Source organism: Sphaerodactylus townsendi, linkage group LG05 (genome assembly GCF_021028975.2).
Source record: "Sphaerodactylus townsendi isolate TG3544 linkage group LG05, MPM_Stown_v2.3, whole genome shotgun sequence".
In the NCBI taxonomy this organism is placed as follows: Eukaryota; Metazoa; Chordata; class Lepidosauria; order Squamata; family Sphaerodactylidae; genus Sphaerodactylus; species Sphaerodactylus townsendi.
The window spans coordinates 8335376-8387719 of record NC_059429.1 but is presented as its reverse complement, the minus strand read 5'-3'; the positions used below and the strand labels follow the sequence as shown (position 1 = coordinate 8387719).

Genomic DNA, 52344 nt, shown 5'->3' with positions numbered 1-52344 from the left:
CTAATAGCGTTCTCCTTGATCTATCTATTAGCCTTTATCTTGGGTGTATATCTACCCTTCATTATTCTTTTTCCAAAATATTAATAAATTGACTTCTTCACCTAAAGTCAGTCAAAAAATTTGACATGAAAAGAAAAAAAAGATTACATACTGATAAATGAGCTAACGTTATAGTTAATACATTTTAGTCTTGTTTACGTTTAGGTGGCTAATACAAGTATTCTTCCAGAGTTCCAAAATATTAATGGAAATGTGGGTCATTAATTTGGAATAGCGTTGCTACATTAATTACACCAGTTCTCATGCTTTTAATTGATATAGTTGCAAATTTTACATTAACAAGCTTCCCCGTTGTTTTCTTCTTACTGTTTATTTCTGAAAGCATCAGATTACTTATTTGAGACAGCGATGAGTGATTTCCATACTATCCTTAAGTGATAATGCAATCCCTGGCGCATTGTAGATATCCAAATTCTTGGTTATTGTTTCAGCCAACAGAACTGCTTCCGAGATCAAGATGAGGTCTGCCTGCTGCCCTCTACGTGCCTTCCCTTTGGAATTTCATGAGCCCCGAGACTTCCGGTGCTGTGCAAAGACCGGCGACATCTTCTCTCCTGAGTGCGAGAGGAAGATTCCGGTTTCATCCGCTCGCATCTGGAATCAGAGTTGTTTTTCAGACCCATACCCCCCTATTAACGGGTGGAGAAGCTAAGAAGCTCTATTTGGGCTGTTTGCTGCCAGAAGAGGAAACAAACAAGAAGGTATAGCAGCATCACCGTGCGGTGGATTGAGAGAAGCAAGTGCTGCCCAGTGCGCAAAATCGCAGCACATTAAATTACTCAAGGCAAAGCCCCAATTGGGCTTGAACAAGAAACACATTATTGGCAAGAGACAGCCCTAAGTGCAAGAGATAGACCAGCTCATGGCGTTTTGGAGGCACGAAAGACGAGCGAATGACGAGCAACCAATGGTGGCTGAAACGGGAGAAGCAAAACTGCAGAACAACTAGTTGATGGCGACAGCTGCATTTTTACCATGAGCGAATATGAGCAGTTACACTGATGCTATTCAAGTTCTTTTTGAAAATCTGGTAGCGATATTCTGACAAATGAAAAACGATAGTAGAGAGAGACACGATGGCCCAGCAGGTTTCCGCTGGGCGAGCTGGAGAACGGGATTGGAGTGACGGTGACCTGGAAGTGACATCAGCAGAAAATCAGGAAGTAACAGTAACAGAGCTGGTTGGGAAGGACGGTCCAACCCAGAAAGCTAGAAAACCACAACAACAAAATTAAAAAGGGGGAGAGTCATTTCGCTTTGATAACGGGAATGAAATGGTGCCCTAGAAAAATATAACGAGCAGGAGAAGAGAGGTAGACTTTTGGCATTAACGTATCATCTAGCCTACAAATAACCATTTGGAAAATGGCAGCAAAATGTACTAACAACAGGACCAGACTGATAAATGGGGAGATGAAAACACCTGGGGGGAAAAACAGTGCAGACCAAAATGATAAATTAGAGCAAATGCTGGAAAAAAATCACAGCTAATCAAGAAGAAACAAAGGAAAGACTGAGCAAAATAGAAGTTGAAATAGTGGTAAGAGAGGAGGACTTGCAAATGAAGAAGCTGGAAGAAACCAGATGAATTCTGAGCTGAAAGAAACTAAAGAACAAATTGAAGAACTGAAAGCAGAATCATCACGATGCTCGAAACAAATGGATGTGCTGGAACATAGAATGGCGCTTCTTGACCTTAAGGAAAAAGAAAAGACCTTAAGAGTGAGAGGTCTGAAAGAACTAGAGAGGTAAGAGCAAAACTGGTCCTGGCTTTGGCCAACTTCATAAGAATGGAGGCAGAAGACCTCTCAGCAGAACTAGACGGCCTGTTCAGGGTAAATACAAGATTTGCCGCTGAAAGAAGAGCACCCAAAGAAACATTGATTGAATTTACCAAAAAATAAATTAGGGATGAAATTTTATCCAAACAGGCAAATCAAAGGTTTCTATTAGAAGGCCATGCACTGGCTATTCTAAAAGAAATCCCTATTTCCATCCTAAGAAAAAGAAGGGACTACGCTTTAATAACGGACATGCTAAAAAAAAGGCATAAGGTTCAAGTGGAATAAAATTTAAGGTATTTTTTTCAACTTTAAAGGGAAAGGAGTCAATATAGACCCTCCATCCAAAAGGAATGATTTTTTGAAAAAGTATAAAAGAGATTTGGGACTGGTCTAGGACCATATACTACACCTAATCGAGAATGGTAAAATTACTTGACTGACTTCTGGTTTGGTCTGAACTCCATTGAGACGTCAAATTCCTTCTCTAGAAGAAGTATCCCCAAACATCCACTTAGTCCTATATTTTAGGATTAAGATTTCGACCCCATATTAGGGGGGAGAATGTACAAAGGAGGCAGAATAAGTTTGTTGTCAGTACAGCCGCTGCAATGCAAGAGCAGCTGGAAAACAGGAGAACCATTCTGCTGACCGCAACCAAGGGGTGCAGAAGACGGGAGAAAAGAACCAAGCCACGGTGATTTACGAATGACAAAACGACACAGATTTTGTTACAGATTCAATCACCACTACGAAAGGAGTAAGTGATAGGTGGTGAAAAAGAACAGCTTACCCGGAATTGTGCAACCACCCATGAAAACGGAATTGGGGAAGACGAAGCAGCTTCCAGAATGCAGAGAGTGACTTTGAACAGACAAAAGTTACAGGGTTGGAATCCGGATAGCTGGAATGACGGTGAGCTTCAACTGTTGACTGAAGTAATGGCGAAAAACTGTGAGTTAGAAATAAAGAATGGACGGAAGAGGGAAAAGGGGACTCGTTAACTTTAAGAGTGGGGAGAGAGACGAGCTGGAAAGACGCGACAGCAACTAAACACAGGAACTGACCTAGGAAACAGAAGAGGGCAGTCATACGGTCACGCTCCTGAAAGATCACGAGTAAGAGACGAGGACGAAAGCGAGTGAAGGAAACTACTCCAGTGATCTACTGTGGCTGTTAGTAAAGAGGAAAACAATAATTTAAACACTTTGATTGGTCTCTCCTTTTCCTTTCTCATTATTTGCCCACTCACTTAAGTCTTGGATTATATGGTACTGCACCCTTCTGACAGCTGGTGATATTACATAGCAAGCTGAAATAACTATTGTACAACAAAGCTAAATTAATAAGTGACACCATGAATCCTGCAGTAACAAGAAGCAAAACCAGTTCAATTTCCTTATTGAAATCAGCTGGGAATGCGGATAATAAGACACCACAGAAGTCAGTAGACTTAAATCAAAGACTGGACCAGTTATTTGAGTTGACAAAAGAAAATTTTTACAAAATGGAGGCTGATATCTTGGAAGTAAAGAAAGATACTAGTCAAATAAAAAAATGGAGCCATCTATAAAATTACCCACAGAGAAACTAAAAGAAAATACACAAAGATTAACTGCGGTGGAAGATGAAATGGAGAATCTTGAAAGGAGAAATGAGGACTATATTGACCAGCTGGCAGAGTTAAAACATAAAGAAACAACTCTAAGACTGCGAGGGTTAAAAGAACAAACCAAGGAGAATCTATTAGAAAGACTGACACCAATGTTAGCAGAAGTATGAGAGCTGCCGGAAGAAGACGTATGTAAAGAACTGGACCAACTCTACAGAGTGAACTCACGCTATGCAAGAGAAAATAAGGTCCCCAGAGATGTGATTATGAACCGTGTACGCAAGAGTATGAAGGATTGGATCCTAAAAATACATTCTGCTCAGAAAATCTCTATTGACGGTGTCCCATTGAAAATAACATATTCTTCGGAAAAGAAAAACATACAGCAAAATCACCAAAGTGTTGAGAGACAATGAGATTGCATTCAAATGGGCAGACCTGGAAGGCATTATATTTGAATGTAATTCTAGAAGACACTTTATTGACTCGCTAGCGAAAGCGCAGGAATGCCTCAACAAGAATAAGGTCTTACTGAAAGAAGATGACTAGGTATCCTTCAGTTCATTTAATCCGTATTTTGTAAGAGTTATCTCTCCACCTTATTCACTTTAATTATCCGCTCCATTTGAATTATAGTTCATTAGTTTAAATGGTATTTAAAATCACATCTTGCAATATTAATGGTTTAAATAATCAGAGGAAATGGAGAAACGTATTATAACATTTTATTCAGGAAAATAATGACATTCTTTGTCTACAAGAAACCCACTTAAAAACTGGTGAAGAGAAATTTATGGAAAATGCTAAATTAGGGAAAATATACCATACTAACATTCCCCCCAAAAAAGAGGGGGGTGGCAATATATGTAAAGCATTATATAGACTCAAAACTGATCCTTAGTGATTCAGAAGCAAGATATATAGCAGATGAGATACAATGGGACAATAGAACAATACTGATAGAGATCTATGCCCCCAACGACAATAAAGCAGCATATTATACTAAATTAACCAACAATATATTGGAACTATCATATGGTAATTGGATTATACTTGGCAATTTCAATGGCATAGTTAATCAAGAATTAGATAGGAAGTGGGCTGCAACCCAAAAAGGAAATACTCATAACAGAAAAACTAATATTATTAAAGGGAAACTACCACAAACATTCTTCAATATGATGGAAGTTTTGAGACTATATGATGTTTGGAGGGAAAAGGAGGGAACTGGTAAAGGTTATACTTACTTCTTGGACCGCTACAGGTGTCATACTAGGATAGATATGATCTGGATGTCTAGTATCATCTGCAATAAAATTAAAGACATGATTATGGTTCGAATTCTTTCGGACCATAACCCGGTAAGTATGACACTGATAGAAGAAATAGGTAAAAGATCTTGGAAGTACAAACACTGGTTAATGAAAGATATGACAGTTAAAAAGAAAATAACGCAGGTGTTAGACGACTATTGGGAATTAAATCTGCCATCTATGGAAGATAAAAATTTATTATGGGATGCACATAAAGTGGTTATTACAGGGGCATTAATATCGCAAGAAATAATTTAAAAAAACAAGGGAAAAATATATTAGAAACAGAATTACAAAAACAAGAAACACTTTTACAGGAAAACCCCAAAAATACAAAAAATATCTTAAGCAAAATACAAATAATTAAAAGTCAAATGGAAAAAATTAGGATGGAAGCTATAATTAATAAAATAACATACTTAAGACAAAAATATTTTTAACGCTAACAAACCAGGGAGATGGATTACAGCAAAAATTAGAGAAACAAAAGAAAGGAATGTAATAACTAAAATTAAACACGAAGGTAAAATTATATATAATATGAAACAGAGAAAATTATTTCCAATTATTAACAGAATCTATATAAAAAAGAGAAACAGAATAAAATAGATATTTTGAAATATTTAGGTGAAAGTGACATCAGGAAAATCTCCCCAGAAATGAATCAAGAGATTAATCAAAGAATAACATTAGAGGAAATTAAAGAAAGTATACAAAAAGCAAAAGGAAATAAAACACCAGGACTACACGGATTTTCAGCATCCTATTATAAGATGTTTGAGCTACAATTAAGTCCATATCTTTTAGTAATATTTAATAATGTAATGGAAGGTAAATCTATACAAAAAACCTGGGAGGAGGCAAACATAACCTTAATACCGAAAAACACTGAAACAATCTCCTGAGGAATTTAGGCTGATATCCCTCCTCAGTACGGACTATAAAAATTTTACTTCAATACTGGCAAATAGGCTAAAGAAAATTCTGTATAAATTTATAGATAAAGATCAAACGGGCTTTTTATCTAAGAGAAATACGAAACAGAATGTCATGACAGTTCTGAATATTATAGAGTATCTGGATCATAGACCAGACATCCCAGTGGCACTATTATTTTTAGACGCCTATAAAGCATTTGATCAAGTTCTTTGGGAATTTATGAAAGAAACTCTATGTGCAATTGGGGTACAAGGAAAATTTAACAATGCGATTTTGGCAATATATACCACAAAAACAGCCAAAATTATATGAAACAACAGAACAACACAATCAATTAAAATCCAGCCGGGAACACGTCAAGGGTGCCCTCTATCACCACTACTATTTATATTGACCGCAGAAATTTTATTAAACAACATCAGAGAGGATGGGGAAATTAAAGGAATAGAATACAAGAAAAGGAAATATAAGACTAGAGCGTATGCGGATGATATGGGGTTTTTTTGTTACAGAACCTCTGCAAAACATGCAAATTTTACTGGATAAGATAAACAAATTTAGAAACCTGGCAGGGTTTAAAATAAATAAAAATAAAAATAAACTACTAACAAAAAATTTAACAGAAAGATGTAATAAGAAATTGGAAAAGATAACAGAATTTAAAGTTGAAAAAAATCAAATACTTTGGAATACAAATAACAGTTAACAATTATCAACTCTTTCATAATGATTACACTATTCTAAGGCACAGAATCAGATCAGACCTAACAAATTGGAACAAAATTAACCTATCGATATTCGGGAGAATAGCACTAGTCAAATTGAGAATTCTCCCCAAAATGATATATTTATTTCAAAATATACCCCTTATAGAAACAGACAAACCATTAAAGGACTGGAATTCAGAAATTAGAAAGTTTATATAGAAGGGGAAGAAAGCAAGGATAAAGTATATAAAGATGATTGAGGGAAAAAATAAAGGAGGATTGGCAGTCCCTGACTTGATCCTGTACCATGATGCCAATGCACTGATATGGTTGAGTGAATGGATAAAACTAAAAGACAAAAATCTATTGAACATAGAAAGCTACGGGTCACCCTCAAGGTGGCACAGCCAACTATGGCCAGAAAAAAAGAAAATTAAATTTTGCAGAACTACAGTAATTAAAAATAATTTTATTAGAGAAGTACTGTTAAAAACCTGGACTAGATACTAGAGGATTTTTTTTTACAGTAAATTACCCTTATGGGTTTCCCGGACAGAATCTGTCCAACTAAATGACAAAAATGTTGGAGAAAAATGGCCAACATATAAAGACACACTCACAATCCTAGATGGTAACATACAACTAAAAGAAAGAGAACGAATCTGTGGAAACGGAAATGTGCGTAATTGGCATACATATGATCAACTCAGCAATTTTTTTCAAAGCAGATAATAAAAATTGGGGATTTATGTTAAAAGATACAGAACTGGATAGAGCCCTGATAAAAAAAGGAAGCCAAACAAATCAGTAAAATATGTAAAATCTTATTGGAATACAAAACAGAGCAAGAAACAATTGAACCAGTGATGATAAAATGGGCTACAAACCTAGGAAGAAATATACAATTAGACATATGGGAAAAATATTGGAAAACACTTACTCATTTACCCCTTGTGTAGTCTTAAGGGGAAATGATATCAAGATGTTTTACAGATGGTATTACACACTTCAGAAACTAGCAAAAATGATTAAAGGATACTCACCAGAATGTTGGAAGTGTGGGAAAGAAATTGGTTCATATATACATCTCTGGTGGTCCTGCAGAAAAATAAAATGTTTTTGGAAAAGATTGCATAAAGAAATCCAAAAAATTGTGAAAACACAATTCAGAATGTCTAAAGAAACATACCTGTTAAATCCAATATTTGCCGATCTACATTTTACAAAGCAAGAACGACATCTTTTTCTTTACCTGTCTTCAATCGCAAGACTACTTCTGGCTGCAAATTGGAAAAAGCCAACCACTCCATCAATAGACAAATGGATCCATAAAGTTGAAAAATATCATACTATGGACAGAATTTCACAGCTGTTGAATATGACAACAGAGAAGAAAAATTCAAGACGATAGAAACTTAATGAGATGGAATTTATGTTCAAACTATATTAACCGAAGATATAATCTTGGAAAATGTGTTTTTATATATACACCTTTCAAAGATAAATGACACAAACACAAACTTCAATGGCATTATTATCTTGATATAATTAAAAGTACGAGATATAATATATTTTAGTTATACATAAAGACATTAGGGTAAACGGAATTAATACTACTTACTTGACTAGATATGAACTTTTTAAACTTAATAGATTTGGTGAGGGGGAGTTATTTTTACACAGTCTGGGGGGAGTTAAGGGTCTCTATTTAACTTTATATAAGAGTTTAGGTACAACAGGTAAGGCTATTATTTTCTTTTTTTGTTAAACGACTTAATTTACTAATGTAAACTGTATTTTCAGTATATTATATTATGTTTTATCCTCTTTACTTCACTTTTCAAACCCTTTAAGTTCTTCTGTATATGTAAACTTAAATAAACATTTAACTTTTCTTCACTTTTTGTTAATGTTGGTGTTTACTGTTTAAGTCTTACTGAACAAGTTAAGACAGAGTAGTGCATATGAAGGAATAAGATCAAGGAAAATTAGCATCAAATTAAATGTGGTATTGTTTGTAGATAATCCTACAAAAACCTTGAACTCTATTCTACAAATAGTGCAAGATTTTGGAGCACAGGCAGGATGTATGTTAAACAAGACCCAAATCAAAATGTTCCTCTACAATTTAACAAAAGAAAAAGAAAAATGATTAAAAGAGCAATCGGGTATACAGTCTACAACAAAGGTTAAATATTTATTTATTTATTTATTTATTTTATTGTTTACATTTTTATACCGCCCCATCCCCTAGGGGCTCTTTGAAAATATTTAGATAAATTAATTTAGAGAAAAGAAATAAGAATTTATTCAGAAATAATTATGAAAAAATATGGAAAGAAATTAAAGGACAATTTTAAAAATGGGAAAATTTAACCATTTCACTAACCCTAATTAAGATGATAGTTCTTCCCAAACTCCTATATCTTTTTCAAAATATGTCAATAGTAACATCACCATAAGTCTTTTTAACTTGAAGGCAAGTAATCTCCAAATTTATATGGAGAGGAAAAAAGCCTAGAATTAAATATTCATCACTCGTTGAATGCGAAAGAAAAGGGAGGCCGGGCTCTTCCAGATTTAAGACTCTATCATAATGCGTGCGCTTTTATGTGGCTCAGAGAGAATTGATACTCCTGGAAGACAAACAAATCCTTGGCCTAAGGGTCTGCAACCTGCGGCTCTCCAGATGTTCGTGGACTACAAATCACATCAGCCCCTGCCAACCTAGCCAATTGGCCAAGCTGGCAGGGGCTGATGGGAATTGTAGTCCATGAACATCTGGAGAGCCGCAGGTTGCAGACCCCTGACAGACGGACAAGATAATAGCATTAGATATAACAAACCTATTAAATTGAGGAATTGAACTATATAAGTTGTTTTCTAAGCCAGTAATACCAAAATGTAATGAGATAAGAGAATTGCTTTCTACATGTAACTCAAAAACATTTATTTGTTGACATGTATGTTTTTTATATTAATAAAATTGTTTTTTTAAAAATAAAATAAAGAGATCCACTGGATGTAGCATATCTCCAAGGCCAGCTCCATCAGCACGTGGGGGGTTGGGTGGGTAGTGGAAGCTGACTAAAGTTGGCTCCACCCCATGGCTTGCCCTTGGAAGTCCCAGCCCCAGCCTTCTGCCCCAGCAGACCCAGGGAAGGAAGGTGGCTTCTGGATCGGGCACTGCGGACAGGCATGGTGTCTACCCGTCCAGATAAGTCACACCTCACCAGTGCATTTGCCCTTTGCACCCACTCCAAGCCCCTTTAAAAGCTATCCAGGTTAGCGGCCATCACCACCACCTGTGGCAGCATATTCCAAACACCAAACACGCGTTGCGTGAAGAAACTATAAACTCAGTCTTCTAATTTACCCCATTAAGGCTGCAATGTACCATCATCAGGTAGCAGAGGGAGGGGGAGGGGAGGGAGGGGTGGCATGCAAGGGAAAGGAGGGAGGAGTGTCATGCAAAGAAGGGGAGGGGAGAGGGCCCGGCATCTGGACATGGCCCACCCACCCTAGCGGGGGGAGGGAGAGGGGAGGGAGGGATGGCATGCAAAGGAGGGGAGTGAGGGGTGGCATGCAAGGGAGGGAAGGGGAGTGGGGGTGGCATGCAAGGGAGGGAAGGGGAGGAAGTGAGGGGTGGCATGCAAGGGAGGGGATGGAAGTGTTACCGCTGTTTGCCAGGTAACAATAAGTGATTTCAGCTCAGCAACGTAATGAGGCGCAGGAAGCAGACGTTCTTCGAAGCAAAAGGATTTATTGCAGGTGGTGGTCGCAGCTCGGTCAGGAGGGAATCGCGCCTTGCAACGCAGTGCCAGAACATTTATTCCCAAACTTCAAAGGGGCAGTGAAGTGGGAGGTGAGGGGGCAAGTCCCTCACCTAAACACTAATCAAAACAAACAACACAAAAACAGGATACATTTACAACTTCTGAAAGAGATTACAAATCTCGCTGTCATGCGTCTTCCCGCAAGATCTCACAATGGTGCTGAAACGGAAAGCAGATAACGTCCATTCATAAAATTCCAGGTGGGCTCGCTGCCCCACCCAGCTATCTTCTCCAGTAAAACCCCGAGGCTCCCGCCTCGCCTCGATGCAACAAAAAAAAGTTCAAACTGTCCAATGGTGGTCCCTGCACGGCTTCCAACGGCTGGGGACCTTTGGGTGCTGGCAACAGATCCAATTTGCAAGTCCAAAGAGGGTCTTTGTCCTTGTCAAAGAGTTGGCTGGGCGTTGGTCTAAGCTGCATTCCAGAGCCAACTTTCTTGTCCCTTAATATCAGACCTTTACAGGCTATTGCTTTTACTATCAGACACAAATTTCAAAAATAACATTTCTAAACTTAAACATTAGGGAAACCTTAGGGATAACTACATATACTTATAGGCAAGACTTTCCTAAACCTAACAATAATAAAACCTTAAACTAACTGGGGGAACCTAGTCAGACTAAAATCCTAAACAGTAAGAAAATCATATATTCAACTAAAAGGGGGGCTTTTGTTACATCCTAGAATGGCACAAACAAGGAGAAGACCATATATCACTGGCACAAACATACATATACGTTCTCTGTGAACCTTATGGAGGTTTCTGAACCACACAAGTCTCCGCGTCCGGGCATGGAGCCAGTGTAGCCAGGCAACCTGACTCAGGAAAATATTTGTTTATTTTCCTGGGGCAGTAACAGAAGGGGGGGGGAGTTGAATGTTCCAGATTGGGAAATTCCTAGAGATTTGAGGATGTATTGTAGGGAGGATGGAGTTTTGGGAGGGGAGGGTCCTCAGCCAGATATAATGCTGTAGAGTCTACCCCCCCCCAAAAAAAGCTATTTTCTTTCTAGGGGAGCTGAATGCTGTAGTCTGGATACCAGTTTTAACTCTGGGTGGTCTCGCAGCATCTGGAGAATGGAACTCTATCCCTGAATTCCTATTTCCCGTTGAAAGGCCATCATATCCCCTGGGAGCGAATTCCACACTTTAAAAAAAATCACTGATTGCAGAAGGACTTCCTTTAGTCTGCCCTGGTTTTATTTGAAATAAACAAGAATTGAGTAAAAATCAAGGAAAGGGAAGAATCCCTCCGTCAGCCTTCGGAACATTTTTCGCAGCTTCTATCGTTTGTTGTTCCCTGAGGTGCTCTGTTGAGGACATGAGAGGGAGAGAACAGAAAGCAGAGCCAAGCTTAGATTGCCCCTCTGTAGGAACATAAGAACATAAGAACATAAGAACAAGCCAGCTGGATCAGACCAGAGTCCATCTAGTCCTGGAAATTCCCCCGTTGTTCTGGGAAAAGGCTTCCTGTCGCTTCCAGAACAGGCTGCGCAAATTGTGAAGAAACCAAGGCATCCTCAGACTAGGGGAGTCCAGCACAGTTCCCCAAACTTCCTTCTCCTTTGCTGGGAACGACCAGCTCCTGCGTCTGGTGAGTGATGCTCTTCAGCTTTCGGGCTTGTTCTCTAAATGGGATTAAATAACTATAAGAAATGTGCAGCATTATCAGTAGGCGAAGATCTTTGCCGAGTGACATAATCCAAAATGCTTCGGAACACTTCCAGATTGGGTGAGGTGGGGGAGCTGCAGGAAAGAGGCCAGAATAACAAATGCCGAACAGCCAAATAATATCAAGGGTTTGTTTTGGTTTCGTGGGGCCGGAAGCTGATCCCCTTCTTTTGAACAGCTGGCGCGGCAGATTTGGGGAGCAGGGGAGACAGCGTTGGAGATGGCAGAATCGAGACATTTTTTGTGCTGAGTTCCAGGGATTAGTTTCACATACCTTATCTTGCCTCTGTAGGTTTTCTGCTGTCAACGTATCAAATACTTAGGTAAGGATATAGCTGGAATAACCAGAAATGTTGGAATTCAAGAACAGTTCGATTCTAGACTGGGTAATTTAGCAGAGTGCTTGAGAGCCCCAACTAATCTCTGCGTGTGCCAGGAGCGAAAAATAACTAGGATCCTTTTGTCTATTCATACTGCATTTACTGTGGAAACTCTACTTCTGAATAGGACAGTGTAAATATTGTTTCAAAGGAATAGCGGCAGAGCAGTGGAGAAAGAATGCTAAGCGCCTTGACCCCTCTCTGTCTCTGACTCTCTTGTCAAGTCCCCTTTTGAGGTTAAGAGACAGCACAAAATTAAGAACATAAGAACATAAGAACTAGCCTGCTGGATCAGACCAGAGTCCATCTAGTCCAGCACTCTGCTACTCGCAGTGGCCCACCAGGTGCTTTCGGGAGCTCACGTGCAGGAGGTGAAATCAACGTCCTTCTGCTGCTGCTGCTGCTCCCGAGCACCTGGTCTGCTCAGGCATTTGCAATCTGAGATCAAGGAGGATCAAGATTGGTAGCCAGAGATCGACTTCTCCATAAATCTGTCCAAGCCCCTCTTAAAGCTATCCAGGTAAGTGGCCATCACCACCTCCTGTGGCAGCATATTCCAAATACCAATCACACGTTGCATGAAGAAGTGTTTCCTTTTATTAGTCCTAATTCTTCCCCCAAGCATTTTCAATGAATGCCCCCTGGTTCTAGTATTATGAGAAAGAGAGAAAAAGTTCTCTCTGTCAACATTTTCTACCCCATGCATAATTTTATAGACTTCAATCATATCCCCCCTCAGACGTCTCCTCTCCAAACTAAAATTCTGCTTTCTGCAAGGAATACCTGGTGCCCACATGAAGGCCGAGGCACCAGGTCTTTTCTAACTGAAAGATGCTTATGAGGATCCCATCGGGGATAGGGTGGTATAAAAATCTAATAAATGAATGAATGAATGAATGAATGAATGAATGAATGAATGAATGAATGAATGTAAGTGATGGGCAATACTTCCAAATGGCCCAGGGAAGGAGAAAATATTTATTCAGAAGGGGTTTACGGAGAGAACAGAAGAGAACATGGAATTAGAAGACATGCAAATGTTAAAGAACAAAAGCAAAGTGCTCAAGGCGCTGCCTCAGAAGTATCCATTTTTCTGCCTTTCTCTGTATGTTTCCGGGTCGTGACTGAATTCTGTTTGGCTCATTCTGCACATGCAGAATAATGCACTTTCAAACTGCTTTCAGTGCTCTTTGAAGCTGTGCGGAATGGCAAAGTCCACTTGCAAACAGTTGTGAGAGTGGTTTGAAAACGCATTATTTTGCGTGCGCGGAAGGGGCCTTTGAAAACGCAGCCAAGAATTATTGCACGGGTTTGGGCTGAAGGATTCTTTCAGTTGGGGTTCTGATCTATGAAAATCTCTCCCCCTAGTGTTAGATATGCACTGGATCCTGATGCTTACTCTTCTCTTGTCAACTTGTTCCGCTTCAGACGAAGATCCCACTTGGCTCAAGAAAGAGGAAGGTATGAGGGTGGAAAAGTAGATCCGCTTCATTTCTGAGCGGCGGAGGCGGAAGACTGGCATTTTCGTGGCTATGGGGTTTTTTTTACTTCACGACTGCAAAGTTTTGCCAAAATATGCTAATGCACCATGAAATCAAATATCTTGCTGCCTAGGGCACATTGGAGCAAATTGTGTCACATTCTCCTGTGTATCCCTTAGTCCTTGCTGTCGAAGAGAAGAAGAGTTTGGATTTATATCCCCCCTTTCTCTCCTGCAGGAGACTCAAAGGGGCTTACAATCTCCTTGCCCTTCCCCCCTCACAACAAACTCCCTGTGAGGTAGGTGGGGCTGAGAGAGCTCCGAGAAGCTGTGACTCGCCCAAGGTCACCCAGCTGGCATGAGTGGGAGTGCACAGGCTAATCTGAATTCCCCAGATAAGCCTCCACAGCTCAAGCGGCAGAGCTGGGAATCAAACCCGGTCCCTCCAGATTAGATACACAAGCTCTTAACCTCCTACGCCACTGCTGCTCCTCCGAAACTGTGCGAATCTCAAGAACACCAATTCTAGTCATTTTCAGTGCTCCAGGATGTAAAACTGTTAATGCCAGAGTTGGTGCTGACTTGGGACTGCAACAGCAGGGGGTGTAGGGGGAGAAAATGGCGCCCAGGGCAAAATGGCGCCCGCGCCGCGCGGCCCACCCGCACTTCCCTTTTTCTGATGGCTGAAAACAGCTTTCTGCCAGCTGAAAATGGGCCAGGCTGGTGAGGCAGAGCCAGGCCTGGTGAGGTGGGGGCAGGGGATGATCACGTACCCGGTGCACCTCCTGTTCCCTTATAGCTCCGCCACTGTGCAGTAGGTCCATTATTGCTATGCATATGTCTTTCAGTGCACCATGGTGCTATTCCAGGGGTGTCAAACTCGCGGCCCTCCAGATGCTCATGAACTACAATAACCATCAGTCCCTCCCAACATGAGCATTGGCTATACTGGCAAGGGCTGATGGGAATTGTAGTTCATGAACATCTGGAGGGCCACGAGTTTGACACCTGTGTGCTATTCAATTTACTGTAGCGCACACAGAACACACCCCTACAAACTAGTCAGTCTCCAATGTTTGTTCAGAATGAATTAGTTGATTGACTAATGCCATTGTGAATCGAAACACATGCATGTTTTCAACGCCGGGCCAGGCTGATAGTTCTCCCATTGGGCCTGCTAATACAGCAGAGGGTCAACACATTTTTTCATTGGTGATGTAATAGGGATACATCGATAGACTCTTATATTAATACTAGCAGTAAAGCCCACTGTAGGATAATACAGTGGGCCTGGGGTGGGGGGCAGTGGTGGGATCCAAAAATTTTAGTAACAGGTTCCCATGGTGGGATTCAAACAGTGGCGTAGCGCCAATGGGGCTGGGCGGGGCATGACGGGGGCGTGGCCGGGCATTCCGGGGCAGGGCATTCCTGGGCGGGGCTGTGGCAAGGACGCAGCCGCTGCGCTGGTCCTTGGGTGGGAAACGAATGCACGCAGGCGCAGGCTGCCACGCACGCCGGTGCACCTCCTGCTAGACTGCTCCAAGTTCTGCGCGCTACTGCTGAGAGGAGGGGAGTAACTAAGGCGAAAATCACGTGGCAAAATCACCCATTAGTAACCCCCTCTCGGCACACACAAATCATTAGTAACCTACTCTCGGGAACCTGTGAGAACCTGCTGGGTCCCACATCTGGTGGGGGGTGGGGGCAGGTAGTGGTTGCTGGAGGGGAAGGCATGGAGGGCTTGCTGGAGGTGGGGGAGGGTCACAAGGGGTGGGGTGGAGCGAGGGTGACAAGGTAAGGCTTGGAAAGGAGAGGGAGGGGAGGGGTGGGGTGGGTGGGCCAGCAAGGTGCTCCGCAGGCCCAGGCTGGGTCTTGGGGTGGGAGAGGCAGGCGGGGAGGAGTGGGCAGGGCCCACGAAGGGCTGCTGGGGTGGGGAGGGAGGGCTTGTTCACTTGGCACTTGAGTCGCCTTATAGGAGAGAAAGGCAAGGTATAAATCTAAAACTCTTCTTCTCCTCTTCACTCGCTAGCCTTAGCCACCCAAACCAGGGGAGTTAACAATATGGCAGAAAGATCCTTTTGGGCACAATCCAGATCCATTATTATTATTATTATTATTATTATTATTATTATTATTATTATTATTGTTGTTGTTGTTGTTGTTGTTGTTGTTGTTGTTGTTGTTGTGGTTGTGGTTGTGGTTGTGGTTGTGGTTGTGGTTGTGGTTGTGGTTGTGGTTGTAGTAGTAGTAGTAGTAATAGTAATTGATTGATTGATTGATTGATTGATTGATTAATTAAATTTATAGGCCGCCTCATCCCCAAAGGGCTCGAGGCGGCTCACAACGTGACTGTTCCCAGAACAGTAAATCAATATAACATAAAATCTAACTCATTAAAATTCAGCAGCAATTAAAACAATAGATACAAATTAAACAACAAAGGTTGTGTAAAAACACACACACAGGCGCCCGGTCTAAAGGCCAAAGGAGAAGGGAGGAGAGGCAGGGCCCAGGATGGAATCAGGGCCCTACCAAGATGGAAAAGGCAGCTTAATTCCGGTTTCAATGGGGGGCAATAGAACCGCGGCCAGCCCCTCCAAAAGCCCAGTGGAACAGCTCCGTCTTACAGGCCCTGCGGAACTCACCAAGGTCCCGCAGGGCCCGGACAGCTGGAGGTAGAGCATTCCACCAGGCAGGGGCCAGAGCCGTAAAGGTCCTGGCCCGGGTCGAGGCCAGCCACATCGTCGCAGGGCCAGGGATCACCATGGGTCATATACTAACTGTTTGCCTCCTGGGTTTTGTTATTTTGGGGTGTGTGGGGGGGCAATAGGTCTCGTGGTCCAGCAATATGCGAACCTAGGGCTGGCCGAAGTTCTCCTGCGCTGCCCCGTCCCTGAAGGTGCACCCACGGTGGAATGGCGAGTGAACGGCACAGCGGGGCCCATTTGGAAAGCATCCGTGCGGGAGGATTCCAGCCTCACCTTGTGGAACACCAGTCTGGCTCAGGAAGCAGAATACAGCTGCCACGACCCCACGACAGGACGGGTGCTGCACAGAGTATATTTGAAGCTGGGCTGTGAGTGGATAAACAGTGCTACCCTTTAAGCCTACATTTCAGATCACGTCTCTGTCTCTTGTATTTCTGGTGCTTTACCAACCTTGCCCTTTCTGTACGGATCTCAAGGGGGCTTGCATGGCTGAGAGAGCTGGCGTGGCGCCGTGGTTAAGAGCAGGTGCACTCTAATCCGGAGAACCAGGTTTGATTCCCCGCTCTGATACTTGAGCTGTGGAGGCTTATCTGGTGAACCAGATTAGCTTGTGCACTCCAGCACATGCCCGCTGGGTGACCTTGGGCTGGTCACAGTTCTTCGGAGCTCTCTCAGCCCCACCTACCTCACAGGGTGTTTGTGGTGGGGGTGGGAAGGGAAAGGAGTTTGTAAGCCCCTTTGAGTTTCCTTATGTAACCTCAGCTTGCGGGTTCTGTGGGGCAGAACTTGGAATGAGTTTGCGACAACAATTTTAAAAAACAAAATGGTTTGCTTTCTTAACATATAACATCAAACATCAACATTTAACATCACACTTCAAGGTCCTGTTCAGGTTGCATTTTCAAGTCCTTAGATTTACAGTCTACTGATACTGCCAAGTCCAATTCTTCTTTGCAAGTGGGTTGGCTCCTGAAGACTCCAAGGGCTTGATGAACAGGATTCAACATGATTTATTTATTTATTTATTTATTTTTGAGGCTTTTATACCGCCCCATCCCCGAAGGGCTCTGGGCGGTGTACAACAAATAAAAGCAACATATTTAAAATTAAAACCTTAAAAAGCAGCAACAATTAGACAATAATCATCAAGAAAATGAGAATATGAATGGGGTCCAGCATCTTAATTTTAAAATTCCCTCCCCACCCCCCTAAGGGAGGCATGGTGGCCCCGTCGGATGACAAATGACCTAGATGTCAGGGTCAGACGAGGGCCAAACAGGGAGGGGAAGGGGGCACCACATCAGCGGCCAGTTCCTCCAAAGGCCCGGCGGAACAGCTCCGTCTTACAGGCCCTGCAGAACTCACCAAGGTCCCGCAGGGCCCGGACAGCTGGAGGGAGAGCGTTCCACCAGGCCGGGGCCAGAGCTGTAAAGGCCCTGGCCCGCGTGGAGGTTTCCAGGAGAACTCTCACCCATTACAAACACAAAAACCCTTAACAAGGTGTTAAGGGCTTATACCAGGGGTCTTCAAACTATGGCCCTCCAGATGTTCATAGACTACAATTCCCATGAGCCCTACCACTTGGCCATGCTGGCAGGTGCTGATGGGAATTGTAGTCCATGAACATCTGGAGTGCCATAGTTTGAAGACCCCTGGCTTATACAAATCAAGGTCCAAGTCTGGTAGCCTTGCCTCCTCCAAACTACATGAGCTCTGCAGCCTTCTGCTGCTTTGAGTCTCCACCCCTTTCTGGGTCAACCCATTCTGAGCATGGGGGCTACACTTACAGGAGAGAAAGGGGGGATTTAAATCCAAACTCTCCTCCTCCTCCTCCTCCTCCTCCTCCTCCTCCTCCTCCTCCTCCTCCGGCTTTCCAGGTCCCATGTGGCAGTGAGTGCGTCTGCTGGCTCCCCAATTCCCTCATCCATCTCACAGGAAGAATTTGATGTCATGGATGTGGCCGTACCACTTCTGGCTGCTGCGTCCCTGACACTCTAGGATTTCCCCTTCTTTCTATTGTGTTTATCATAAAGACTGGGGAGCGCCTAGAACAGTGAAAGGCGGTGGCGATGTCACTTCTCTGTGATTGTGTCAGCTACAGTCCGCTGCCTCACGCTCCGCCCTCCCGAAACTCCCGCAGATTTCTAAGGCGGGACTGGCAAGCAACCACATGGTTCTTCTGTCTCCATTTTTATCCTTGCCACAACCTTGTAGCGTAGTTGAGGCTGCCAAAGAGACACACGTCCAGTGGCGTATCTGACCCACAGGGACAAAGGGTACCCACTTGTCTGAGGTGCTCTTCCCTCTTCTAGTCACGTGGTATAAAATCCAGCCCCTACGTGACCAGGAAGTCCTGCTGTCTTGTCATTTTCGTGTGCCTCGACCCCATCCGAGGGGGAGTCTGGGGGGAAGGTGGGCAAGGGGAGTCTGGGGGGGGGGAGGTGGGCACCCTAGACCTTGCCCATGTCCATGGGTGGGGTCAAGGGCAGCGGGGGGCAGAGCCTGGGGGGCATCCTGGAGACAATTTGTCTCCAGGCGCCATTTACTCCAGGTATGCCTCTGCACACGTCACTAGACTAGTGAGCTTCACAGCTGGGTGAGGATCTGTAGGAAGGTCTAAGAGGCCATGGATAACTAAAGGGTGGAGATGCAAAGTTCAGGGCAGCAGCCAGGTGAGATGGGTTGAGTCTCGTGCCTTCGGGGGGGGGGGGCAGAAAATGTACATAAGCCGTGGGACCTAACTGCTGGGAAATGGGGAAATGCAACAAACCTGAAAGTATCCTTAAGAACATAAGAACATAAGAACAAGCCAGCTGGACCAGACCAGAGTCCATCTAGTCCAGCTCTCTGCTACTCGCAGTGGCCCACCAGGTGCCTTTGGGAGCTCACCTGCAGGATGTGAAAGCAATGGCCTTCTGCGGCTGTTGCTCCCGAGCACCTGGTCTGCTAAGGCATTTGCAATCTCAGATCAAAGAGGATCAAGATTGGTAACCATAAATCGACTTCTCCTCCATAAATCTGTCCAAGCCCCCTTTTGAATCTTCAAAAGACTCATTATACTAAATGAATGCGTAGGTTAACATTCTTTAAGACTTCCACCATTCACAACTTCAAACAGCTGGTGACGACCTACTTTTCAATTCCAGGACAGGCCAGCTGGAGAAAAGCCCAAACAGTTAACACTTTAAAACATGACACAAAACTTTACAGGAAGAATCATGCTGGTGCAGCTACAATTAAACCCAGATAAATTCTTTCTCCACAGGGGATCTGCAACCTGTGGCTCTCCAGATGTTCATGGACTACAATGCCCATCAGCCAATTGGCCATGCTGGCAGGGGCTGATGGGAATTGTGGTCCATGAACATCTGGAGAGCCACAGGTTGCAGACCCCTGAGATAGAGGATCAATCCCTATCTGGAAATCGTATGGTGAGTGGGTAGAGGTCTGCAGAAATCAGTCTTCTATAAATAAATGGTCAACAGAGGGTCAAGACAGTGGTGAGATTTAAATAATTTAACAACTAGTTCTGTTTGAGAGGGGGGAGGCAGTTGGCGGCCCCGCGACCTACTGTACCCCCCCCCCCCGGCTCAAGTGGGCCATAGGAGACTGGGGGGCGCAGTGGTGGGATTACAACCAGTTCACCTAACTAGACAAAAAATTAGCCACCGGTTCTACTGAACTGGTGTGAACCGGCTGAATCCCATCACTGGTCAAGACAGAGGCCAAAATGCCCCTCCCATGTGACCTCTCCGTTTTTCTTTCTTTTTTGGCAGACCCCCCCAAGAAACCTTCCATCCAATGTTCCACCACCAGCTACGGCAGTCCTGTCAATTGCACGTGGAAGCTGGAAAAAGAGACGCACCTGGACACTTCGTTCATTACCACGTATAGGTATGAAAAGGGCCCCTCCCTCATTGCCCTTGGTCTTCCAGCCCAGCCCCTCATCTGTTTCACTGCTCTTATTTGTCGGTCGGTCAAGTACATTTTGATCTTGCCCCTCCTTCAAGGTACGCAGGGGGGACTGACCAGTGGTGGGATCCAAAAATTTTAGTATTCTAGAAATCAAAAGAAGGATACTTTCCTTAAACAAGGAACTTTAACATGTTTCTAAAACCATGGACAGAAGAGTGGATTCTCTAATGGGCGGCTGCCATGTTGTGCCAGTAATGGGTGGGGGGATTCTTGGGTGACGGTGAATTCTTGGGTGGGGGGATTCTCAGGTGCGTGCAAACCATGCTGCCTCCTGCCGACGGGATCCCAGCTATTCCGACTAGCCCCTGCCCTCGCTGTGCAAATGGTGGTATAGTCAACACGGGTTCATTTGACTCATCAGTGTTGCCTGTCCAGAATCAGCCCGTGTGAGGTTGCGGAATAGCAAAATCCACTTGCAAACAGTTGTGAAAGTGGTTTGAAAACGCATTATTTTGCGTGTGCGGAAGAGGCCCTGGATAGCCCTGAGTTACTTTAGGTCAGTCTCCAACTGAAAGCTGAAATGGGAAGGGAACAATGGTGGATTCTGCGCAGCATAAATATAATGTCTTTAGGATAAGATCCGTTCTGGGGTTTTGTGTTTGCAAAAATACCAACACTTCCTTATACAAAATACATTCGAAACATAACTTCTCAAACTAGATAGCAAAATCTAGACCGTTCATTCTGTCAACATATCTTTAAAACATTTCCTTTGAAACATTTAAAACATTTCAACCTTCTACTTATAAAGCTATACCTATTCAAAAACATAAAGAAGAAGAAGAAGAGGAGGAGGAGGAGGAGGAGGAGGAGGAGTTTGGATTTATATCCCCCCTTTCTCTCCTGCAGGAGACTCAAAGGGGCTTACAATCTCCTTGCCCTTCCCCCCCTCACAACAAACACCCTGTGAGGTAGGTGGGGCTGAGAGAGCTCCGAGAAGCTGTGACTAGCCCAAGGTCACCCAGCTGGCGTGTGTGGGAGTGTACAGGCTAATCTGAATTCCCCAGATAAGCCTCCACAGCTCAGGCGGCAGAGCTGGGAATCAAACCCAGTTCCTCCAGATTAGATACACGAGCTCTTAACCTCTTACGCCATTTCAACCTTCTACTTATAAAGCTATATCAATTCAAAAAAGCCCTTAATATGCTTTTTCTCTGAATTGCTATATCAAAAGCTCATGCAGTGATGCGGCAGGCAGCCTCCTCAGCTAAGTCTGCTTCGTGTGTGCATCACTCATCTGCTCTTGAACAGATGTTGAGCTGTTGTCTTTCTTTGCACGTTATCAGGGACGGCATGGACAGAGAGGTGCGTGACTGTGTGCAGTCAAGTACCGGAGCCGACAGCTGCTCCATCGCTGATGTGCAGCTGTTCTCCATCATCCCTTATGTGTTGAATGTGACAGCGGTGAATCCTCTGGGAACTCGGACCAACATTTTTCCTTTCCTCCTGAACCAGATCAGTAAGTTTTTTTAGAAACACAGCCTCTACGTTCCCTTCTTGCAATAGTCAAGACCGGCCTTTCCCCCTAGATTAGAAGAATAGTTGCTTTCACAAACTGAAAAGATGACTGAAATACTTTATATTGACATCTGCCCATTGAATATCAGGGTATCAATGTATCAATTAAACAGGATACTTCCCTTCTCACAGGGATCCCCAGATTTTTTGAGACTGCGCCACCTTTGGAATTCTGACAGAGGCCCATTATGCACGGAGCGCTTCCCGCGCTGCTCCTCGCCCTACAGTGCCACAGGGGTCTCCTTGCGTTTCCTTGTTTACACACAAGGAGGTGCTCTACTTCTCACTGTGCGGCTTCCATGGTTTCCCTACCCCTACTTCCGGGTTGCCCCCCTGTTCAAACAAGAATGAAGATTGCTGTTTTTTGGGGGGGAGGGGTTAGCCCTTTAAATGTACCGTATATACTCATGTATAAGTCGAATTTTTCAGCACATTTTTAATGCTGAAAAAGCTCCCCTCGACTAATATGTGGGTCATTAAATTTTTGTGTGTGTTTTTACTTTGCCTGCCAGCAGGGGGTGCAGTTTTTATGCTAGGGTACTCCCCTGATGATACCAGCCAAGTTTGGTAAAGTTTGGTTCAGGGGGTCCAAAGTTAAGGACCCCCTAAGGAGGTGCCCCCATTCCCCATTGTTTTCAATGGGAGCTATTAGTAGATGGGGCTACCCTTTTGAGGGTCCATAACTTTGGACCCTCTGAACCAAACTTCACCAAACCTGGCTGGTCTCATCAGGAGAGTCTCTTTATGATACCAGCCAGGTCTGGTGAAGTTTGGGTCAGGGGATCCAAAGTTATTGACCCCCAAAGGGGATGCCCCATCCCCCATTGTTTACAATGGAAGCTAATAGTACATTTTCCAATTCTGATAATATCCCTCTTAAAATCTAAGTTGGTTTACATTTGGACATACAGATGATGATGAGGAATCCAGTTTTGAAGGATTTTAACTCTTGTGTTTTAGCTTGGTTGCTGGTTGAGCTAAGGTTTTTGTACTTTTAAAGTTATTGTTGATACCATATTGTTCTTGTTGACCCTCTTTTCCACTTACAGAGCCAGTTTACTGTTTTTCTTTGAAATAAATATTCAAAAACATTTAATCTACTGAGAACTCTCTATCCAATAGTTGACCTTTTAATTTTCTATAAGCTTCTGAATAGGACAAAGGGCAAAGTGAATCAACTGACAGTCCAATAGAGGCCATTTTTCTTCAATTATGGAAAACCAGGGGTTGGAACAGGTGTCAGAGAGCAGACGGTGGGCCAGGGAGGCAGAGCAGTGGTGTACAATCAGCCACAGTGTGGTGGGCACAGCCCTAAAATGGCCGCCACACAATGGGTGCTGCAGGAGATGGAGCCAGCTACAAAATGGCTGCCGCAGCTTACCTTCATATCTTCATGGTCACACAGTGAAGATCATTGTGCTATTAAGGTGCCTAAACAACATGTTTTAAAATTTGCACAGCTAATCGAATCCGCAACAGCCAATCAGAAGGCTTGGTAAGGGCTTCTTATATCTTACGTTTGTGTTTGATGGCTCTTTCCAATTTGACTTTTTAACAGTCAAGCCAGATCCCCCAGAAGACTTGAAGGTCTCTGCAATCGCGGGAATGAGTTGGAAGCTGCGTTTGGAATGGAAGCCCCCCAGCTCCTGGCTGTTTCCGGAGTACTTCCCCCTCAAGTATGTGATCCGTTACTCGAGGAACGGGACCGACAGCCACAAAACGGTGAGAGGGGTCAGCTAGCCATCCTCCACAAATAGAAGCTGTCATGCTCTTCTTAACACTTACATTAACTACTGATGAAAAAAATCACCCAACCTTTATTTATTCATTCAATTTAATATGCGCCTCCCCTTGTGGGCCTGGCACAGCTTACAACATATAAACATTAAAAACAGTTAAGCATCAATGAAACATATTCCTAAATCTATGTGGCAGTGAAGTAATTCATACAATTTAACAAATAACAGCACCCATAGCTCTGAAAGAATCAGAGATTAGAGACTAAGGCAGTGGTGGGATCCAAACATTTTAGTAACAGGTTCCCATGGTGGTGGGATTCAAACTGTGGCGTAGCGCCAATGGGGCTGGGCGGGGCACAACGAGGGCGTGGCTGGGCATTCTGGGGGCGGGGCATTCCTGGGCGGGGCTGTGGCAAGGATGCAGCCGCTGTGCCAGTCCTTGGGCGGAAAACGAATGCACGCAGGTGCAGGCTGCCATGCACACCGGTGCACCTCCTGCTAGACTGCTTCAAGTTCTGCGCGCTACTGCAGAGAGGAGGGGCGTAACTAAGGCAAAAATCACGTGGCAAAATCACCAATTAGTAACCCCCTCTCGGCACGCACAAATAATTAGTAACCTACTCTCGGGAACCTGTGAGAATCTGCTGGATCCCACCTCCTAGCCCTGACAAGTATCCAAGACCAGTTCTCTGGCCAAGCAACTGATTGGGACACCACAATGATGAAAGGGTGCTGAGGTGTCCCTGGAGCTCAGCTATCTCACAGCTGGGGGTGGTTCTAACGATGACAATGGGGGTGGCTTGTGCCCATCATTGCCTTTCAGGCAGAGGCGTAGCAAGGGGGGGAAGCGTCCGATACACTGGTGCGTCCTCCACCCCTGTTCTGCCATGAAACACCCCTGGAACACCCCAGAACGCCCCTGCCACACCCCCGGAACACCCTCGCCACGCCCCCACAGGGGTGCACGCCCGGTGCGTTGCACACCCCTATTCCCTTGGAGCTATGCCTCTGCTTTCAGGCGCACGATGCTGTCAGGCAGGTTTAAGGCAAGCCCCTGAGATGCCCCTCTGCTGATGCTGCAAAGGGTTTCATAAATGTGGTAAGGGGAAGACCCCCTCGGGGTGCCCTCCAATAAGAAGCAGGAACAGTGAATAAAAGGATGGTACTCAGTCAGGGATGTAGCCAGAGTTATAGCTGACAGGTCACAGAGCACATGCAACAGAAGCAGTGGCGTAGGAGGTTAAGTGGCTCATGTATCTAATCTGGAGGAACCAGGTTTGATTCTCCGCTCTGCCGCCTTAGCTGTGGAGGCTTATCTGGGGAATTCAGATTAGCCTGGGCACTCCCACACACGCCAGCTGGGTGACCTTGGGCTAGTCACAGCTCTTCGGAGCTCTCTCAGCCCCGCCTACCTCGCAGGGTGTTTGTTGTGAGGGGGGAAGGGCAAGGAGATTGTAAGCCCCATTGAGTCTCCTGCAGGAGAGAAAGGGGGGATATAAATCCAAACTCCTCCTCCTCCTCCTCCTCCTCTTCTTCTTCTTCTTCTTCTTCTTCTTCTTCTTCTTCTTCTTCTTCATGCCTCGTTGAAACCCCCCCCCTCCTGCTTTCCCATGAATTTGTGGGAAAACAGTCTTTGGAGCCGAGACAGCCCCACGGTTGGCAGCAAATAGCACGAGAAAGCCACCTGGCTTCCTGCCCCTATGAGATAACGGGCGTAATTATTTTCTCATGGGACAGAGGTGCCAAGGGAAGCCATAAAGATCAAGAAAAGAATGCACAGATGGCAGTGGTTATATACAGCAGACTGGTTACATCTGTCTCAAAGCATCATTGGTTTGTGATTTCAATTGGTTACCTAGGATTAGGAATGCACCGTAATCACCCAGATATCATCCCCCTGGCAATAAGGCAGCTTCACGCATTCAGCACTAAGGCTAACAGATAACACGTGTGTCCCTCTTTCTTTTACCGCGCTGCCTGGGTAACTTTTATTCTCCCAGATCCGCCAGCTCTCAGCAGCGCAGAGGAACAGAAACAGGACCCAACACAGCGAGAATAGTGAAAATAAAAATGAGTTTATTGAGATGCTGACCTACGTGTCAGCACCTCCACACCACGGCAACTGCAGCTGCCTAGCAGCTTTACAACAACTTTTATACCCAGTCTCCCGCCCGGGAATCCGGGAGAGTACAGGACAACCTACAATCATTCATTCACAAATACATAGGAACCAATGAGAGTCCAGAGGGCAGTCCCTTCTTGAATTTCGCGGCAGAAGCAGGGCGAGGCGATGATGTAAGCACAGGCGGGAAAAACACAAAAGAGTCCCTTGGGTGCTTGGGGCCAGGAAACAAAACCTAACCACGACGGAACCCTTATCTGCCTGCTGGTGGGATTAAGGCAGATGGAGGTGCTTCTTCCGGGGTCCCTTTTGTCAAACGTCCATTCGTGGTTTTTGCAAATGAAAGGGACATGCCCAGGTGGAGCAGGGGTGGATTCCTGCCTTGAGCAAAGGAGGTTCCGTACAGATACAAATACAAAATGCAACTGTAATTCCTACATCCTACCTAATACAACTTGTTCCTCTCTAACTTATAAAGAAATAAAACATAATTTCACCTTTATTAAACAGCAAGATCAGAAATGGAATAATTCATTTCTGACTCCGCTATCATTTCTGCTTTCAGACCAGGCCTTTGGAGCAAACCTCTTTCGTCTTGACTGGGGTCCGTCCCGGAGCCACCTATCATATCCAGGTGGCTGCTAAAGACTGCCTCGATAATGGCGAATACAGCGCGTGGAGTTCCCCAGCATCTGGAACAGCCTGGAGGCCAGCGTGATGGGTGTAGAGAACAGCTGACATCTTCCGTGTCTGTCCATTCCCCCTGCATAGGCGTGGCCAGGACTGTTCTGTGATTTTTGTCTGCGTGGGATCCACACAAAGTTTTACCTGAGAAAACCCAAGTCGGATTTTCATAAAGAAAACTCTTCTTTCTTTCCTTATCTCTGGCGGATTCCGTACAGTACAGTTATAACACGTCACAGTCATTATAAAATGAACCTGTTGTCCTTTTGTCCATTTGCATGTATGCTGTTTACATGTCCAGGAATCAAGTTGAGCCCCTGGCAGAGGTGGGATCCAGCAGGTTCTCACCAGTTCCTGAGAGTGGGTTACTAATTATTTGTGTGTGCCGAGAGGGGGTTACTAATTGGGTCCGCTTTTCCGTTAGAAATTCTATTAGGTCCAAAAATCACAAAGTCCTGTTGTTTCCTATGTGGCTGGTTAGCGAAGGTAGAAAACGGGATAGTTCTCCCTGTTGGGCTGTTTTCAAAACATGTTTTAGTGATATGGCAAAGTTCCTTGTTTAAGGAAAGTATCCTTCTTTTGATTTCTAGAAACAAAATCAAGTATTTGAAAGTATTAAGTATTTGACAGGCAGTCAATTAGAGGAGAAGTAGTTGTTTCTGTTGGCAGTAGACGATAGGACTTGCTATGATGAGTTTAAATTATGGACAGAAAGATACCAGCTGGAAATTAGGAACTTTTTTTTACAGTAAGAGTTTTTTACAGTAACAGAGAAATTATTAATGCCCCGCCCCCGGAATGCCCGGCCACGCCCCCGTTGTGCCCCGCCCAGTCCCATTGGTGCTACGCCACTGTTTGAATCCCACCACCATGGGAACCTGTTACTAAAATTTTTGGAACCGACCACTGGCCCGGGAGAGTCTTCACATGAAAAAGTTTCTCTTTTTTAAAATGTCTCTGTACAATTCTTGCATCTGCTGCCCGTTGTGTTCGTGCAGGAGCGCCTTCAACCCAGGCTTTTGCAGAAAGATCACTAGTTTAGCAATGTTTGTAAAGTTCGTGTTGACCGAAATATGACAAGTCTGAGTTGTTTTGGGAAAGGGACCTGTGTGAAATTCTTCTCAGAAACTCTCTATATAACATCCTGAAGATGCTGTATTTGTGCCACGCAGAATTCACCTCTGTCTAACAAGATTCTAGATCCCATAGTCCCAGAGCTAAATGTTTAAAAAATGGACAATTGGTGTTCAGGCAAAACTGCCACATGTGGAACTAATCAGTACAGCAGGATCCACTATTATACTTTATTTTTAAAAAAGCAATAAAATTATTTTAGCAGCTTTGAATCAAATGACCTGGTCTTTCATTTCGCTTTTGTCAAACCTGAGCTGAACATTAGCAGAGCTTTTTATGAACATTTTTGTCAAACCTGAGCTGAACATTAGCAGAGCTTTCTGCTGCTTGTCCTTTCTCCATCTGCAGAGAAACACTAACTATGTCTCTGAATACTTAACAATGCCAAACCTTGGCAAATGTGTCTCAAATGTACATCTGCAAAGGGAACACTGTTACCGTGCTGCCTGGGTAACTTTATTTCCCCAGAACCGCCAGCTCTCAGCAGCGCAGAGGAACAGAAACAGGACCCAACACAGCGAGAATGTTAAGAAATAAAGATGAGTTTATTGAGATGCTGACCTATGTGTCAGCACCTCTACACCACGGCAACTGCGCTGCCTAGCAGCTTTACAGCATCTTAAATACACTTTCTCCCGCCGGGAGTCCGGGAGAATACAGGACAGCCTACAACCATTCATTCACAAAATACATGACAACCAATCATACACCTACAAGTACATGGGAACCAATTAGAGTCCATTGGGCAGTCCCTTCTTGAATTTCGCGCCGAAGGCAGGGTGAGGCAATGATGTAGGCACTGGCGGGAAGAGCACAAAAGAGTCCTTTGGGTGCTTACGGTCAGGAAAAGAAACTTAACGATGATGGCACCCTTATCTGCCTGCTGGTGGGATTAGGCAGATGGAGGCGCTTCTTCCGGGGTCCCTTTTGTCAGTGTCCATCCAGGGTTTTACAAATGAAAGGGACATGCCCAGGTGGAACAGGGGTGGATTCCTGCCTTGAGCAAAGGAGGTTCCATGCAGACACAAATTCAAAAGATAGCTATAATTCCTACTTTCTACCTAATACAGTGTGTTCCTACCTAATTTACACAGAAATAAAACATCATCCCATCTTTATTTAAAAGCAAGATCAGAAATGGAATAAAATCACTTCTGACTCCACTATCAACATGATCACACATGATCACATGTTGGGAGGAGCTCTGGACAAAGAGTATCAGTGGCAACAGAATGATCATTTCCTAGCTTTGCAGGGTGGGTGGGAGGAATGATTAATCTTAATTTTAAACACCCTCTGCAGTATTTATTTATGTATTAATATATTTATGATTCTGCCTACCCCAGTGGCTCAAGGCAGTTTGGATCTGCATGTTGCAGTTAAAAAATTACAATTAAAAACCATAAAACTCCCAATGCCTCTCAATCCCCCAAAAGATGACTGCAGTTTATATTGTGAGAAATGGCAAAATGTTGCTTTTACACAAAGAAGGTATTATTAAGTGTTTTCCTAAAATGTAAGACTATAGTAAGTATTTTCACAGATAAACATAGTTTAGTGCACAAATATAGGCATTATTTAGAAGTCACAAAGAATATAGCCTTCACAGAAAATACAAAGGTTGTTGAACACTGATTATAATTTAGCTTTATAAAAGTTTATGTAGAGTTCATATAAAGTTCCTTTAAAGATGTTAGAAGTCCAGTTGACTCCAAGGTTATTATGTCTCCTCTTTTGAAGTCCGTCAGGAAGGGAGCATAGTGACCTTGACAGCAGATAGAAGTCTTAAAGTTTGTTGGCTAATTGGGATAAAGCACACCTGCTCTGAGATCATATCCCACCTGAACGATACTAATTGGAACAGAAGGAGAGATTAATAGCTTGACTGTCATATCTCCTCCTTTGAAGTCCGTTAGTAGAAAAAGGGAGTGTAATGATAACGTGTGCTTGTCTGTATACTTGCTCTAATGAGCTGGCAGGAAAAAGGGTTTAAGAGTTTAGTAGGGGAAAGTTCATAATACATTTTTACGTTTAAAATGCTTCTATATTGTAACTAAGTAATGGAACTTAAAGAATATATGTATTTTGAGTGTGCCTTATGAGAATCTTTGTATAATTCCTTAATATGGCCAAAGGAAATGTCTTTTTCTCAGTTCATAAGGCAGTTTGCTTCTTTAGAGAGGGTCCTAGATGCTAGCTGGCCCGCAGAAACTCTATTGAGAAATCCGATGGAGCCTTTTAGACCAATAGCTACCAGTTTGTCCAATATTTTGACTTAAATCTTATAAAGAAACATTTTAAGATGCTTTTGAGGCCTGGATTCAATAGTTATAGGAAGGTGGGACAGGATCCAGGTTCCAATTAGCAGGCCTAGGTCCTTGTGTCAAGAGAGGCACCTGCTGATAAGCAACCCTTGGATGAACCTATGATGTCCTAACAGAAAGAAAATATATCATGAAGATACTAACAGGGTTGACACTAATTGCAGGAATTGACCATATAAAGAAATATTAATTGGAGGAGATGCCACCTGGTATATGACATAATATGTCCAGATGAATTGTAATAGGCTAAGCCCTCTTATCTCCTGCCAATGGAGATGAGAGGGAGGGATTGGGTGGTCCTAAAATGGAAATATAAGCTGCTGCACAGCCAGGGAACTGTGTGTCTTTCTCTGAGAGGGCACCCGGGCTTGCAAGACCGAGAACCAATAAAAGCTTTGTTACCTGCTTCACCAACTTTGTCCAGATTGTTTCTTACAATATCCCACTAAAAGTCCTGGTGACTAAACAGACCCTGAATATCCTCTTGAAGATTTCTATTTGTGGATCTTCCCTCCCCTCCTCCGGGAACCCATTCCACAGAGCAGGAGCTACAAAGGAACAGGAAGGTGCTCTAGCTGATGCCAGGCAGGTCATCTTAAGAGGGAGGTTAGAAAGCAGGGGAGTGCTTCAGCATGTCTTGGGCCATTTCTGCATGGCACAATTATACCGGGTTACAACCGGTATCTTACAACCCGGGTCTATTGTATCCCAGTTTCTCCCTTCACATGGCAGCCCGTTTCTGTGAAGGAATCGAGTGAAGACTGGGAGGAAATTCTCCAGTTTGTTTCGAACAATCTGGGGGCTTTTGTATTTACTCTGTAACCGTATCCACGCATGCGTGAACATCCCCATTGTCCCGCAGTTGTTTTGGGCCAGCAGCTTGAATGAATGTCTCCGCCCTGCCTTTTGAATTTGAACTGCTGCTGCCCACCTTTACACCTGCTCTCAGGTTCTCGGTAGGAGCTGGGACATTTGAACTTATTGAGCATGGATCCAAATCCAGAGGTAGCACAGCTGCTGGGTGTGTTTGTGGTACTGGTGATACACCTCCTCAGTATCATGCATGGTGCCCTTGCTGCATGTGCCCACGATCAGGACGAGATAGCCTGGGCATCTCTTTAGTCTGCTGCGCTGAGGGGACGTCACAGGTGGGCATTGTTTGCCCTGGCGACCGCCCTCCAGCATCCTCGGGTTATTTCTCACTGGGGTCAAAAGGAATTCTATACATGCACAGTGGATTTTCACCCTCATCTTTTTTTAAAAAAAAGAATCATCTTAGAAGAGAAAGGAACTCTTTTCATGCTCAGAGACATTACAAAGTGAGATTTGATTCTGAAACCAATATTTCATATCTGGGGAGAAAAGAGCTGTGTGGATGATCTAAGGCATGTTGATGTTACAACAGGGTAACGGGTTCAAAATATTTAAGCCAAAAAGCTTAAGCTGACAAAGGAATAAAATCTGAATACACCCCAAAGTTCATCATCATCAATCAATCATAAAGAAAGGTGGAGATTTTCCCTTTCCCCAAAACATTTGGAGTTGTCCAAGACCCTTATTGGAAGATGTCAGCACCTGGTTCTTTGACGCAAGATGAACTAGAGCCCTGTTTCTTTCTAATCTATATTGTCTTTTGTTGCCCTTCTCCTTAGACAAAGAGCCTAAACATTTTCATGTTTCTCTCTTCTGTCACTAGAAGAAGGGCAAATCCAAGGTATCTGTCTGGGAGCAGTAAGACCTTAAAAACAGTTGAATTTGCACATTCTGTATAACTCTGAACAAGGGGCATTCTGCTGGGCTATCAAGCTTGCCTAGTAACAGAAAAAGGATAGATTTTCAAGCTTGCATTTTTCTTTGTTCAGCTGCATCATGGTTGCCAACTACCCATTACAGAAAGAAAGTAATGGGGGGGGCAAAAAAGAAAACCTTTGCTTTTTCAGAGTATATTCCTCTTATGCCTTCTGCGCCTACATTAGTCTTAGATTTTTTACAACAAATTGGAGGAGGAGACACTTAAAGATCCTCAGTAGTTGTTTGGGAGGAGAAGAAATTTAAATATGCTCAGAAGCTATTTTAAATGCATCTGTTCAGAGCCACCCAGCCAGCCCTGAACGAGATTCTTGTCTACCAAACATAGCAACTTCTAATCATTCCTGCTCTGAGCCCCGGGTACCAATTTAACCAGTCCAGTCATCAGCACAATTTCAATCTCTCAAAGCGGAACCTTCCTTCATGGGGATCTGCTGCGCCATCGGACCGCTTTCAGGAGAGGACGCACGTACATGTCGCACACTCGGGAAGATTATGGGGCGGGGCTTAGCTTTTGACAGACGGCCACGAAAACCGATAAAGGAGCAGATTACAACGCGGCAGCCAATAAGAGTTTGAGGGGCGGGGACATCCCAGAATCGCGGAAGTGCTGAGAGGGCGAGGAAGGGAGAGTCCGAGCTGGTGTGAAGCGGCAAGATGTCGGAGAGAAAAGTGTTAAATGTTAGTAAATGGGGAAGGAATGGCGGGCTGGCAATAGGGTGGGGAGCATGGGGTGGTGCAGCCTGATGGGGTTACCAACCTCCAGGTACGTCCTGGAAACCTCCCGGAATCCCCACTGATCGCTAGCCCACAGAGCTCAGTGACCCTGGAGAAGATGGCTGCTTTGGACTCTCTGGGTCCACATTTCTGCTGCGCTCCCTCCCTTCGCCAGCCCCCCACCGCAGAATCCATCCCCAAATCTCCAGGAATTTCCCAACCTGGAGTTGGCAACCACAGTCATATTGAAAAGCGCAGTGAGAAATTTAAATGGTTGCTGTGAGGCCACGATGGGCCTGGTATTTGGAAAGGCCCGATAAAGTGAGTGCAGGGGGCGAGAGAGGATAGTTGGGGGTTCTTAATCATGGGAAAATTGCTGGTGGGGGTTAATTGGAGATTGTGAATGAATGAGTCACATGTGCCCTTTAAGAGCTTGTAACAATGGGACCGAAAGAAAAACCTGACGCACGTATGCTGCTCAGTGGCTTCTGTGTATTATACAACCTAATTAATTATACAAACATCCAAAAACTACAATTCTAAAAAACATGTTTTCACATTTACATTACAGGTACCCCCGTCGGGAGAGTGACAATAATATCAGTTCATTCCGTTTATATTATTGTCACTTTCCCGACAGGGGTACCTGTAATATAAATGTGAAAACCTGTTTTTTGGAATTGTAGTTTTTGGATGTTTGTATAATTAATTAGGTTGTATAACCTCTTCTGAAACTCCTGAGCAGCCTATCGACCATCAATTTTCTTTCGATCAATATTCTAACAAGGTTAATTGGAGATCCCAGCTTTAGTTGGGAAGGGCGGGGTATTAAATTGAATAAAATAAATAATTAAAATTGTGGGACAGGCAGCAAACTCTGCAAAGAAGAAGAGTTTGGACTTATACCCCGCCTTTCTCTCCTGTGAGGAGTCTCAAGGCAGCTGGCAAACTACTTTTCCCTTCCCCTCAACAGGGTAGCTTTCTGTGAGGGTTTTGTTGTTGTTGTTGGAATCTGGGTCCTGTCATCACCCAGCAGTCGCAGCCTGACTTTGGCAGTCTGTCTGCTGATGACTCTCTAAATCCCATACCCTTGCCTGATGCTCTTTTGTTTTTTGGCCTCCTAGAAATACTACCCTCCAGACTTCGATCCATCGAAGATCCCCAAGCTTAAACTTCCAAAGGACCGGCAGTATGTGGTGCGGCTTATGGCTCCCTTTAACATGAGGTAAGAGAATGATCAGTTTCTTTTTTCAGAATTGTTGGCGTATTTTTGATTGCAGGCATCTGGATCTTTTGCATTTTGTGAACATTAGGAAGGTTGAAAAGTGATAATTTTGTTTATTCACAGAGGCTGGAGAGATTATAGTCTTCCTAGATGTGTATGAGCCCTTTCTCTGGCATTCGTACACTCTTGTGAACCAGCCGGCAAATAGCCTTCAAGCTCCTCCAAAAGGCTCTCTCTCTCTCTCCTCCCGAGACAGTTTCTCTGTGAGTTACTTTCACCTCACTTTCACTTGCGAGCATGGAGAAGAAAGCAGACAAATCCAACTGCTGACAATAACACTGTCTAATACAGTGGTGGCGAACCTATGGCACGGGTGCCAGAGGTGGCACTCAGAGCCCTCTCTGTGGGCACTCATGCACAGAGTTTATCATGTGGGAGGGGGTGGAAAATCACCCCCCCCACACACACACACAAACACATCTAGGCTGGCCTGGGCATGATCCTTTACCTGGGAGTAAGCTCGATTGCTGGCAATGGGGCTTGCTTCTGAGTAAACCCCCCTAGGATTGTGATTCACCCATTTGAAGCGTTGCACGGTTGCTTCACTAAGCTTACTCCTGAGTCATGCGTGCCTCGGAGCCAACCGTTTTTTTAAACTAAAACCTCAGTATTCAGGTTCAATTGCCGTGTTGGCACTTTGCGATAAATAAGTGGGTTTTGGGTTGCAATTTGGGCACTCGGTCTCGAAAAGGTTCGCCATCACTGGTCTAATAGCTTTTATTTGCAGCAGTTAAAATACAGGAACAAACAACATTGCAGGTAGTTCCTTTACCAGTTGAAAAAAACCTTTTCCGTACTGACAAAACCATGGGCTAAAAGCCCCACTTAACTATCACTCCTCTCTAGGTGAAGAGGGAAAAAAGAAAAACTGAAGGTTTTTTTTTCCCTTTTGTGCTTATTTAACGTTTTTCTCTATCAGCAACTGCTGTTTCCCTTTTAGGGGTGATAATGATTATGCCTTACTGGCAGTGATCCAACTGGTAGTGCTGTTCTCACTTGCGATGCGATACTTGCATACAAGATGCCTTTCCTCTGTGAATTTAAATCCTTGAGGTGGGTCTTCAGGTCTCATCTCCTAAATCTTGTGAACGTAATTGGCTGGTTGGTCTTTCATTCCTCCACCCCTTTTCTCAGTGCTTTTTTAAAAATTTTAAATGTATCAGATTGCATTAATTTCCACCAGTTCCCTCCTCATGAGAAAGCCCAAAAGTGCCAGTATTTAGTACTGGCAAGTACCATGGTGGGGAAAAAACCCTGCTTTGATACAGGCTTTTAGGAAACAATTTAAAAAACCCTTTGTTTAACATCATGTCTTGAGATGGAATAAGCAGTGTCCTCTTCTGTCAGTTTCATCACCTTGCTGACCTGTTTGTAACTGCTACTCCTGTTCTAGTCGTTTACACAGAGAATTTTGAAGAAGAAGAGTTTGGATTTATATCCCCCTTTCTCTCCTGTAAGGAGACTCAAAGGGGTTGACAATCTCCCTTCCCTTCCCCCACACACAACAAACACCCTGTGAGGTGGGTGGGGCTGGGATTCTGCCATGAATCTTGCTGGTTGACCTCAGTCCAGTCATTCTCTTTTGACCTAAACTATCTTGTAGGGTTGTTGTGATACGAGGGAGGTGGGTTCAGCTCTGTGTTGAAGCCTGAGCAGCAAGGAGGAAGATCTAGATGAGGAAATAAATAAGAATGACCCTTGTTTGAATTGCCTCTGCCGCAACCTGGCTAGATGGCTCCAATCTCTCAGCCTCAGTTTTTCCCATCTGCAGTGTGGAGATGATAACACTGACTTGCCGGGCTTTTATAAAGATTGCAGCAGGACAGCGTGTGTTTGTGAAGCCCTTGGAAATTGCTTTGCAAATGTCAGATCTGATTGTTGCTGTCGCTGCGTTTAGGTGCAAGACGTGTGGCGAGTACATCTACAAGGGCAAGAAGTTCAATGCCCGGAAGGAGACGGTTCAGAGTGAATCCTACCTGGGACTTCCCATCTTCCGGTTTTACATCAAATGCACCCGCTGCCTTGCAGAAATCACCTTCAAGGTAAAGATTCTTCTGCTCATGTGCTTCTCCCTTTCTCAGCAGAGTCCGACTTGTTTGGCTGGGTTCCCTTTGTGGTGCAGATGGTTCATTAGTTGCTGGAGCAGTCAGGCCATAAAAGGATGTGCTGTATGCCCACATGGTGAAATGGGTGCAGAGTTGGACTTCTGTCTGGAGAAACTGTATTTCTACGCAGCTGCAACACTCACTGTTGTTGGGGATAATTAGGAAAGGAATTGATAATAAAACTGCAAAGATAAAGCAGTGGTGCGACCTGTACTATGTTCAGTTCTGGTCGCCACATCTCAAAAAGGACATCGAAGAGATAGAAAAAGTGCAGAGAAGGGCAACGAGGATGATGGAGGAATTGGAGCACCTTCCTTATGTGGAGAGGCTGCAGCGTTTGGGGCTCTTTAGTTTGGAGAGGAGACGTCTGAGGGGGGATATGATTGAAGTCTATAAAATTATGCATGGGGTAGAAAATGTCGACAGAGAAATTTTTCTCTCTTTCTCACACCAGGGGGCATTCATTGAAAATGCTGGGGGGAAGAATTAGGACTAATAAAAGGAAACATTTATTCACGCAACGCGTGATTGGTGTTTGGAATATGCTGCCACAGGAGGTGGTGATGGCCACTAACCTGGCTAGCTTTAAAAAGGGCTTGGACAGATTTATGGAGGAGAAGTCGATCTCTGGCTACCAATCTTGATCCTCTTTGATCTGAGGTTGCAAATGCCTGAGCAGACCAGGTGCTTGGCGGCAGCAGCAGAAGGCCATTGCTTTCACATACTGCATGTGAGCTCCCAAAGGCATTGTTGAAGCAGCGGATTTACTCGGAGTAGACCACCTTGCAGGATGCAATGTAGACAAGAACTGACAGACACACAGTCACCAGTGCAGTTCTATTTATTGCTATCTACTGACAAAACTGCTTCGCCAGACCACAGGCGTTTTCAGGCACACCTCACTCTGTTGTCTGTGCTATCTATATACAAATGTGGTACCAATCAGGTGCCCTTACCTTATCAGGTTTTGCACACGGTACATGTTGTGCACTCAGTCCTAATTTGCACACGGCACCTGCTAGAAGGAGGGTCCAGCTGTCATTTAGATTTTGCTCATCTAAACACATGTTCTGACAGGCATCTGGTGGGCCACTGCAGGTAGCAGAGTGCTGGTCTGGATGGCCTGATCCATCAGGCTCTTATGTTCTCTTAACCTGCCCTGCCTGCCAGGAATGCCCTTTTGAAGGACATTTTGCAGCAGCCAGAGTTTTCAGAGCAGACTGCAATCCCCGACGGTTTCAAATCATTACAAACTTTTGTAAATTTTGGAAGCCCAGACATGTGGAATTTATGCCACACTAGCCGTGAAGCTCGTTTGAGACCCGTGCACGTGCCGATTCTGGGCTTAGTGGATGATTTGTACTGCTCAGGATTTTTATCAGTGTTATTAGGTTCTGTATTTCAGATGCCTTGTGGTACTTTTGTAATGTTTGTAGTTTTGGACGCGTGTTGTAGTTATAACAAGACTTCGTTTAAAAGTAGATCGCAGTTGCTTCTAGCCTTCTTTGGTGTCATTTCTATTGGGTTTTAGGAAGCCTCTTGTGTTCGGACATCCACTCCATGGCATTATACAGGAATCCACAAATATTGGCTGCGTTTCTCGGCCAGCTTTTTTTTGGTATCATTTGAATATTACATTTTATATTAATGCTTTTCTTCATTTGTTTTCAAACAATACATTTTCCCCTTTCTCCCCCTCCCCCCTATGTTTTTCATAGTTTTGTCAAACAAACAGCAGTAAGTTCATTCTTTGTAATCTTTTCTCCTATTTCTCCTCATCGACTCCAGCTTCTTTCATCCAGTCCTCGTATATGGTCCATCTCTTCAAGATTTCGCTCTGTTTATCTTGCCACAGTTTATTCTTTGTTATTATGTCGAAAATATCCAGTGTCACTTGTTCCCAGATGTATTCCAGCCATTTCTGGATTGTCCATTTTTTCTTTTCTTTCCAGCCTAAAGCTATTGTTGCATGTGCTGCTTTGATCATTATTTTATACACATAGGTATATTTTTTCTACCCTTCTATCCCCCATTACACCCATGAACATTAAGTCGTTATTTATCCCAATATTAATCTTCACTAGTTTCTCGATATATAACATTACAGTTGTCCAAAAAATTTTCACTTCTATACATTCCGTCCACATATGGCTATAATATGCCTCCTGATCTCCACAATGCCAGCGTTTTGGGCTTCCGGCCAGCTTTTTGTATTTGTCAGCAATTCCCCTCCATTCCTCCCAGTCCTGTGGCACCTGCAGAAGATTGCTTGGGAAGTGGAGGAGTTTGGGATTTATGCTAGGAGTTACAAGGTTTTTTTTAAAAAAGTGGGATAATTCCTGATTCAATGCAAATGGGCATTCCATAGAGGGGCTGTGTGTGTTCTGTTGGATTTGCTCCACCCCAGACAGTCAGGGATTCTTGCTAAAACTTTGTGGCAGGTGGCCTTGAGACCACAAATTAGCTGGAGCAGGAGGCCTCATAACCTTGCTTGTGTCCCACTGAAACATCTCCCCCTTGTGCCTTGCGCAGACGGACCCCGAAAACACCGACTACGCCATGGAGCATGGGGCCACGCGGAACTTCCAAGCGGAAAAGCTTCTAGAGGAGGAGGAGAAGCGGGTGCAGAAGGAGAGAGAAGATGAAGAGCTGAACAACCCAATGAAGGTATTTATGAGGCCCAGTCAGCAGGGCCTTTCAGCCAAGCAACCTCTTCAGTCACGTGCCCAGACTGCTTCTTTCCAGAGGCGTGACAGCATGGTGTGGTGGCGAAAGTGTTGGGGTTGGGATCTGGGAGACGCGGGTTCAAATCCCTGCTCTGCCATGGAAGCCTGCTGGGTGACCTTTGGCCAGTCGCCCACTCTTAGCCTGGCCTACCTTGCAGGGTTGTTGTGAAGGTAAAACGGAGGAGATGAGAACGATATAAGCTGTTTTGGCGTAGTGAGTAAGAGCAGGTGGCGTAGCTGTCAAGTGGCATAGTGGTTAAGAGCAGTGGCGTAGTTGGTTAAAAGCAGGTGCATTCTAATCTGGAGGAACCGGGTTTGATTCCCCGCTCTGCCGCCTGAGCTGTGGAGGCTCATCTGGGGAATTCAGATTAACCTGTGCACTCCCAACAACCCCAGCTGGGTGACCTTGGGCTAGTCACAGTTCTTCTGAGCTCTCTCAGCCCCACCCACCTCACAGGGTGTTTGTTATGAGGGGGGAAGGGCGAGGAGATTGTAAGCCCCTTTGAGTCTCCTACAGGAGAGAAAGGGGGGGGGATATAAATCCAAACTCTTCTTCTTTTCCGTTGGGGAGAAAGTTGAGATATAAATGAATAAATGCAAGTCAGTTTGTGTTTGCTTTCTTTTTTTGATCATTGGCAATATCAAATAAGGTAATTCTATAGTTGTAAACCTACTGCATGATAAAAACCAGTTTTCCTGAAGTCAGCTTTGGAATCAGCTGCAGCACCTGTATTTACAGTGCTATCCTTCAGACAGTTACTTCATTCTTAGACCATTTTTCAATGGGCTGAGACTGGAGCAACTTTCCTTGGGGCTTTTCAGTTAGTCCACTGCAGGAGCATCTAGTTCACGGGTCAGCAACCTGCGGCTCTCCAGATGTCCATGAACTACAATTCCCATCAGCCCCTGCCAGCATGACCAATTGGCTATGCTGGCAGGGGCTGATGGGAGTTGTAGTTCATGAACATCTGGAGAGCCGCAGGTTGCCGACCCCTGATCTAGTTGTTCTATTCCCCAAGCTAACTAAAAATTCAGGCGTCTTGATCTTGGCCAGAACAGAGTGAAGATCCACAGACAATAAGCAACAGTTCAAAACGATGTAATAATATAGAAAGTTCAGGGCTCCGACTCTTCCCAAGGAGACTAACTAAATAAAGAACACTTGCAATGCTGAAAACTTTGGAGATGATCTGAAGAGCTTGCAGTCTCTAAATCTTCCTCAGTTGCTTCTGAGGAAACCTGTGCTCCTTGCTTCTTCCTCTGAGTTCTCCAGTAGTTCACTACTTGGGCTTTGTTTCCTTGCAAATCTGCTGGAACTGGGTTGCTTAAACTATCATGGATCTGGTACGCTTTATGCGTGACACCTGATACATCTGAGATGTTGCTGTCTCCAGCTTTCCCCAGACACCTGAACTAAACTAACTGAACAGGAGGATTGCTGGGTAATGATGAACACTGTAGACTCTGGCCTCCATCCATCCATCCATCCATCCATCCATCCATCCATCCATCCATCCATCCATCCATCTTCCCTCTATCCATCCATCCATCCATCCATCCATCCATCCATCCATCCATCTTCCTTCCATCCATCCATCCATCCATCCATCCATCCATCCATCCATCCATCCATCTAATCCATCCATCCATCCATCCATCCATCCATCCATCCATCCACCCATATCCATCCATCCATCCATCCATCCATCCATCCATCCATCATCCATCCATCCATCCATCCATCCATCCATCCATCCATCCATCCATCCATCCATCCATCCATCCATCCATCCATCCATCCTCTCATCCATCCATCCTCCCATCCATCCTCTCATCCATCCATCCATCCATCCATCCATCCATCCATCCATCCATCCATCCATCCATCCATCCATCCATCCATCTATCCATCTATCCATCCATCCATCCATCCATCCATCCATCCATCCATCCATCCATCCATCCATCCATCCATCCATCCATCCATCCATCCATCCATCCATCCATCCATCCATCCATCCATCCATCCATCCATCCATCCATCCCATCCACCCACCCACCCACCCACCCACCCACCCACCCATCCATCCAAGCACCCACCCACGCACCCACCCAAGCATACCCATCCATCCATCCATCCATCCATCCATCCATCCATCCATCCATCCATCCATCCATCCATCCATCTATCCATCCACCCACCCCCCCCCCCCTCCATCCTCCATCCATCCATCCATATCCATCCATCCATCCATCCATCCATCCATCCATCCATCCATCCATCCATCCATCCATCCATCCCTCCATCCACCCACCCACCCACCCTCCCACCCACCCTCCCACCCACCCATCCCCCCATCCCCCCATCCATCCATCCATCCATCCATCCATCCATCCATCCATCCATCCATCCATCCATCCATCCATCCATCCATCCATCCATCCATCCATCCATCCATCCATCCATCCATCCATCCATCCATCCATCCATCCACCCATCCATCCACCCACCCACCCATCCCCCCATCCCCCCATCCCCCCATCCCCCCATCCCCCCATCCATCCATCCATCCATCCATCCATCCATCCATCCACATCCATCCATCCATCCATCCATCCATCCATCCATCCATCCATCCATTCATTCATTCATTCATTCAACTTATAAGCCGCCTCATCCCCGAAGGGCTCGAGGCGGCTCACAACGCGGCTGTTATTCAAACAGCAATCACACAATATAAAACTTTACCTATTAACCGATTAAAATGTAAGCAGCAAATATAAATTAAACCACAAAGGTTGTTTGACAGTTAAAATCGGCGCCCGGTCTAAAGGCCAAAAAGAGAGGGAGGGAGCGGGAGGGCCTGTGATGGTATCAGAGAATCAGGCCCAACCGAGATGGAAAAGGATGGACACCGGCAGCCTCAGTTGCATTTGCAGCTTCAGTGGGGGGCAGTAGAACCGCGGCCAGCCCCTCCAAAAGCCCGGTGGAATAGCTCTGTCTTACAGGCCCTGCGGAACTCACCAAGGTCCCGCAGGACCCGGACAGCTGGAGGGAGAGCATTCCACCAGGCAGGGGCCAGAGCCGTAAAGGCCCTGGCCCGGGTCAAGGCCAGCTGCATCATCGCGGGGCCGGGGGTCACCAGCAGTTCTGCCACCGCCGAGCGCAGTGGTCTATGAGGGACGTAAGGGGAGGGATTCTACAGGGATTCTAGTGGTCTATGAGGGACGTAAGGGGAGGGATTCTACAGGGATTCTTAAAGGGACAGGGTCTAACTAAGGTTCCCTCCCATAGAAAACTATACAAAAGGCAACTGAATCCATTCTAACTAAAGGGACAACTGAGGCTTAAATAAGGAAAATAGTGAGGGTGTCTCTGGGTGCACAATAGTAGTTGTGAGTTTGCTTTGCAAGCGGACAATCCTGATTGTTGAGAGCCAGCCAGGAGTTCCTACTGGGTGTAAAATTAGCTCTGCTCACTTTGAGGGATGAGGACTCTCAATATATAGGGCAAGGGACATCCTTTTCTCTGTATTGTCGAAGGCTTTCACGGCTGGATTCAACTGGTTGTTGTGGGTGTTCCAACTGTGTAGCCAGGTCTGGTAGATCTTGTTCCTAACGTTTTGCCTGCATCTGTGGCTGGCATATTGAGAGGTGTATCACAGAGGGAAGTCTGTTACACGCTGTGTCCAGTGTGTTACACAGACCGGACACAGTGTGTAACAGACTTCTGTCTGTGATACACCGCTGAAGATGCCGGCCACAGATGCAGGCATAACGTTAGGAACAGGATCTACCAGACCTGGCTACACAGCCTGGAAAACCCACAACAATCCTGTCCTCTATTTACAGATATTTTCATCAACTAGAAATGACTGCTGCTGACTGAGTATCATTGATATTGATACTCTGATTTTTGCCAAACAGAACTTCTTAAAATTTGATCAGACAAACAGTTCAGCACCTTGGGAAGAGTCTATATGTCAGGTCTGATCTTTTCGGATTTAAGATAGTGTTAAAGTGTGGGTGCTTGCTGCCTTGAGGCTCCTCATTTGGGGAGAAAGGTGGGATATAAATGAATTAAACAAAGTAAATTAGAAGAAGAAGAAGAGTTTGGATTTATATTCCCCCTTTCTCTCCTACAGGAGACTCAAAGGGGCTTACAATCTCCTTGCCCTTCCCCCCTCACAACAAACACCCTGTGAGGTGGGTGAGGCTGAGAGAGCTCCGAGAAGCTGTGACTAGCCCAAGGTCACCCAGCTGGCGTGTGTGGGAGTGTACAGGCTAATCTGAATTCCCCAGATAAGCCTCCACAGGTCAGGCGGCAGAGCTGGGAATCAAACCCGGTTCCCCCAGATTAGATACACGAGCTCTTAACCTCCTACGCCACTGCTGCTCCCTGAAGCCATTTTGGTGCCCGGCAGAACGGGCTGCGTAGGTCACAGGAGACAAATCTCTTTCACCCTGAGATACCCTGCTTTGCTGCTTAATTTACCCAGCCAAGTGTCTAACCAGTGTTTCTGCTTTACTTGCAAGGTTCTGGAGAACAGAACCAAAGACTCCAAGCTGGAAATGGAGGTTCTGGAGAACTTGCAGGAGCTGAAGGAGCTGAACCAGCGCCAGGCCCACGTGGACTTTGAATCCATGTTGCAGCAGTACAAGGATTATGAGGAGGAGCAGAAGCGGCGGGCAGTGGAAGAGGACGAGCAGGAGATGAAGTGAGAAAGAGCTGCCTTCAGCCTAGCCTTGTGCCCACCCCCCACCCCCACTGCTCACCTTTCCCTTCCAAAAGCTCACACGGGGTGGCCAACCTATGGTGCTCCAGATGTTCATGGACTACAATTCCCATCAGCCCATGCCAACTGGAGCACCTTAGGATGGCCACCTCTGGCTCAGAAGGAATATTTTTGCTTCTGGGGAGTGTCTGTAGCTATTGATTACTTATCAAGTATCTGCTTAATGTCTAATTTATTTGACTTGCTTATCTAATATCTATCTAATATATGATTTATCTGGCTTATCTAATATCTGACTTGGATGACTTATCTAATATCTATCTAATATCTGACTTATCTATCTAATATCTGGCTTGCCTAATATTAAATAAATATTTAAATGCACTTATCTAATAACTATCTTAGGTTATTTAATAGCTATCTAAGATCTGGCTGATCTATCTAATATCTTCTGATATCTGACTTATCTATGTAGTATCTGGCTTGCATAATATTAAATGAATATTTAAGTGCACTTATCTAATAGCTATCTAATGCATCTGACCTATCCAGTGGTGGGATCCAAAAATTTTAGTAACAGGTTCTCACGGTGGTGGGATTCAAACAGTGGCGTAGCGCCAATGGGGCTGGGCGGGGCACGGCGGGGGCATGGCCAGGCATTCCGGGGTGGGGCATTAATAATTTCTCTGTTACTGTAAAAAAAACTCTTACTGTAAAAAAAAGTTCCTAATTTCCAGCTGGTATCTTTCTGTCCATAATTTAAACTCATTATAGCAAGTCCTATCGTCTACTGCCAACAGAAACAACGACTTCTCCTCTAATTGACTGCCTGTCAAATACTTAATACTTTCAAATACTTAATTTTGTTTCTAGAAATCAAAAGAAGGATACTTTCCTTAAACCAGGAACTTTACCATATTTCTAAAACATGTTTTTAAAACAGCCCAACAGGGAGAATTATCCCGTTTTCTACCTTCGCTAACCAGCCACATAGGAAACAACAGGACTTTATGATTTTTGAACCTAATGGAATTTCTAACATAAAAGCAGACCCAATTAGTAACCCCCTCTCGGCACACACCAATAATTAGTAACCCACTCTCAGGAACTGGTGAGAACCTGCTGGATCCCACCTCTGGACCTGTCTAATAGCTATCTAATATTTGACTTATCTAATATATATCTAATATCTGACTTATCTAATAGCTATCTAATAACTGACTTATCTAATATATATCTAATATGTGACTTATCTAATGTCTGTCTAGTATATGACTTATCTAATATTTGACTTACATGTCTATCTAATACCTACCTGTTCATCCACATATTTATATCCCGCCTTCCCTTGTAGGTCAAGGTAGCTTACAGTGATAGTTAAAAACATTTTCAGTTTAACCTCTCCCACACCCATGTTCATCTATTCTGCTTTTTAGAACAAAAGCCATCTCCCAGAGTGGCACTTAAGAAATGCCTGGTGTCAACGTCCATAGACAAAAATATTCGCCCCCCCCCCCCCCCCCCCAGTCTCTTGCCTAAGAGATGGAAGGAAAAGAGGGTGGGAATGGAGAGCAAAAGCCAAAGGTGGTGGAAGAGGAGTTTGGTGAAGACTACCTGGAAAGGCAAACATGCAAGCTCAGAGGCAGCCCCTGATTGATTTCCTATCTTTCCCCCTCCCCTTTCCTGTTAACAGAGCTATGCTGGAGCAAGCCCAGGCAAGGCGGCTGTTGGAAGACTCTGATTCTGACGAAGAATCCGCTCGGCCCCCTGCAAAGTCGCTGCCTAAAGCCAAGCCTACAGACTTCCTGCAGGAGGTAAGCAGTGAGCGCCCCAAGTCATCCCTTGTGTTGGTGACAGTGAAAGGCTTTCGTTTTGCGAGAGACAGGGGCTGTCCAACTAGCAGGGGGACGTCTAAGAGTTCTGTTCGGGTCTTGCCTTGGACACTGCTGTACCCCAATTAGGGATCAAAAGAGCTTCAGTGGAAATGTATTGTCGAAGGCTTTCACGGCCGGATCCAACTGGTTGTTGTGGGTTTTCTGGGCTGTGTGGCCGTGGTCTGGTAGCAGAACGTGCTCTGAACAAAACTGGACATAACATATCATTTGAAAACATTGAAATTCTGGCCAACTCAGACGGTTACTGTATCAGACTACACAGGGAGGCTGTTGAAATCCACAAACACCACGACAACTTCAACAAGAAGGAAGAGACTGAGAATTAACAAGGCTGCCTGTACTTAAAAACACCAGAATCAAAGGTCAAGGGTATGCTAGGTTCATGGACAATGAACCCCACCCAGACACAGGATTTGCATTCACTAATACTGTTGCTACTACAGGGAGTGCACATGTGAATACAAATGTAAATGGACTGAAAACCCCACCCACAATACAGTGTGGTGAACTGCACCTTTGCATAGCAAGTTCCACCCAAAACACTTACTGATTGGTTCCCCACCCTTGGACATGGACAATATATACCCCACTAAACATTTTCACTGACACAGTGTGTAACACACTTTCTTTCTTTCTTTCTTTCTTTCTTTCTTTCTTTCTTTCTTTCTTTCTTTCTTTCTTTCTTTCTTTCTTTCTTTCTTTCTTTCTTTCTTTCTTTCTTTCTTTCTTTCTTTGTTTTATATACCGCCCAACCCCCAGAGGGCTCTGGGCGTGCACAGCATAAGTTCCTCTTACAACCCATACAAACAGAACCCCATTAAATTAGAATTAAAACACAGCGATAAAATTAACAAAGATGGCGTCACACAATAAAACCCAATTAAAACCCTCCCAAAGAGCGGGGAGGCAGGACGAAAAAGTGGGTCCCATAGATGGCAAAAGGGAACTCCAAACCGGAGAATAAAAAGGGGCACTCAATCAGCGGCTGGTCCCTCCAAAGGCCCGGCGGAACAACTCAGTCTTACAGGCCCTGCGGAATTCACTGAGATCCCGCAGGGCCCGGACAGCTGGAGGGAGAGCGTTCCACCAGGCAGGGGCCAGAGCCGGAAGGCCACAGCCTTGTAGGCCCGGCGTGCGGAAGGCCAGCCCGCATGATTGAGGGGCCAGGGACCACCAGCAGATTGGCCTCTGCGTTCAGTAGGGACATATGGGGTAATGCGGTCCCGAAGGTACAAGGGTCCCGGGCCGCGTAAGGCCTTAAAGGTCAACACCCACACCTTGAAGATGATTCTTCTCTCTGATACACCTCTAAAGATGCCGGCAAAAGATGCAGGCAAAACGTGAGGAACAAGATCTACCGGACCACAGCCACACAACCCGGAAAATCACAACAACCAACTTTGGTGGAAAGTCCCCTTCCTGTGCACTTTCCGTTGAGATGCCCGGGATTGATGCAAGACCCGTCTGCATGCAAAGCAATCCCTCTTCCCTCTGCCCCGTTCCCCACCTCTGTAAAAATGTCACTCCTTGTGCAGAACTTTAGCTTGCATCAATCCCAGGCATCTCAACTGAAAGTGCACAAGAAGGGGACTTTCCACCAAAGTCCACATCTCAAAAAGGATATCGAAGAGCTAGAAAAAGTGCAGAGAAGGGCAACGAGGATGATTGAGGGACAGGAGCACCTTCCCTATGAGGAGAGGCTGCAGCGTTTGGGACTCTTTAGTTTGGAGAGGAGACGTCTGAGGGGGGATATGATTGAAGTCTATAAAATTATGCATGGGGTAGAAAACACGCCCACAGAGAGAAATTTTTCTCTCTTTCTCACAATACTCGGGAACCAGGGGCATACATTGAAAATGCTGGGGGGAAGAATTAGGACTAATAAAAGGAAACACTTCTTCACGCAACGTGTGATTGGTGTTTGGAATATGCTGCCACAGGAGGTGGTGATGGCCGCTAACCTGGATAGCTTTAAAAGGGGCTTGGACAGATTTATGGAGGAGAAGTCGATTTATGGCTCCCAATCTTGATCCTCCTTGGATCACAGGAGACTGCCAAATGCTTCCTTTAGCCAAGCAGACCAGGTGCTCGGGAGTAGCAGCAGCAGCAGCAGGCCATTGCTTTCACCTCCTGCAGGTGAGCTCCCAAAGGCACCTGGTGGGCCACTGCGAGTAGCAGAGAGCTGGACTAGATGGACTCTGGTCTGATCCAGCTGGCTTGTTCTTATGTTCTTAGCTGTCAGTTCAGGATAGAAGCTCTTGCAGAAACCTTGAGTGGGGGTCTGAAATGTTTCTCTGTCCTCCTCCCCAGGACTCGGAGCCTCAGGCCAAGAAGCTGAAGGTGGAATCCTGGGAGAGGAGCATCGGCAAACTGTCCAGCAAGGCTGAGCTCTCGGGGCTGGTGGCGACAAAGAAGAAGCCAAATCACAGTTCCCCGAACGGAGCTGGGGCTCAGAACGGGCCGAGGGGCTCAGGTGAGGAAGGCGGGGCCGTTGCCTTGATCTTCAGCAGAGAGGAGTTGCTCAGTTCCTAGCAAGCAGATCCCAACGCAGGCTGCGACCTCAAGTTGGCTTCTTGAATAGATCAGGGGTCTGCAACCTGCGGCTCTCCAGATGTTCGTGGGCTACAAATCCCATCAGCCCCTGCCAGCATGGCCAATTGGCCTACCTGAGCACCTGCATCTCGTTCTTGAAGGCCTGCACCTGCTTGCTGGTGGGGTTGGTGACCTTGAGGATCTTGCCTGCAACATCCCCAATTGGCCATGCTGGCAGGGGCTGATGGGATTTGTAGTCCATGAACATCTGGAGAGCCGCAGGTTGCAGAACCCCGGAATAGATCTTTGCAGTGACTACAGTCAAGGGCTCGAGCACGTCCTGAACCCTCCTGCCAAAACCAGCTCAAGAGCTGTTCGTTTTATGGAAGAGCATCCAGTTGTTGTTGTTTTTAAATTTCTTGGTTGTTTTGAACCCGGGCCAGTCACCATGTAGTGGGTTGGATGCCCTAAACTAACTTGAACATAGCAGCAGCCATGGCACATCATAGGAACCCCACCCTTCACAAAAAAATACACACACACACACACCTGTGTGATGAGTTATGTTGACCCACTGCTTTTAAAGTTAGGAGCAGCAGTGGCGTAGGAGATTAAGAGCTCGTGTATCTAATCTGGAGGAACCGGGTTTGATTCCCAGCTCTGCCACTTGAGCTGTGGAGGCTTATCTGGGGAATTCAGATTAGCCTGTGCACGCCAACACATGCCAACTGCGTGTCCTTGGACTAGTCACAGTTCTTCTGAGCTCTCTCAGCCCAACCCACCTCACAGGGTGTTTGTTGTGAGGGGGGGAAGGGCAAGGAGATTGTAAGCCCCTTTGAGTCTCCTTGCAGGAGAGAAAGGGGGGATATAAATCCAAACTCTTCTTCTTCAAACTCTTTCTCCTAATAGTGTGCTGAAATCTTTTCCTCCAGCAACTGTAGCCCACTAGCAGCAGAGAGCTAGCCTTCATCCTCTTCTGTGGGATGGCCCTTCCGCTATTTGGAAAGCGGGACCCCTGCTCACCTTTTGCTGGGTTAGGACTTGGCTTTCCATGTGGCCAGCCGGTTTCATTGCTCTGCTTGCGATCTGATCCCAGCTTGTACCCACAGCACTGGACAAAAGACTCCAGGTGGAAGAGGAGGAGCACAGAACGGACAGGCTAAGGCAGGGATCTGCAACCTGCGGCTCTCCAGATGTTCATGGACTACAATTCCCATCAGCCCCTGCCACCATGGCCAATTGACCATGGTGGCCAGGGGCTGATGGGAATTGTAGTCCACGAACATCTGGAGAGCCGCAGGTTGCAGACCCCTGGGCTAAGGGCTCATCTTGTCCAGCATCCTGCTTCGTGCCCGATGCCCCTGATGCCCCAGCTCCATTTTTAGAGAGTGGGCTCAGCTTGCTGTGACTCTGATTACAATGCTGATTGCAGTTGATCATGCCTTTCAAGAGCCAAACCCGTTGACAAAGGCAAGATGGCCCCCCTTGGTGGTATGTTTGATCCTTATTGCCTGCACTGCCAAAAGTGCACTGTGCAATTCTCTTTTAAGTTTTTTGCATCCCTGGGTGGCATGCAGAATTTGACCACAGCAGCAGTGGCGTAGTAGTTAAGAGCAGGTGTGCTCTAATCGGGAAGAACTGGGTTTGATTCCCCGCTCTGCTGCCTGAGCTGTGGAGGCTTATCTGGGGAATTCAGATTAGCCTGTGCACTCCCACACACGCCAGCTGGGTGACCTTGGGCTAGTCACAGTTCTTCTGAACTCTCTCAGCCCCACCTACCTCACAGGGTGTTTGTTGGGGGGGCGGGGAGAGAAAGGAGATTGTTGGGGGGGCGGGGAGAGAAAGGAGATTGTTGGGGGGGCGGGGAGAGAAAGGAGATTTGAGTCTCCTGCAGGAGAGAAAAGGGGGATATAAATCTAACTATCAAGTTTAATAAATAATAATAATAATCACTCTTCTTCTACTGTGTGAGGCAAGATGCTGGACTGGATGGACCACTGGTCTGATCCAGCAGAGCTCTTATGTTCTTATGGCTCAAGGTCATTCAGGTCGTTGTGTGGCAGAGTTGGGATTTGAAGCTGCTTCTCCCAGATTCTAGTCTGACACCTAGCCACTGTACTGCGCTGGTTTAAACACTTCTCTCGTGTAAAGAAACCTTCCCGCCATTCTAAATCTATCAGGCAGGTGACAGATGCTAGCCTCTGTCTGTTCTACCTTTGGGTATAAGAAGAAGAAGAGTTTGGATTTATATCCCCCCTTTCTCTCCTGTAGGAGACTCAAAGGGGCTTACAATCTCCTTGCCCTTCCCCCCTCACAACAAACACCCTGTGAGGTGGGTGGGGCTGAGAGAGCTCAGAAGAGCTGTGACTAGCCCAAGGTCACCCAGCTGGCGTGTGTGGGAGTGCACAGGCTAATCTGAATTCCCCAGAGAAGCCTCCACAGCTCAGGGGGCAGAGCTGGGAATCAAACCAGGTTCCTCCAGATTAGATACATGAGCTCTTAACCTCCTACGCCACTGCTGCTCCTAGAATAGAGGCTGTTTCCCTGACCCCAAACTCTCCCACCTCATTTTCTGTGTTTAGGCCAGTGAGCAGAAATGTCTTGCGAGTCATCCAGAAGGGATGCCCCAGTTCCCTTTTGCCAGAGGTCTTGATCATTGGGGAGGGGGAGGGGAGTCACTTTTCAGTTCATGACTGTACCACTCCCTTTGGTTCGCAGGTGTTAGTCACGCCTCACAGCCTTCAGGGTCAAGACCACCGGGCACTTCTTCGCTTAGCCTCTTGGGCGCCTACTCAGACAGCGAGGACAGTAAGAGCGATTGACTGCCCCCCACCTCGGAGGCGAAAAGGCTGAGCCCGTGGCCCCAACTTTGCCCCTTTGTGGTGAATGGATCCCTTTGTGTTACCGTCCCTTTGTGGTAAATGGATCTAGTCGTAGACGGCGAGGGGAGAAATAGAGAATATCTGGCCATCGGCACGGGGCACGTTGGGTTTTTGCCTTTCACAGGTGCTGCTGCTGCTGCAAAAATGACCTCGCAATCGTTTTCCGAACTGATCACCTCCTAAGGCAACTTCGGTGCCATTCACCAGTGGGTACCTTCTGTTCTTCCTCTCCCATCAGTTGTGTTGATGCTGGCAAACCGCAGAAGCAGAAAATGCACCTTTAATGGGAGGATTACCCAACATTCCTCAGGGGTGCCCGTGGGGAGTTTGGCCACGTTCCCGGCATTTTCGAGAGAGGGCTGAGTGATCTGCTCCCAAGCGACCTGTGCGGAACACCCTAAGCCCCGAGCAAGGTTGGATGCTGTTGGCTGATGGAGTGGGGAAATGGACTCGTCACAGTTTGTAAAACCTTCCTAGCCAGTGGCTGAACCGAGAGCAGTCAAGCACAACTCCGCCAGCTCATAATTTTGATTCAACAAAAAGGCACCAGATGCTCCCAAAGTCACATGTCATTTGCAAGGAATTCTGAAGGAAGCGGAAGAACTCGGCATGTTCCCGTGAACGAACTGATCGTTCAGTCCACCCAGATCAGGAAGGGTGGGTTGGAGGGAGCTGGAAAGAGAGTATGTTTCGGGACAGCTGTCAGTCTGCACATGGGAGTTTGATGTTTTCGCCACCCTATCCTTCTCCCCTCTGTATTGGATGGGTGAATGTTAACATTCAAGTAAATAAACCGATAGACTCGTTTTCCAACTCAGTCATTTTCCTCTCGCTCCCCTCTCATTCCCGTGTGGCCAGTATCTGTGTCGCCTTTTGCCAGCTGTGAAAAGGTTCAGTTATTGATTGCATCGTAAACAGTGGGCCAGTGGGGGTTAGTTAGTGCAACATAACTGGAAACAAGAGAAACTGCACTGACCACGTAAATTAAGAAGTATTTACAAGGTGAAAAACCTTTAAAAAGCATTCAGAGCAAGGGCCGAAAGTTCTTGGGTGTCTTATATTCTATTTACAAACCTAGGTACAAAAGCTCATGAACACACCATCAGTGCTGCTTGATAGTCATATTCCAGGAGTGGCCAAACCTATGGCGCTCCAAATGTTCATGGACCACAATTCCCATCAGCCCCTGTGGTAGGGATTGATGGGAATTGTAGTCCATGAACATCTGGAGTGCCATAGGTTGGCCACCCAGTCATTCCTTTTATTAGTCCTAATTCTTCCCCAGCTGGGGGGAAGAATTAGGACTAATAAAAGGAAACACTTCTTCACGCAACGTGTGATTGGTGTTTGGAATATGCTGCCACAGGAGGTGGTGATGGCCACTAACCTGGATAGCTTTAAAAGGGGCTTGGACAGATTTTATGGAGAAGTCGATTTATGGCTCCCTAATCTCTTGATCCTCTTTGGATCTGAGATTGCAAATGCCTTAACAGTCCAGGGTGCTCAGGAGCAACAGCCACAGAAGGCCATTGCTCTCACATCCTGCAGGTGAGCTCCCAATGGCACCTGGTGGGCCACTGCGAGTAGCAGTAGAGAGAGCTGTGGATCCTAAGATGGACTCTGGTCTGATCCAGCTGGCTTGTTCTTATGTTCTTATATTCTTTCAAACAGTCA

At 45.4% G+C, this 52344-nt stretch overlaps 2 protein-coding genes across 3 annotated transcripts; both read left to right on the top strand.

Moving 5' to 3' along the window:
- The first annotated feature begins 11316 nt into the window (after positions 1-11316).
- Positions 11317-26963, top strand: EBI3 (Epstein-Barr virus induced 3). 2 transcript variants are annotated; one of them, XM_048495764.1, is made up of 8 exons: positions 11317-11842; positions 12212-12242; positions 13668-13760; positions 16610-16855; positions 20264-20381; positions 21749-21921; positions 23539-23702; positions 26407-26963. In XM_048495764.1, the coding sequence occupies exons 3-8, from the start codon at positions 13676-13678 to the stop codon at positions 26557-26559; spliced, it is 939 nt and encodes a 312-aa protein (XP_048351721.1). In that variant the 5' UTR covers positions 11317-11842; positions 12212-12242; positions 13668-13675; the 3' UTR covers positions 26560-26963. The 2 variants fall into 2 exon arrangements, with proteins under 2 accessions (XP_048351721.1, XP_048351720.1); XM_048495763.1 differs by lacking the exon at positions 12212-12242 and having other exon boundaries at positions 11318-11842.
- A 5423-nt stretch (positions 26964-32386) lies between these two features.
- On the top strand, positions 32387-51483 carry YJU2 (YJU2 splicing factor homolog). Its single transcript, XM_048495762.1, has 8 exons — positions 32387-32473; positions 33634-33734; positions 35692-35836; positions 38432-38566; positions 43162-43343; positions 45055-45175; positions 47567-47729; positions 50507-51483. The coding sequence occupies exons 1-8, from the start codon at positions 32450-32452 to the stop codon at positions 50608-50610; spliced, it is 975 nt and encodes a 324-aa protein (XP_048351719.1). The 5' UTR covers positions 32387-32449; the 3' UTR covers positions 50611-51483.
- The last annotated feature ends 861 nt before the right edge of the window (positions 51484-52344 follow it).

Bases quoted from the DNA above. Each gene is read 5' to 3' on its own strand.
- YJU2 (XM_048495762.1), top strand. From the start codon at position 32,450: ATGTCGGAGAGAAAAGTGTTAAAT. The intron at 33,735-35,691 runs GTAAGAGAATGA...CGCTGCGTTTAG, and splicing joins ATGGCTCCCTTTAACATGAG to GTGCAAGACGTGTGGCGAGT. The intron at 38,567-43,161 runs GTATTTATGAGG...TTTACTTGCAAG, and splicing joins AGCTGAACAACCCAATGAAG to GTTCTGGAGAACAGAACCAA.
- EBI3 (XM_048495764.1), top strand. From the start codon at position 13,676: ATGCACTGGATCCTGATGCTTACTCTTCTCTTGTCAACTTGTTCCGCT. The intron at 13,761-16,609 runs GTATGAGGGTGG...GGGGGGCAATAG, and splicing joins TTGGCTCAAGAAAGAGGAAG to GTCTCGTGGTCCAGCAATAT. The intron at 23,703-26,406 runs GTGAGAGGGGTC...TTCTGCTTTCAG, and splicing joins GGACCGACAGCCACAAAACG to ACCAGGCCTTTGGAGCAAAC.